Here is a 71502-nt window from a genome sequence, read left to right as displayed (position 1 = left end):
CCAAAGCCAGGAACTCTCATTCCTTCAATGAGCCAAAGCCAGGAAGTCTCACTCCTTCATTGAGCCAAAGCCACGAACTGTCACTCCTTCAGAGCCAAAGCCAGGAAATCTCTCTCCTTTACTGAGCCATAGCCACGAAGTCTCACTCCTTCACTGAGCCAAAGTCAGGAAGTCTCACTCCTTCACTATGCCAAAGCCAGGATGTCTCACTCCTTCACTGAGCCAAAGCCAGGAAGTCTCACTCTTTCACTGAGCCAAAGCCAGAAAGTCTCACTCCTTCACTGAGCCTTGCCACAATTTCTCTCTACATCACTGAGCCAAAGCAACGAAGTCTAACACCTTCATTGAGACAAAGCCACGAAGTCTCACTCCTTCAGAGCCAAAGCCAGGAAATCTCACTCCTTCACTGGGCCAAATCCACGAAGTCTCACTCCTTCAGAGCCAAAGCCAGGAAATCTCACTCCTTCACTGAGCCAAAGCCACGAAGTCACACTCCTTCACTGAACCAAAGCCACAAAGTCTCACTCCTTCACTGAATCAAAGCCACAAAGTCTCTCTCTTTCACTGATCCAAAGCCTGGAAGACTCACTCCTTCAGATCCAAAGCCACGAAGTCTCACTCCTTCACTGAGCAAACGAGTAAGTCACAGACCTTCAGATCAAAAGCGAGGAAGTCAAACTCCTTCACTGAGCCAAAGCCAGGAAATCTCACTTCTTCACTGCGACAAAGCCACGAAGTCTCACTCCTTCACTGAGCCAAAAGCACCAAGTCTCACTCATTCACTGAGCCAAAGCCACGAAATCACACTAGTTAACTGCGCCGAAGCCATGGTCTGACTCCTTCACTGAGCCAAAGCCAGGAAGTCTCACTTCTTCACTGAGCCAAAGGCATGAAGTCTCACTCATTCACTGAGCTAAAGCCACAAAGTCTCACTCCTTCACTGAGCCAAAGCCAGGAAGTCTCACTCCTTCACTGGGCCAAAGCAACGAAGTCTCACTCATTCACTGAGCCAACCATTATGTCTAACAACTTCAGATCCAAAGCCAGGAAGGCTCATTCCCTCACTGAGCCAAAGCCACGAAGTCTCACTCCTTCACTGAGCCAAAGCCACGATCTCACTCCTTCACTGAGCCAAAGCCAGGAAGTCGCTCGGCTTTACTGAGCCAACACCACGAAGTATCACTCCTTCACTGAGCCAAAGCCAGAATGTCTCACTATTTCACTGAGCCAAAGCCAGTAAGTCTCACTCCTTCACTGAGCCAAAGCCCGAAAGTCTAACTCCTTCACTGAGCCAAAGCTAGGAAGTCTCAATCCTTCACTGAGCCATAGCCACAATGTCTCTCTTCTTCACTGAGCCAAAGCCACAAGGACTCACTCCTTCACTGAGCCATAGCCAAGGAGTTCCACTCCTTCAATGCCAAAGACAGGAAATCTCACTCCATCACTGTGCCAAAGCCACAAAGTTTCATTCCTTCACTGAGCCAAAGCCACGGTCTCACTCCTTCACTGAGACCAAGCAAGAAAGTCTCACTCCTTCACTATGCCAAAGCCATGAAGTCTGACCCCTTCACTGAGCCAGCAAGTAAGTCTCACTCCTTCAGAACCAATGCCAGAAAGTTACACTCCTTCACTGAGCCAAAGCCACGGACTCCCTCCTTCACTGAGCCAAAGCCAGGAAGTCTCACAGCTTCACTGAGCCAAAGGCACGAAGTCTCACTCCTTCACTGAGCCAAATCCACAAAGCTTCACTCCTTCTCTGAGCAAAAGCCAGGAAGACTCACTTTTGCACTCTGACAAAGCCACGAAGTCTCACTCCTTCACTGAGCAAACGAGTAAGTCTCTGTCCTTCAGATCCAAAGCCAGGAAGTCTCACTCCTTCCCTGAGCCAAAGCCACAACGTCTCACTCATTCACTGAGCCAAAGCCAGGATGTCTCACTATTTCACTGAGCCAAAGCACGTAAGTCTCACTCCTCCACTGAGCCAAAGCCAGGGAGTCTCACTCCTTCACTGAGCCAAAGCCAGGTAGTCTCACTCCTTCACTGAGCCAAAGCCAGGAAGTCTCACTCCTGCACTGAGCTATAGCCACAATGTTTCACTCTTTCACTGAGGAAAGCCACTAAGTCACACTCCTTCACTGAGCCTAAGCCACCAAGTCTCATTCCTTCAGAGCCAAAGCCAGGAAATCTCACTCCTTCTTTGAGCCAAAGACTCAAAGTTTCATTCCTTCACTGAGCCAAAGCCACGGTCTCACTACTTCACTGTGCTAAAGCCTCAAAGTCTCTCCCTTCACTGAGCCATAGCCACTAAGTCTCACTCCATCACTGAGCCAAAGCCAGAAAGTCTCACTCCTTCACTATGCCAAAGCTAGGAAGTCTGACTCCTTCACTGAGCCAGCCAGTAAGTCTCACTCCTTCACTGGGCCAAAGCCACGAATTCACACTCCTTCACTGAACCAAAACCACAAAGTCTCGCTCCTTCACTGAGCCAAGGCCAGGAAGACTCACTCTTTCACTGTGCCAAAGCCACGAAGTCTCACTCCTTCACTGAGCCAAGGGCAGGAACTCAGTCCTTCACTGTGCCAAAGCCACGAAATCTCACTCCTTCACTGAGCCAAAGCCAGAAGTCTCACTCCTTCACTAAGCCAAAGCCAGGAAGTCTCACTCCATCACTGAGCCAAAGCCACGAAATCTCACTACTTAACTGCGCCAAAGCCATGGTCTCACTCCTTCACTGAGCCAAAGCCAGGAAGTCTCACTTCTTCACTGAGCCAAAGCCACAAAGTCTCCCTCATTCACTGAGCCAAAGCCACGAATCTCACTCCTTCACTGAGCCAAAGCCACGATCTCACTCTATCAATGAGCCAAAGCCAGGAAGTCTCACTCCTTCACTGAGCCAAAGCCGCGGTCTCACTCCTTCACTGAGCCAAAGCCACAAAGTTTCTCTCCTCCACTGTGCCAAAGCCACGAAGTCTCACTTCTTCACTGAGCCAAAGTCAGGAAGTCTCACTCCTTCACTGAGCCAAAGCAACGGTCTCACTCCTTCACTGAGCCAAAGCCACAAATTTTCTCTCCTTCAGATACAAAGGCAGGAAGTCTCACTCCTTCACTGAGCCAAAGCCTCAAAGTCTCACTGCTTCACTGAGCCAAAGCCAGGAAGTCTCACTCCTTCAGAGCCAAAGCCAGAAAATCTCACTCCTTCACTGAGCCAAAGCCACGAAGTCACACTCCTTCACTGAACAAAAGCATCAAAGTCTCAATGCTTCACTGAGCCAAAGCCACGAAGTCTCACTCCTTAACTGAGCCAAATCCATGAAGTCTAAATCCTTCACTGAGCCAAAGGCATGGTCTCACTCCTTCACTGAAACAAAGCCACAAAGTATCTCTCCTTCACTGAGCCAAAGCCACGAAGTCTCACCCGTTCACTGTGCCAAAGCCAAGAAGTCTCATTCCTTCACTGAGCCAACCAGTAAGTCTCACTCCTTCAGATCCAAATCCAGGACATCTCACTCCTTAACTGAGCCAAAGCCATGGTCTCACTCCTTAACTGAGCCAAAGCCATGGTCTCACTCCTTCAGTGAACCAAAGCCACAAAGCCTCTCTCCTTCACTGAGCAAAAGCCACGAAGCCTCTCTCCTTCACTGTGCCATAGCCACGAAGTCTCACTCCTGCACTGAGCCATAGCCAGGAAGTCTCACTCCTTCACTATGCCAAAGCCACAAAGTCTCACTCTTTCAGTGAGCCAGCCAGTAAGTCGCACTCCTTCAGAGCCAACGCCAGGAAGTCTCATTTCTTCATGGATCCAAAGCCAGGATGTCTCACTATTTCACTGAGCCAAAGACAGTAAGTCTCACTCCTTCACTGAGCCAAAGCCAGGAAGTCTCACTCCTTCACTGAGCCAAAGGCAGGAAGTCTCATTCCTTCAGAGCCAAAGCCAGGAAATCTCACTCCTTCTCTGAGCCAAAGCCTCAAAGTTTAATTCCTTCACTGAGCCAAAGCCACGGTCTCACTCCTTCACTGTGCTAAAGCCTCAAAGTCTCTCCCTTCATTGAGCCATAGCCACTAACCCTCACTCCTTCACTGGGCAAAAGCCACGAAGTCTCACTCCTTCAGAGCCAAAGCCAGGAAATCTCACTCCTTCACTGAGCCAAAGCCACGAAGTCACACTCCTTCACTGAACAAAAGCCACAAAGTCTCAATGCTTCACTGAGCCAAAGCCACGAAGTCTCACTCCTTAACTGAGCCAAATCCATGGAGTCTAACTCCTTCACTGAGCCAAAGCCATGGTCTCACTCCTTCACTGAACCAAAGCCACAAAGACTCTCTCCTTCACTGATCCAAAGCCAGGAAGACTCACTCCTTCACTCTGCCAAAGCCACGAAGTCTCACTCCTTCACTGAGCAAACTAGTAAGTCTCAGTCCTTCAGATCCAAATCCAGGAAGTCTCACTCCTTCACTGAGCCATAGATAGGAAGTATCACTCCTTCACTGAGACTAAGCCACAAAGTCTCAGCCCTTCGGAGCCAAGGCCAGGAAATCTCACTCCTTCAATGACCAAAAGCCAGGAAGTCTCACTCCTTCACTGACAAAAAGCCAGCAAATCTCACTCGTTCACTGAGACAAATGCACGAAGTCTCACTCTTTCACTGAGCCAAAGCCACGAAGTCTCAGTCCTTCACTGACACAAAGCCAGGAAGTCTCACTCCTTCACTGACCAAAAGCCAGGAAGTCTCACTCCTTCACGGAGCTAAAGCCAGGAAGTCTCACTCCTTCATTGAACCAAAGCCACAACGTCTCTCTCTTTCACTGGGACAAAGCCAAAAAGTCTAACTACTTCCCTGAGCCGAAGCCACAACGTCTCACTCCTTCACTGAGCCAAAGCCAGGATGTATCACTATTTAACTTAGCCAAAGCCAGTAAGTCTCACTCCTTCACTGAGCCAAAGCCAAAAAGTCTCACTCCTTCACTGAGCCAATGCCAGGAAGTCTCACTCCTTCACTGAGCCAAAGACAGGAAGTCTCACTCCTTCACTGAGCCAAAGCCACGAAGTCTCACTCCTTCATAGCCAAAGCCAAGAAATCTCACTCCCTCACTGGGCCAAAGCCACAAAGTCTCACTCATTCACTGAGCCAACCAGTATGTCTAACAACTTCAGATCCAAAGCCAGGAAGTCTCACTCCTTCACTGAGCCAAAGCCACGATCTCACTCCTTCACTGAGCCAAAGCCAGGAAGTCTCTCTGCTACACTAAGCCAATACCACGACGTCTCACTCCTTCACTGTGCCAAATCCAGGAAGTCTCACTCCTTCACTGAGCCAAAGCCACAAAGTTTCTCTCCTTCACTGTGCCAAAGCCACGAAGTCTCACTCCTTCACTGAGCCAAATTCAGGAAGTCTCACTCCTTCACTGAGCAAAAGCCACGGTCTCACTCCTTCACTGAGTCAAAGCCCCAAAGTCTCACTGCTTCACTGAGCCAAAGCCAGGAAGTCTCACTCCTTCAGAGCCAAAGCCAGAAAATCTCACTCCTTCACTGTGCCAAAGCCACGAAGTCACACTCCTTCACTGAACCAAAGCCTCAAAGTCTCAATGCTTCACTGAGCCAAAGCCACGAAGTCTCACTCCTTAACTGAGCCAAATCCATGAAGTCTAAATCCTTCTCTGAGCCAAAGGCATGGTCTCACTCCTTCACTGAACCAAAGCCACAAAGTATCTCTCCTTCACTGAGCCAAAGACACGAAGTCTCACCCCTTCACTGTGCCAAAGCCACGAAGTCTCATTCCTTCACTGAGCCAACCAGTAAGTCTCACTCCTTCAGATCCAAATCCAGGACATCTCACTCCTTAACTGAGCCAAAGCCATGGTCTCACTCCTTAACTGAGCCAAAGCCATGGTCTCACTCCTTCACTGAACCAAAGCCACAAAGCCTCTCTCCTTCACTGAGCAAAAGCCACGAGGCCTCTCTCCTTCACTGTGCCATAGCCACGAAGTCTCACTCCTGCACTGAGCCATAGCCAGGAAGTCTCACTCCTTCACTATGCCAAAGCCACAAAGTCTCACTCTTTCAGTGAGCCAGCCAGTAAGTCTCACTCCTTCAGAGCCAACGCCAGGAAGTCTCATTTCTTCATGGATCCAAAGCCAGGATGTCTCACTATTTCACTGAGCCAAAGACAGTAAGTCTCACTCCTTCACTGAGCCAAAGCCAGGAAGTCTCACTCCTTCACTGAGCCAAAGCCACGAAGTCTCACACTTCACTGAGCCAAAGCCACGAAGTCTCATTCCTTCAGAGCCAAAGCCAGGAAATCTCACTCCTTCTCTGAGCCAAAGCCTCAAAGTTTCATTCCTTCACTGAGCCAAAGCCACGGTCTCACTCCTTCACTGTGCTAAAGCCTCAAAGTCTCTCCCTTCATTGAGCCATAGCCACTAACCCTCACTTCTTCACTGAGCCAAAGGCCGAAAGTCTCACTCCTTCACTATGCCAAAGCCAGGAAGTCTGTCTCCCTCACTGAGCCAGCCAGTAAGTCTCACACCTTCAATGGGCCAAAGCCACGAAGTCTCACTCCTTCAGAGCCAAATCCTGGAAATCTCACTCCTTCACTGAGCCAAAGCCACGAAGTCACACTCCTTCACTGAGCCATAGCCACAATGTCTCTCTACTTCACTGAGCCAAAGCCTCAAAGTCTACCCCCTTCACTGAGACATAGCCACCAAGTCTCATTCCTTCACTGAGCCAAAGCCACGAAGTCTCACTCCTTCACTGAGCCAAAGCCACGGTATCACTCCTTCACTGAGCCAAAGGCACGAAGTCTCACTCTTTCACCGGAGCCAAAGCCACGAACTCTCACTCCTTCACTGAGACAAAGCCACGGTCTCACTCCTTCATTGAACCTAAGCCAGTAAATGTCACTCCTTCACAGCCAATGCCAGGAAGTCTCACTCCTTCACAGAGCCAAACCAGGAAGTCTAAATCCTTCACAGAGCCAAATCCACAAAGTCTCACTTCTTCACTGAGCCTAAGACACGAAGTCTCACTCCTTCACTGAGACAAAGCCAGGAAGTCTCACTCCTTCACTGAGCCAACCAGTAAGTCTCAATCCTTCAGATCCAAAGCCAGGAAGTCTCACTTCTTCACAGAACCAAGGACACGAAGTCTCACTCTTTCACTGAGCTAATGCCACGAAGTCTCACACCTTCACTAAACCAAAGCCAATAAGTCTCACTCCTTCACTGAACCAAAGCCAGGAAGTCTCACTTCTTCAATGAGCCAAAGCCAGTAAATTTCACTCCTTCAGAGCCAAAGACAGGATGTCTCAGTCCTTCGCTGTGCCAAATCCACGAAGTCTCATTCCATCATTGAACTAATGCCAGGAAGTCTCACTCCTTCATTGAGCCAAAGCCAGGAAGTCTCACTCCTTCACTGAGCCACAGCCAGTAAATCTCACTCCTTCAGAGCCAATTCCAGGAAGTGTCACTCCTTCACTGAGCCAAAGCCAGGAAGTCTAAACCCTTCACTGAGCCAAAGCCACACAGTCTCACTCGTTCACTGAGCCAATGTCAGAAAGTCTCACTGCTTCACTGAGCCAAAGGCAGGAAGACTCACTGCTTCACTAGCCAAAGTCACGAAGTCTCACTCCTTCTCAGAGCCAAAGCCACGAAGTCTCACTCCTTCACTGAGCCAAAGCCATGAAGTCGCACTCCTTCACTGAGCCAAAGCCACGTTCTCACTCCTTCACTGAGCCAAAGCAACAAAATCTCTATCCTTCACTGAGCCAAAGCCAGGAAGTCTCAATCCTTCACTGAGCCAAAGCCAGGAAGTCTCACTCCTTCACTGAGCCAGCCAGTAAGTCTCACTCCTTCAGAGCCAAAGCCAGGAAGTCTCACTCCTTCACTGAGCCAAAGCCAGGAAGTCAAACTCCTGCACTGAGCCAAAGCCACAAAGCCTCACTCCGTCACTGAGCCATAGCCACGAAGTCTCACTGCTTCACTGAGCCAAAGCCACGATGTCTCACTGCTTCACTGGAACAAAGGCACGCAGTCTAAATCTTTCACTCAGCCAAACCCATGAAGTCTCACTCCTCCTTTCAGTCAAAGCCAGGAAGTCTCACTCTTTCACTGAGCCAAAGCCAGGAAGTCTCACTTCTTCACTGAGCCAAAGCCACACAGTCTCACTCGTTCACTGAGCCAATGTCAGAAAGTCTCACTGCTTCACTGAGCCAAAGGCAGGAAGACTCACTGCTTCACTAGCCAAAGTCACGAAGTCTCACTCCTTCTCAGAGCCAAAGCCACGAAGTCTCACTCCTTCACTGAGCCAAAGCCATGAAGTCGCACTCCTTCACTGAGCCAAAGCCACGTTCTCACTCCTTCACTGAGCCAAAGCAACAAAATCTCTATCCTTCACTGAGCCAAAGCCAGGAAGTCTCAATCCTTCACTGAGCCAAAGCCAGGAAGTCTCACTCCTTCACTGAGCCAGCCAGTAAGTCTCACTCCTTCAGAGCCAAAGCCAGGAAGTCTCACTCCTTCACTGAGCCAAAGCCAGGAAGTCAAACTCCTGCACTGAACCAAAGCCACAAAGCCTCACTCCGTCACTGAGCCATAGCCACGAAGTCTCACTGCTTCACTGAGCCAAAGCCACGATGTCTCACTGCTTCACTGGAACAAAGGCACGAAGTCTAAATCTTTCACTCAGCCAAACCCATGAAGTCTCACTCCTCCTTTCAGTCAAAGCCAGGAAGTCTCACTCTTTCACTGAGCCAAAGCCAGGAAGTCTCACTTCTTCACTGAGCCAAAGCCATGAAGTCTCACTCCTACACTGAGCAAACGCCACGGTCTCACTCCTTCACTGAGATAAAGCCACAAAGTCTCTCTCCTTCACTGAGCTAAAGGAACGAAGTCTCACTCCTTAACTGATCCAAAGCTTCAAAGAGTCTCCCCTTCACTTGGCCACAGCCACCAAGTCTCACTCCTGCACTGAGCCAAAGCCACGAAATCTCACTCCTTCACTGAGACAAAGCCAGTAAATTTCACTCCTTCAGAGCCAAAGCAAGGAAGTCTCACTCCCTCACTGTGCCAAATCCACGAAGTCACACTCCTTCACTGAGCCAAAGCCACGGTCTCACTCCTTCATTGAGCCAAAGCCAGATAGTTTCTCTCCTTCACTGAGCCAAAGCAAGGAATGTCTCACTGCTTCACTGATCCAAAAACACGGACTCACTCTTTCACGGAGCCAAAGCCACGAAGTCTCAATCCTTCACTGAGCCAAAGCCAGGAAGTCTCACTCCTTCACTGTTCCAAAGCCACAAAGTCTCTCTCCTTCACTAAGCCAAAGCCACGAAGTCTCTATCCTTCACTGATCCAAAGCCAGGAAGTCTCACTCCATCACTGTGGCAGAGCCACAAAGTGTCATCCTTCACTGAGCCAAAGCCACGAAGTCTCACTCCTTCATTGGGACAAAGCCATGGTCTATCTCCTTCATTGAGCCGAAGCCTCAAAGCCTCTCTACTTCACTGAGCCAGACAGTAAGACGCAATCCTTCAGAGCCAAAGCCAGGAAGTCTATCTCCTTCACTGAGCCAAAGTCAGGAAGTCTAACTCCTTCACTGAGCCAAAGCCAAGAAATCTCAGTAATTAACTGAGCCAAAGCCTCAAAGTCTCCCCCCTTCACTGAGACATAGCCACCAAGTCTCATTCCTTCACTGAGCCAAAGCCACGAAGTCTCACTCCTTCACTGAGCCAAAGCCACGGTATCACTCCTTCACTGAGCCAAAGGCACGAAGTCTCACTCTTTCACCGGAGCCAAAGCCACGAACTCTCACTCCTTCACTGAGACAAAGCCACGGTCTCACTCCTTCATTGAACCTAAGCCAGTAAATGTCACTCCTTCAGAGCCAATGCCAGGAAGTCTCACTCCTTCACAGAGCCAAACCAGGAAGTCTAAATCCTTCACAGAGCCAAATCCACAAAGTCTCACTTCTTCACTGAGCCTAAGCCACGAAGTCTCACTCCTTCACTGAGACAAAGCCAGGAAGTCTCACTCCTTCACTGAGCCAACCAGTAAGTCTCAATTCTTCAGATCCAAAGCCAGGAAGTCTCACTTCTTCACAGAACCAAGGGCACGAAGTCTCACTCTTTCACTGAGCTAATGCCACGAAGTCTCACACCTTCACTAAACCAAAGCCAAAAAGTCTCACTCCTTCACTGAACCAAAGCCAGGAAGTCTCACTTCTTCAATGAGCCAAAGCCAGTAAATTTCACTCCTTCAGAGCCAAAGACAGGATGTCTCACTCCTTCACTGTGCCAAATCCACGAAGTCTCATTCCATCATTGAACTAATGCCAGGAAGTCTCACTCCTTCATTGAGCCAAAGCCAGGAAGTCTCACTCCTTCACTGAGCCACAGCCAGTAAATCTCACTCCTTCAGAGCCAATTCCAGGAAGTGTCACTCCTTCACTGAGCCAAAGCCAGGAAGTCTAAACCCTTCACTGAGACAAAGCCACACAGTCTCACTCGTTCACTGAGCCAATGTCAGAAAGTCTCACTGCTTCACTGAGCCAAAGGCAGGAAGACTCACTGCTTCACTGAGCCAAAGTCAGGAAGTCTCACTCCTTCTCAGAGCCAAAGCCACGAAGTCTCACTCCATCACTTAGCCAAAGCCATGAAGTCTCACTCCTTCACTGAGCAAAAGTCACAAAGTCCCTCTCCTACACTGTGCCAAATCCAGGAAGGCTCACTCCTTCACTGAGCCAAAGCAAGGAAGTCTCACTCCTTCACTGAGCCAAAGCCAGGGAGTCTCACCCCTTCACTGAGCCAAAGCCAGGAAGTCTCACACCTTCACTGAGCCAAAGCCATGAAGTCTCACTCCTTCACTGAGCCAAAGCCACGTTATCACTCCTTCAATGAGCCAAAGGCACATAGTCTCCCTCCTTCACTGAGCCAAAGCCACGAAGTCTCACTCCTTCACTGTGCCAAATCCACGAAGTCTCACTCCTTTACTGAGCCAAAGCCACGGTCTCACTCCTTCATTGAGCCAAAGCCACGGTCTCATTCCTTCACCTAGCCAAAGCCAGGAAGTCTCACTCCTTCACTGATCCAAAGCCTCAACGTCTCTCTCCTTCACTGAGCCATAGCCACGAAGTCTCAATCCTTCACTGAGGCAATGCAAGGAGGCATCACTCCATCACTGTGCAAAAGCCACGAAGTCGCAATCATTCACTTAGCCAGCCAGTAAGTTTCACTCCTTCAGTGTCAATGCCAGGAAGTCTCACACCTTCACTGAGGAAAAGCCTGGAAGTTTAACGACTTCACTGAGCCAAGGGAGGGAACTCACTCCTTCACTGTGCCAAAGCCACGAAGTCTCACTCCTTCACTGAGCCAAAGCCATAAGTCTCACTCCTTCACTAAGCCAAAGCCAGGAAGTCTCACTACTTCACTGAGCCAAAGCCACGAAATCTCACTAGTTAACTGCGCCAAAGCCATGGTCTCACTCCTTCACTGTGCCAAAGCCACGAAGTCTCACTCCTTCACTGAGCCAAATTCAGGAAGTCTCACTCCTTCACTGAGCAAAAGCCACGGTCTCACTCCTTCACTGAGTCAAAGCCCCAAAGTCTCACTGCTTCACTGAGCCAAAGCCAGGACGTCTCACTCCTTCAGAGCCAAAGCCAGAAAATCTCACTCCTTCACTGTGCCAAAGCCACGAAGTCACACTCCTTCACTGAACCAAAGCCTCAAAGTCTCAATGCTTCACTGAGCCAAAGCCACGAAGTCTCACTCCTTAACTGAGCCAAATCCATGAAGTCTAAATCCTTCACTGAGCCAAAGGCATGGTCTCACTCCTTCACTGAACCAAAGCCACAAAGTATCTCTCCTTCACTGAGCCAAAGCCACGAAGTCTCACCCCTTCACTGTGCCAAAGCCACGAAGTCTCATTCCTTCATTGAGCCAACCAGTAAGTCTCACTCCTTCAGATCCAAATCCAGGACATCTCACTCCTTAACTGAGCCAAAGCCATGGTCTCACTCCTTAACTGAGCCAAAGCCATGGTCTCACTCATTCACTGAACCAAAGCCACAAAGCCTCTCTCCTTCACTGAGCAAAAGCCACGAAGCCTCTCTCCTTCACTGTGCCATAGCCACGAAGTCTCACTCCTGCACTGAGCCATAGCCAGGAAGTCTCACTCCTTCACTATGCCAAAGCCACAAAGTCTCACTCTTTCAGTGAGCCAGCCAGTAAGTCTCACTCCTTCAGAGCCAACGCCAGGAAGTCTCATTTCTTCATGGATCCAAAGCCAGGATGTCTCACTATTTCACTGAGCCAAAGACAGTAAGTCTCACTCCTTCACTGAGCCAAAGCCAGGAAGTCTCACTCCTTCACTGAGCCAAAGGCAGGAAGTCTCACTCCTTCACTGAGCCAAAGCCACGAAGTCTCACACTTCACTGAGCCAAAGCCACGAAGTCTCATTCCTTCAGAGCCAAAGCCAGGAAATCTCACTCCTTCTCTGAGCCAAATCCTCAAAGTTTCATTCCTTCACTGAGCCAAAGCCACGGTCTCACTCCTTCACTGTGCTAAAGCCTCAAAGTCTCTCCCTTCATTGAGCCATAGCCACTAACCCTCACTTCTTCACTGAGCCAAAGGCCGAAAGTCTCACTCCTTCACTATGCCAAAGCCAGGAAGTCTGTCTCCCTCACTGAGCCAGCCAGTAAGTCTCACTCCTTCACTGGGCCAAAGCCACGAAGTCTCACTCCTTCAGAGCCAAATGCAGGAAATCTCACTCCTTCACTGAGCCAAAGCCACGAAGTCACACTCCTTCACTGAGCCATAGCCACAATGTCTCTCTACTTCACTGAGCCAAAGCCTCAAAGTCTCCCCCCTTCACTGAGACATAGCCACCAAGTCTCATTCCTTCACTGAGCCAAAGCCACGAAGTCTCACTCCTTCACTGAGCCAAAGCCACGGTATCACTCCTTCACTGAGCCAAAGGCACGAAGTCTCACTCTTTCACCGGAGCCAAAGCCACGAACTCTCACTCCTTCACTGAGACAAAGCCACGGTCTCACTCCTTCATTGAACCTAAGCCAGTAAATGTCACTCCTTCAGAGCCAATGCCAGGAAGTCTCACTCCTTCACAGAGCCAAACCAGGAAGTCTAAATCCTTCACAGAGCCAAATCCACAAAGTCTCACTTCTTCACTGAGCCTAAGCCACGAAGTCTCACTCCTTCACTGAGACAAAGCCAGGAAGTCTCACTCCTTCACTGAGCCAACCAGTACGTCTCAATCCTTCAGATCCAAAGCCAGGAAGTCTCACTTCTTCACAGAACCAAGGGCACGATGTCTCACTCTTTCACTGAGCTAATGCCACGAAGTCTCACACCTTCACTAAACCAAAGCCAAAAAGTCTCACTCATTCACTGAACCAAAGCCAGGATGTCTCACTTCTTCAATGAGCCAAAGCCAGTAAATTTCACTCCTTCAGAGCCAAAGACAGGATGTCTCACTCCTTCACTGTGCCAAATCCACGAAGTCTCATTCCATCATTGAACTAATGCCAGGAAGTCTCACTCCTTCATTGAGCCAAAGCCAGGAAGTCTCACTCCTTCACTGAGCCAACCAGTAAGTCTCACTCCTTCAGATCCAAATCCAGGACATCTCACTCCTTAACTGAGCCAAAGCCATGGTCTCACTCCTTAACTGAGCCAAAGCCATGGTCTCACTCCTTCACTGAACCAAAGCCACAAAGCCTCTCTCCTTCACTGAGCAAAAGCCACGAAGCCTCTCTCCTTCACTGTGCCATAGCCACGAAGTCTCACTCCTGCACTGAGCCATAGCCAGGAAGTCTCACTCCTTCACTATGCCAAAGCCACAAAGTCTCACTCTTTCAGTGAGCCAGCCAGTAAGTCTCACTCCTTCAGAGCCAACGCCAGGAAGTCTCATTTCTTCATGGATCCAAAGCCAGGATGTCTCACTATTTCACTGAGCCAAAGCCCGTAAGTCTCACTCCTTCACTGAGCCAAAGCCAGGAAGTCTCACTCCTTCACTGAGCCAAAGGCAGGAAGTCTCACTCCTTCACTGAGCCAAAGCCACGAAGTCTCACACTTCACTGAGCCAAAGCCACGAAGTCTCATTCCTTCAGAGCCAAAGCCAGGAAATCTCATTCCTTCTCTGAGCCAAAGCCTCAAAGTTTCATTCCTTCACTGAGCCAAAGCCACGGTCTCACTCCTTCACTGTGCTAAAGCCTCAAAGTCTCTCCCTTCATTGAGCCATAGCCACTAACCCTCACTTCTTCACTGAGCCAAAGGCCGAAAGTCTCACTCCTTCACTATGCCAAAGCCAGGAAGTCTGTCTCCCTCACTGAGCCAGCCAGTAAGTCTCACTCCTTCACTGAGCCAAAGCCACGAAGTCACACTCCTTCACTGAGCCATAGCCACAATGTCTCTCTACTTCACTGAGCCAAAGCCTTAAAGTCTCCCCCCTTCACTGAGACATAGCCACCAAGTCTCATTCCTTCACTGAGCCAAAGCCACGAAGTCTCACTCCTTCACTGAGCCAAAGCCACGGTATCACTCCTTCACTGAGCCAAAGGCACGAAGTCTCACTCTTTCACCGGAGCCAAAGCCACGAACTCTCACTCCTTCACTGAGACAAAGCCACGGTCTCACTCCTTCATTGAACCTAAGCCAGTAAATGTCACTCCTTCAGAGCCAATGCCAGGAAGTCTCACTCCTTCACAGAGCCAAACCAGGAAGTCTAAATCCTTCACAGAGCCAAATCCACAAAGTCTCACTTCTTCACTGAGCCTAAGCCACGAAGTCTCACTCCTTCACTGAGACAAAGCCAGGAAGTCTCACTCCTTCACTGAGCCAACCAGTAAGTCTCAATCCTTCAGATCCAAAGCCAGGAAGTCTCACTTCTTCACAGAACCAAGGGCACGAAGTCTCACTCTTTCACTGAGCTAATGCCACGAAGTCTCACACCTTCACTAAACCAAAGCCAAAAAGTCTCACTCATTCACTGAACCAAAGCCAGGATGTCTCACTTCTTCAATGAGCCAAAGCCAGTAAATTTCACTCCTTCAGAGCCAAAGACAGGATGTCTCACTCCTTCACTGTGCCAAATCCACGAAGTCTCATTCCATCATTGAACTAATGCCAGGAAGTCTCACTCCTTCATTGAGCCATAGCCAGGAAGTCTCACTCCTTCACTATGCCAAAGCCACAAAGTCTCACTCTTTCAGTGAGCCAGCCAGTAAGTCTCACTCCTTCCGAGCCAACGCCAGGAAGTCTCATTTCTTCATGGATCCAAAGCCAGGATGTCTCACTATTTCACTGAGCCAAAGACAGTAAGTCTCACTCCTTCACTGAGCCAAAGCCAGGAAGTCTCACTCCTTCACTGAGCCAAAGGCAGGAAGTCTCACTCCTTCACTGAGCCAAAGCCACGAAGTCTCACACTTCACTGAGCCAAAGCCACGAAGTCTCATTCCTTCAGAGCCAAAGCCAGGAAATCTCACTCCTTCTCTGAGCCAAAGCCTCAAAGTTTCATTCCTTCACTGAGCCAAAGCCACGGTCTCACTCCTTCACTGTGCTAAAGCCTCAAAGTCTCTCCCTTCATTGAGCCATAGCCACTAACCCTCACTTCTTCACTGAGCCAAAGGCCGAAAGTCTCACTCCTTCACTATGCCAAAGCCAGGAAGTCTGTCTCCCTCACTGAGCCAGCCAGTAAGTCTCACTCCTTCACTGGGCCAAAGCCACGAAGTCTCACTCCTTCAGAGCCAAATGCAGGAAATCTCACTCCTTCACTGAGCCAAAGCCACGAAGTCACACTCCTTCACTGAGCCATAGCCACAATGTCTCTCTACTTCACTGAGCCAAAGCCTCAAAGTCTCCCCCCTTCACTGAGACATAGCCACCAAGTCTCATTCCTTCACTGAGCCAAAGCCACGAAGTCTCACTCCTTCACTGAGCCAAAGCCACGAAGTCTCACACTTCACTGAGCCAAAGCCACGAAGTCTCATTCCTTCAGAGCCAAAGCCAGGAAATCTCACTCCTTCTCTGAGCCAAAGCCTCAAAGTTTCATTCCTTCACTGAGCCAAAGCCACGGTCTCACTCCTTCACTGTGCTAAAGCCTCAAAGTCTCTCCCTTCATTGAGCCATAGCCACTAACCCTCACTTCTTCACTGAGCCAAAGGCCGAAAGTCTCACTCCTTCACTATGCCAAAGCCAGGAAGTCTGTCTCCCTCACTGAGCCAGCCAGTAAGTCTCACTCCTTCACTGGGCCAAAGCCACGAAGTCTCACTCCTTCAGAGCCAAATGCAGGAAATCTCACTCCTTCACTGAGCCAAAGCCACGAAGTCACACTCCTTCACTGAGCCATAGCCACAATGTCTCTCTACTTCACTGAGCCAAAGCCTCAAAGTCTCCCCCCTTCACTGAGACATAGCCACCAAGTCTCATTCCTTCACTGAGCCAAAGCCACGAAGTCTCACTCCTTCACTGAGCCAAAGCCACGAAGTCTCACTCCTGCACTGAGCCATAGCCAGGAAGTCTCACTCCTTCACTATGCCAAAGCCACAAAGTCTCACTCTTTCAGTGAGCCAGCCAGTAAGTCTCACTCCTTCAGAGCCAACGCCAGGAAGTCTCATTTCTTCATGGATCCAAAGCCAGGATGTCTCACTATTTCACTGAGCCAAAGCCCGTAAGTCTCACTCCTTCACTGAGCCAAAGCCAGGAAGTCTCACTCCTTCACTGAGCCAAAGGCAGGAAGTCTCACTCCTTCACTGAGCCAAAGCCACGAAGTCTCACACTTCACTGAGCCAAAGCCACGAAGTCTCATTCCTTCAGAGCCAAAGCCAGGAAATCTCATTCCTTCTCTGAGCCAAAGCCTCAAAGTTTCATTCCTTCACTGAGCCAAAGCCACGGTCTCACTCCTTCACTGTGCTAAAGCCTCAAAGTCTCTCCCTTCATTGAGCCATAGCCACTAACCCTCACTTCTTCACTGAGCCAAAGGCCGAAAGTCTCACTCCTTCACTATGCCAAAGCCAGGAAGTCTGTCTCCCTCACTGAGCCAGCCAGTAAGTCTCACTCCTTCACTGAGCCAAAGCCACGAAGTCACACTCCTTCACTGAGCCATAGCCACAATGTCTCTCTACTTCACTGAGCCAAAGCCTTAAAGTCTCCCCCCTTCACTGAGACATAGCCACCAAGTCTCATTCCTTCACTGAGCCAAAGCCACGAAGTCTCACTCCTTCACTGAGCCAAAGCCACGGTATCACTCCTTCACTGAGCCAAAGGCACGAAGTCTCACTCTTTCACCGGAGCCAAAGCCACGAACTCTCACTCCTTCACTGAGACAAAGCCACGGTCTCACTCCTTCATTGAACCTAAGCCAGTAAATGTCACTCCTTCAGAGCCAATGCCAGGAAGTCTCACTCCTTCACAGAGCCAAACCAGGAAGTCTAAATCCTTCACAGAGCCAAATCCACAAAGTCTCACTTCTTCACTGAGCCTAAGCCACGAAGTCTCACTCCTTCACTGAGACAAAGCCAGGAAGTCTCACTCCTTCACTGAGCCAACCAGTAAGTCTCAATCCTTCAGATCCAAAGCCAGGAAGTCTCACTTCTTCACAGAACCAAGGGCACGAAGTCTCACTCTTTCACTGAGCTAATGCCACGAAGTCTCACACCTTCACTAAACCAAAGCCAAAAAGTCTCACTCATTCACTGAACCAAAGCCAGGATGTCTCACTTCTTCAATGAGCCAAAGCCAGTAAATTTCACTCCTTCAGAGCCAAAGACAGGATGTCTCACTCCTTCACTGTGCCAAATCCACGAAGTCTCATTCCATCATTGAACTAATGCCAGGAAGTCTCACTCCTTCATTGAGCCATAGCCAGGAAGTCTCACTCCTTCACTATGCCAAAGCCACAAAGTCTCACTCTTTCAGTGAGCCAGCCAGTAAGTCTCACTCCTTCAGAGCCAACGCCAGGAAGTCTCATTTCTTCATGGATCCAAAGCCAGGATGTCTCACTATTTCACTGAGCCAAAGACAGTAAGTCTCACTCCTTCACTGAGCCAAAGCCAGGAAGTCTCACTCCTTCACTGAGCCAAAGGCAGGAAGTCTCACTCCTTCACTGAGCCAAAGCCACGAAGTCTCACACTTCACTGAGCCAAAGCCACGAAGTCTCATTCCTTCAGAGCCAAAGCCAGGAAATCTCACTCCTTCTCTGAGCCAAAGCCTCAAAGTTTCATTCCTTCACTGAGCCAAAGCCACGGTCTCACTCCTTCACTGTGCTAAAGCCTCAAAGTCTCTCCCTTCATTGAGCCATAGCCACTAACCCTCACTTCTTCACTGAGCCAAAGGCCGAAAGTCTCACTCCTTCACTATGCCAAAGCCAGGAAGTCTGTCTCCCTCACTGAGCCAGCCAGTAAGTCTCACTCCTTCACTGGGCCAAAGCCACGAAGTCTCACTCCTTCAGAGCCAAATGCAGGAAATCTCACTCCTTCACTGAGCCAAAGCCACGAAGTCACACTCCTTCACTGAGCCATAGCCACAATGTCTCTCTACTTCACTGAGCCAAAGCCTCAAAGTCTCCCCCCTTCACTGAGACATAGCCACCAAGTCTCATTCCTTCACTGAGCCAAAGCCACGAAGTCTCACTCCTTCACTGAGCCAAAGCCACGGTATCACTCCTTCACTGAGCCAAAGGCACGAAGTCTCACTCTTTCACCGGAGCCAAAGCCACGAACTCTCACTCCTTCACTGAGACAAAGCCACGGTCTCACTCCTTCATTGAACCTAAGCCAGTAAATGTCACTCCTTCAGAGCCAATGCCAGGAAGTCTCACTCCTTCACAGAGCCAAACCAGGAAGTCTAAATCCTTCACAGAGCCAAATCCACAAAGTCTCACTTCTTCACTGAGCCTAAGCCACGAAGTCTCACTCCTTCACTGAGACAAAGCCAGGAAGTCTCACTCCTTCACTGAGCCAACCAGTACGTCTCAATCCTTCAGATCCAAAGCCAGGAAGTCTCACTTCTTCACAGAACCAAGGGCACGATGTCTCACTCTTTCACTGAGCTAATGCCACGAAGTCTCACACCTTCACTAAACCAAAGCCAAAAAGTCTCACTCATTCACTGAACCAAAGCCAGGATGTCTCACTTCTTCAATGAGCCAAAGCCAGTAAATTTCACTCCTTCAGAGCCAAAGACAGGATGTCTCACTCCTTCACTGTGCCAAATCCACGAAGTCTCATTCCATCATTGAACTAATGCCAGGAAGTCTCACTCCTTCATTGAGCCAAAGCCAGGAAGTCTCACTCCTTCACTGAGCCAACCAGTAAGTCTCACTCCTTCAGATCCAAATCCAGGACATCTCACTCCTTAACTGAGCCAAAGCCATGGTCTCACTCCTTAACTGAGCCAAAGCCATGGTCTCACTCCTTCACTGAACCAAAGCCACAAAGCCTCTCTCCTTCACTGAGCAAAAGCCACGAAGCCTCTCTCCTTCACTGTGCCATAGCCACGAAGTCTCACTCCTGCACTGAGCCATAGCCAGGAAGTCTCACTCCTTCACTATGCCAAAGCCACAAAGTCTCACTCTTTCAGTGAGCCAGCCAGTAAGTCTCACTCCTTCAGAGCCAACGCCAGGAAGTCTCATTTCTTCATGGATCCAAAGCCAGGATGTCTCACTATTTCACTGAGCCAAAGCCCGTAAGTCTCACTCCTTCACTGAGCCAAAGCCAGGAAGTCTCACTCCTTCACTGAGCCAAAGGCAGGAAGTCTCACTCCTTCACTGAGCCAAAGCCACGAAGTCTCACACTTCACTGAGCCAAAGCCACGAAGTCTCATTCCTTCAGAGCCAAAGCCAGGAAATCTCATTCCTTCTCTGAGCCAAAGCCTCAAAGTTTCATTCCTTCACTGAGCCAAAGCCACGGTCTCACTCCTTCACTGTGCTAAAGCCTCAAAGTCTCTCCCTTCATTGAGCCATAGCCACTAACCCTCACTTCTTCACTGAGCCAAAGGCCGAAAGTCTCACTCCTTCACTATGCCAAAGCCAGGAAGTCTGTCTCCCTCACTGAGCCAGCCAGTAAGTCTCACTCCTTCACTGAGCCAAAGCCACGAAGTCACACTCCTTCACTGAGCCATAGCCACAATGTCTCTCTACTTCACTGAGCCAAAGCCTTAAAGTCTCCCCCCTTCACTGAGACATAGCCACCAAGTCTCATTCCTTCACTGAGCCAAAGCCACGAAGTCTCACTCCTTCACTGAGCCAAAGCCACGGTATCACTCCTTCACTGAGCCAAAGGCACGAAGTCTCACTCTTTCACCGGAGCCAAAGCCACGAACTCTCACTCCTTCACTGAGACAAAGCCACGGTCTCACTCCTTCATTGAACCTAAGCCAGTAAATGTCACTCCTTCAGAGCCAATGCCAGGAAGTCTCACTCCTTCACAGAGCCAAACCAGGAAGTCTAAATCCTTCACAGAGCCAAATCCACAAAGTCTCACTTCTTCACTGAGCCTAAGCCACGAAGTCTCACTCCTTCACTGAGACAAAGCCAGGAAGTCTCACTCCTTCACTGAGCCAACCAGTAAGTCTCAATCCTTCAGATCCAAAGCCAGGAAGTCTCACTTCTTCACAGAACCAAGGGCACGAAGTCTCACTCTTTCACTGAGCTAATGCCACGAAGTCTCACACCTTCACTAAACCAAAGCCAAAAAGTCTCACTCATTCACTGAACCAAAGCCAGGATGTCTCACTTCTTCAATGAGCCAAAGCCAGTAAATTTCACTCCTTCAGAGCCAAAGACAGGATGTCTCACTCCTTCACTGTGCCAAATCCACGAAGTCTCATTCCATCATTGAACTAATGCCAGGAAGTCTCACTCCTTCATTGAGCCATAGCCAGGAAGTCTCACTCCTTCACTATGCCAAAGCCACAAAGTCTCACTCTTTCAGTGAGCCAGCCAGTAAGTCTCACTCCTTCAGAGCCAACGCCAGGAAGTCTCATTTCTTCATGGATCCAAAGCCAGGATGTCTCACTATTTCACTGAGCCAAAGACAGTAAGTCTCACTCCTTCACTGAGCCAAAGCCAGGAAGTCTCACTCCTTCACTGAGCCAAAGGCAGGAAGTCTCACTCCTTCACTGAGCCAAAGCCACGAAGTCTCACACTTCACTGAGCCAAAGCCACGAAGTCTCATTCCTTCAGAGCCAAAGCCAGGAAATCTCACTCCTTCTCTGAGCCAAAGCCTCAAAGTTTCATTCCTTCACTGAGCCAAAGCCACGGTCTCACTCCTTCACTGTGCTAAAGCCTCAAAGTCTCTCCCTTCATTGAGCCATAGCCACTAACCCTCACTTCTTCACTGAGCCAAAGGCCGAAAGTCTCACTCCTTCACTATGCCAAAGCCAGGAAGTCTGTCTCCCTCACTGAGCCAGCCAGTAAGTCTCACTCCTTCACTGGGCCAAAGCCACGAAGTCTCACTCCTTCAGAGCCAAATGCAGGAAATCTCACTCCTTCACTGAGCCAAAGCCACGAAGTCACACTCCTTCACTGAGCCATAGCCACAATGTCTCTCTACTTCACTGAGCCAAAGCCTCAAAGTCTCCCCCCTTCACTGAGACATAGCCACCAAGTCTCATTCCTTCACTGAGCCAAAGCCACGAAGTCTCACTCCTTCACTGAGCCAAAGCCACGAAGTCTCACTCCTGCACTGAGCCATAGCCAGGAAGTCTCACTCCTTCACTATGCCAAAGCCACAAAGTCTCACTCTTTCAGTGAGCCAGCCAGTAAGTCTCACTCCTTCAGAGCCAACGCCAGGAAGTCTCATTTCTTCATGGATCCAAAGCCAGGATGTCTCACTATTTCACTGAGCCAAAGCCCGTAAGTCTCACTCCTTCACTGAGCCAAAGCCAGGAAGTCTCACTCCTTCACTGAGCCAAAGGCAGGAAGTCTCACTCCTTCACTGAGCCAAAGCCACGAAGTCTCACACTTCACTGAGCCAAAGCCACGAAGTCTCATTCCTTCAGAGCCAAAGCCAGGAAATCTCATTCCTTCTCTGAGCCAAAGCCTCAAAGTTTCATTCCTTCACTGAGCCAAAGCCACGGTCTCACTCCTTCACTGTGCTAAAGCCTCAAAGTCTCTCCCTTCATTGAGCCATAGCCACTAACCCTCACTTCTTCACTGAGCCAAAGGCCGAAAGTCTCACTCCTTCACTATGCCAAAGCCAGGAAGTCTGTCTCCCTCACTGAGCCAGCCAGTAAGTCTCACTCCTTCACTGAGCCAAAGCCACGAAGTCACACTCCTTCACTGAGCCATAGCCACAATGTCTCTCTACTTCACTGAGCCAAAGCCTTAAAGTCTCCCCCCTTCACTGAGACATAGCCACCAAGTCTCATTCCTTCACTGAGCCAAAGCCACGAAGTCTCACTCCTTCACTGAGCCAAAGCCACGGTATCACTCCTTCACTGAGCCAAAGGCACGAAGTCTCACTCTTTCACCGGAGCCAAAGCCACGAACTCTCACTCCTTCACTGAGACAAAGCCACGGTCTCACTCCTTCATTGAACCTAAGCCAGTAAATGTCACTCCTTCAGAGCCAATGCCAGGAAGTCTCACTCCTTCACAGAGCCAAACCAGGAAGTCTAAATCCTTCACAGAGCCAAATCCACAAAGTCTCACTTCTTCACTGAGCCTAAGCCACGAAGTCTCACTCCTTCACTGAGACAAAGCCAGGAAGTCTCACTCCTTCACTGAGCCAACCAGTAAGTCTCAATCCTTCAGATCCAAAGCCAGGAAGTCTCACTTCTTCACAGAACCAAGGGCACGAAGTCTCACTCTTTCACTGAGCTAATGCCACGAAGTCTCACACCTTCACTAAACCAAAGCCAAAAAGTCTCACTCATTCACTGAACCAAAGCCAGGATGTCTCACTTCTTCAATGAGCCAAAGCCAGTAAATTTCACTCCTTCAGAGCCAAAGACAGGATGTCTCACTCCTTCACTGTGCCAAATCCACGAAGTCTCATTCCATCATTGAACTAATGCCAGGAAGTCTCACTCCTTCATTGAGCCATAGCCAGGAAGTCTCACTCCTTCACTATGCCAAAGCCACAAAGTCTCACTCTTTCAGTGAGCCAGCCAGTAAGTCTCACTCCTTCAGAGCCAACGCCAGGAAGTCTCATTTCTTCATGGATCCAAAGCCAGGATGTCTCACTATTTCACTGAGCCAAAGACAGTAAGTCTCACTCCTTCACTGAGCCAAAGCCAGGAAGTCTCACTCCTTCACTGAGCCAAAGGCAGGAAGTCTCACTCCTTCACTGAGCCAAAGCCACGAAGTCTCACACTTCACTGAGCCAAAGCCACGAAGTCTCATTCCTTCAGAGCCAAAGCCAGGAAATCTCACTCCTTCTCTGAGCCAAAGCCTCAAAGTTTCATTCCTTCACTGAGCCAAAGCCACGGTCTCACTCCTTCACTGTGCTAAAGCCTCAAAGTCTCTCCCTTCATTGAGCCATAGCCACTAACCCTCACTTCTTCACTGAGCCAAAGGCCGAAAGTCTCACTCCTTCACTATGCCAAAGCCAGGAAGTCTGTCTCCCTCACTGAGCCAGCCAGTAAGTCTCACTCCTTCACTGGGCCAAAGCCACGAAGTCTCACTCCTTCAGAGCCAAATGCAGGAAATCTCACTCCTTCACTGAGCCAAAGCCACGAAGTCACACTCCTTCACTGAGCCATAGCCACAATGTCTCTCTACTTCACTGAGCCAAAGCCTCAAAGTCTCCCCCCTTCACTGAGACATAGCCACCAAGTCTCATTCCTTCACTGAGCCAAAGCCACGAAGTCTCACTCCTTCACTGAGCCAAAGCCACGGTATCACTCCTTCACTGAGCCAAAGGCACGAAGTCTCACTCTTTCACCGGAGCCAAAGCCACGAACTCTCACTCCTTCACTGAGACAAAGCCACGGTCTCACTCCTTCATTGAACCTAAGCCAGTAAATGTCACTCCTTCAGAGCCAATGCCAGGAAGTCTCACTCCTTCACAGAGCCAAACCAGGAAGTCTAAATCCTTCACAGAGCCAAATCCACAAAGTCTCACTTCTTCACTGAGCCTAAGCCACGAAGTCTCACTCCTTCACTGAGACAAAGCCAGGAAGTCTCACTCCTTCACTGAGCCAACCAGTAAGTCTCAATCCTTCAGATCCAAAGCCAGGAAGTCTCACTTCTTCACAGAACCAAGGGCACGAAGTCTCACTCTTTCACTGAGCTAATGCTACGAAGTCTCACACCTTCACTAAACCAAAGCCAAAAAGTCTCACTCATTCACTGAACCAAAGCCAGGATGTCTCACTTCTTCAATGAGCCAAAGCCAGTAAATTTCACTCCTTCAGAGCCAAAGACAGGATGTCTCACTCCTTCACTGTGCCAAATCCACGAAGTCTCATTCCATCATTGAACTAATGCCAGGAAATCTCACTCCTTCATTGAGCCAAAGCCAGGAAGTCTCACTCCTTCACTGAGCCACAGCCAGTAAATCTCACTCCTTCAGAGCCAATTCCAGGAAGTGTCACTCCTTCACTGAGCCAAAGCCAGGAAGTCTAAACCCTTCACTGAGCCAAAGCCACACAGTCTCACTCGTTCACTGAGCCAATGTCAGAAAGTCTCACTGCTTCACTGAGCCAAAGGCAGGAAGACTCACTGCTTCACTGAGCCAAAGTCACGAAGTCTCACTCCTTCTCAGAGCCAAAGCCACGAAGTCTCACTCCTTCACTGAGCCAAAGCCATGAAGTCGCACTCCTTCACTGAGCCAAAGCCACGTTCTCACTCCTTCACTGAGCCAAAGCCACAAAATCTCTATCCTTCACTGAGCCAAAGCCAGGAAGTCTCAATCCTTCACTGAGCCAAAGCCAGGAAGTCTCACTCCTTCACTGAGCCAGCCAGTAAGTCTCACTCCTTCAGAGCCAAAGCCAGGAAGTGTCACTCCTTCACTGAGCCAAAGCCAGGAAGTCAAACTCCTGCACTGAGCCAAAGCCACAAAGTCTCACTCCTTCACTGAGCCTAAGCCAGAAAGTCTCAGTGCTTCACTGAGCCAAAGCCACGAAGTCTAACTCCTTCACTGAGCCTAAGCCAGAATGTCTCACTCCTTCACTGTGCCAAAGCCACAAAGTCTCACTCCCTCACTGAGTTAAAGCCACGAAGTCACACTCATTCTCTGAGCCAGCCAGTAAGTCTCAATCCTTCAGAGCTAAAGCCTGGAAGTCTCACTCCTTCACTGAGCCAAAGCCAGGAAGTCTATCTCCTGCACTGAGCCAAAGCCACAAAGTCTCACTCCGTCACAGAGCCATAGCCACGAAGTCTCACTGCTTCACTGAGCCAAAGCCACGATGTATCACTGCTTCACTGGAACAAAGGCACGAAGTCTAAATCTTTCACTCAGCCAAACCCATGAAGTCTCACTCCTCCTTTCAGACAAAGCCAGGAAGTCTCACTCTTTCACTGAGCCAAAGCCAGGAAGTCTCACTTCTTCACTGAGCCAAAGCCATGAAGTCTCACTCCTGCACTGAGCAAACGCCACGGTCTCACTCCTTCACTGAGATAAAGCCACAAAGTCTCTCTCCTTCACTGAGCTAAAGCAACGAAGTCTCACTCCTTAACTGATCCAAAGCTTCAAAGAGTCTCCCCTTCACTTGGCCACAGCCACCAAGTCTCACTCCTGCACTGAGCCAAAGCCACGAAATCTCACTCCTTCACTGAGACAAAGCCAGTAAATTTCACTCCTTCAGAGCCAAAGCAAGGAAGTCTCACTCCCTCACTGTGCCAAATCCACGAAGTCACACTCCTTCACTGAGCCAAAGCCACGGTCTCACTCCTTCATTGAGCCAAAGCCAGATAGTTTCTCTCCTTCACTGAGCCAAAGCAAGGAATGTCTCACTGCTTCACTGATCCAAAACCACGGACTCACTCTTTCACGGAGCCAAAGCCACGAAGTCTCAATCCTTCACTGAGCCAAAGCCAGGAAGTCTCACTCCTTCACTGTTCCAAAGCCACAAAGTCTCTCTCCTTCACTGAGCCAAAGCCACGAAGTCTCAATCCTTCACTGATCCAAACCCAGGAAGTCTCACTCCATCACTGTGGCAGAGCCACAAAGTGTCATCCTTCACTGAGCCAAAGCCACGAAGTCTCACTCCTTCACTGGGACAAAGCCATGGTCTATCTCCTTCATTGAGCCGAAGCCTCAAAGCCTCTCTCCTTCACTGAGCCAGACAGTAAGACGCAATCCTTCAGAGCCAAAGCCAGGAAGTCTATCTCCTTCACTGAGCCAAAGTCAGGAAGTCTAACTCCTTCACTGAGCCAAAGCCAAGAAATCTCAGTAATTAACTGAGCCAAAGCCTCAAAGTCTCCCCCCTTCACTGAGACATAGCCACCAAGTCTCATTCCTTCACTGAGCCAAAGCCACGAAGTCTCACTCCTTCACTGAGCCAAAGCCACGGTATCACTCCTTCACTGAGCCAAAGGCACGAAGTCTCACTCTTTCACCGGAGCCAAAGCCACGAACTCTCACTCCTTCACTGAGACAAAGCCACGGTCTCACTCCTTCATTGAACCTAAGCCAGTAAATGTCACTCCTTCAGAGCCAATGCCAGGAAGTCTCACTCCTTCACAGAGCCAAACCAGGAAGTCTAAATCCTTCACAGAGCCAAATCCACAAAGTCTCACTTCTTCACTGAGCCTAAGCCACGAAGTCTCACTCCTTCACTGAGACAAAGCCAGGAAGTCTCACTCCTTCACTGAGCCAACCAGTAAGTCTCAATTCTTCAGATCCAAAGCCAGGAAGTCTCACTTCTTCACAGAACCAAGGGCACGAAGTCTCACTCTTTCACTGAGCTAATGCCACGAAGTCTCACACCTTCACTAAACCAAAGCCAAAAAGTCTCACTCCTTCACTGAACCAAAGCCAGGAAGTCTCACTTCTTCAATGAGCCAAAGCCAGTAAATTTCACTCCTTCAGAGCCAAAGACAGGATGTCTCACTCCTTCACTGTGCCAAATCCACGAAGTCTCATTCCATCATTGAACTAATGCCAGGAAGTCTCACTCCTTCATTGAGCCAAAGCCAGGAAGTCTCACTCCTTCACTGAGCCACAGCCAGTAAATCTCACTCCTGCAGAGCCAATTCCAGGAAGTGTCACTCCTTCACTGAGCCAAAGCCAGGAAGTCTAAACCCTTCACTGAGACAAAGCCACACAGTCTCACTCGTTCACTGAGCCAATGTCAGAAAGTCTCACTGCTTCACTGAGCCAAAGGCAGGAAGACTCACTGCTTCACTGAGCCAAAGTCAGGAAGTCTCACTCCTTCTCAGAGCCAAAGCCACGAATTCTCACTCCATCACTTAGCCAAAGCCATGAAGTCTCACTCCTTCACTGAGCAAAAGTCACAAAGTCTCTCTCCTACACTGTGCCAAATCCAGGAAGGCTCACTCCTTCACTGAGCCAAAGCAAGGAAGTCTCACTCCTTCACTGAGCCAAAGCCAGGGAGTCTCACCCCTTCACTGAGCCAAAGCCAGGAAGTCTCACACCTTCACTGAGCCAAAGCCATGAAGTCTCACTCCTTCACTGAGCCAAAGCCACGTTATCACTCCTTCAATGAGCCAAAGGCACATAGTCTCCCTCCTTCACTGAGCCAAAGCCACGAAGTCTCACTCGTTCACTGTGCCAAATCCACGAAGTCTCACTCCTTTACTGAGCCAAAGCCACGGTCTCACTCCTTCATTGAGCCAAAGCCACGGTCTCATTCCTTCACTGAGCCAAAGCCAGGAAGTCTCACTCCTTCACTGATCCAAAGCCTCAACGTCTCTCTCCTTCACTGAGCCATAGCCACGAAGTCTCAATCCTCAACTGAGGCAATGTCTGGAGGTATCACTCCATCACTGTGCAAAAGCCACGAAGTCGCACTCATTCACTTAGCCAGCCAGTAAGTTTCACTCCTTCAGTGTCAATGCCAGGAAGTCTCACACCTTCACTGAGGAAAAGCCTGGAAGTTTAACGACTTCACTGAGCCAAGGGAGGGAACTCACTCCTTCACTGTGCCAAAGCCACGAAGTCTCACTCCTTCACTGAGCCAAAGCCAGAAGTCTCACTCCTTCACTAAGCCAAAGCCAGGAAGTCTCACTCCATCACTGAGCCAAAGCCACGAAATCTCACTAGTTAACTGCGCCAAAGCCATGGTCTCACTCCTTCACTGTGCCAAAGCCACGAAGTCTCACTCCTTCCCTGAGCCAAAGCCAGATTGTCTCACTATTTCACTGAGCCAAAGCGAGTAAGTCTCACTCCTTCAGTGAGCCAAATCCCGAAAGTCTCAATCCTTCACTGAGCCAAAGCCAGGAAGTCTCAATCCTTCTTGAGCCATAGCCACAATATCTCTCTCCTTCACTGAGCCAAAGCCACGAGGTCTTACTCCTTCACTGAGCCATAGCCAAGGAGTCTCACTCCTTCAGAGCCAAAGACAGGAAATCTCACTCCATCACTGTGCCAAAGCCACTAAGTTTCATTCCTTCACTGAGCCAAAGCCACGGTCTCAGTCCTTCACTGAGCCAAAGCCAGAAAGTCTCACTCCTTCACTATGCCAAAGCCATGAAGTCTCACTAGTTAACTGCGCCAAAGCCATGGTCTCACTCCTTCACTGTGCCAAAGCCACGAAGTCTCACTCCTTCAGAACCAATGCCAGAAAGTCTCACTCCTTCACTGATCCAAAGGCACGAAGTCTCACTCTTTACTGAGTCAAAACCACAAAGCTTCACTCCTTCTCTGAGGAAAAGCTATGAAGACTCACTCCTTCACTCTGCCAAAGCCACGTAGTCTCACTCCTTCACTGAGCAAACGAGTAAGTCTCAGTCCTTCAGATCCAAAGCCAGGTAGTCTCCCTCCTTCACTGAGCCAAAGCCACGAAGTCTCACTCCTTCACTGTGCCAAATCCACGAAGTCTCACTCCTTAACTGAGCCAAAGCCATGGTCTCACTCCTTAACTGAGCCAAAGCCATGGTCTCACTCCTTCACTGAACCAAAGCCACAAAGCCTCTCTCCTTCACTGAGCAAAAGCCACGAAGACTCTCTCCTTCACTGTGCCATTGCCACGAAGTCTCACTCCTTCACTGATCCAAAGGCACGAAATCTCACTCTTTACTGAGTCAAAACCACAAAGCTTCACTCCTTCTCTGAGCAAAAGCCATGAAGACTCACTCCTTCACTCTGCCAAAGCCACGAAGTCTCACTCCTTCACTGTGCCAAATCCACGAAGTCTCACTCCTTAACTGAGCCAAAGCCATGGTCCCACTCCTTAACTGAGCCAAAGCCATGGTCTCACTCCTTCACTGAACCAAAGCCACAAAGCCTCTCTCCTTCACTGAGCAAAAGCCACGAAGCCTCTCTCCTTCACTGTGCCATAGCCACGAAGTCTCACTCCTGTTCTGAGCCATAGCCAGGAAGTCTCACTCCTTCACTATGCCAAAGCCACGAAGTCTCACTCTTTCAGTGAGCCAGCCAGTAATTCTCACTCCTTCAGAGCCAACGCCAGGAAGTCTTATTTCTTCATGGATCCAAAGCCAGGATGTCTCACTATTTCACTGAGCCAAAGACAGTAAGTCTCACTCCTTCACTGAGCCAAAGCCAGGAAGTCTCACTCCTTCACTGAGCCAAAGGCAGGAAGTCTCACTCCTTCACTGAGCCAAAGCAAGGAAGTCTCACTCCTTCACTGAGCTATAGCCACAATCTTTCTATATTTCACTGAGCCAAAGCCACGAAGTCTCACCCTTCACTAAGCCAAAGCCACGAAGTCTCATTCCTTCAAAGCCAAAGCCAGGAAATCTCACTCCTTCTCTGAGCCAAAGCCTCAAAGTTTCATTGCTTCACTGAACCAAAGCCACGGTCTCACTCTTTCACTGTGCTAAAGCCTCAAAGTCTCTCCCTTCACTGAGCCATAGCCACTAACCCTCACTCCTTCACTGAGCCAAAGCCAGAAAGTCTCACTCCTTCACTATGCCATAGCCAGGAAGTCTGCTCCCTCACTGAGCCAGCCAGTAAGTCTCACTCCTTCACTTGGCCAAAGCCACGAAGTCTCACTCCTTCACTGAGCCAAAGCCAGGAAATCTCACTCCTTCACTGAGCCAAAGACACGAAGTCACACTCCTTCACTGAACAAAAGCCACAAAGTCTCAATGCTTCACTGAGCCAAACCCACGAAATCTCACTCCTTAACTGAGCCAAATCCATGGAGTCTAACTCCTTCACTGAGCCAAAGCCATGGTATCACTCCTTCACAGAACCAAAGCCACAAAGACTCTCTCCTTCACTGATCCAAAGGCACGAAGTCTCACTCCTTCACTGAGTCAAAACCACAAAGCTTCACTCCTTCTCTGAGCAAAAGCCAGGAAGACTCACTCCTTTACTCTGCCAAAGCCACGTAGTCTCACTCCTTCACTGAGCAAACGAGTAAGTCTCAGTCCTTCAGATCCAAAGCCAGGAAGTCTCACTCCTTCCCTGAGCCAAAGCCTCAATGTCTCACTATTTCACTGAGCCAAAGCCCGTAAGTCTCACTCCTTCACTGAGCCAAAGCCAAGAACTCTCACTCCTTCACTGAGCCAAAGCCAGGAACTCTCATTCCTTCAATGAGCCAAAGCCAGGAAGTCTCACTCCTTCATTGAGCCAAAGCCACGAACTGTCACTCCTTCAGAGCCAAAGCCAGGAAATCTCTCTCCTTTACTGAGCCATAGCCACTAAGTCTCACTCCTTCACTGAGCCAAAGTCAGGAAGTCTCACTCCTTCACTATGCCAAAGCCAGGATGTCTCACTCCTTCACTGAGCCAAAGCCAGGAAGTCTCACTCTTTCACTGAGCCAAAGCCAGAAAGTCTCACTCCTTCACTGAGCCATAGCCACAATGTCTCTCTACTTCACTGAGCCAAAGCAACGAAGTCTAACTCCTTCATTGAAACAAAGCCACGAAGTCTCACTCCTTCAGAGCCAAAGCCAGGAAATCTCACTCCTTCACTGGGCGAAATCCACGAACTCTCACTCCTTCAGAGCCAAAGCCAGGAAATCTCACTCCTTCACTGAGCCAAAGCCACGAAGTCACACTCCTTCACTGAACCAAAGCCACAAAGTCTCACTCCCTCACTGAATCAAAGCCACAAAGTCTCTCTCTTTCACTGATCCAAAGCCTGGAAGACTCACTCCTTCACTATGCCATAGCCAGGAAGTCTGCTCCCTCACTGAGCCAGCCAGTAAATCTCACTCCTTCACTTGGCCAAAGCCACGAAGTCTCACTACTTCACTGAGCCAAAGTCAGGAAGTCTCACTCCTTCACTATGCCAAAGCCAGGATGTCTCACTCCTTCACTGAGCCAAAGCCAGGAAGTCTCACTCTTTCACTGAGCCAAAGCCAGAAAGTCTCACTCCTTCACTGAGCCATAGCCACAATGTCTCTCTACTTCACTGAGCCAAAGCAACGAAGTCTAACTCCTTCATTGAAACAAAGCCACGAAGTCTCACTCCTTCAGAGCCAAAGCCAGGAAATCTCACTCCTTCACTGGGCCAAATCCACGAAGTCTCACTCCTTCAGAGCCAAAGCCAGGAAATCTCACTCCTTCACTGAGCCAAAGCCACGAAGTCACACTCCTTCACTGAACCAAAGCCACAAAGTCTCACTCCTTCACTGAATCAAAGCCACAAAGTCTCTCTCTTTCACTGATCCAAAGCCTGGAAGACTCACTCCTTCACTATGCCATAGCCAGGAAGTCTGCTCCCTCACTGAGCCAGCCAGTAAGTCTCACTCCTTCACTTGGCCAAAGCCACGAAGTCTCACTACTTCACTGAGCCAAAGCCAGGAAATCTCACTCCTTCACTGAGCCAAAGCCACGAAGTCACACTCCTTCACTGAACAAAAGCCACAAAGTCTCAATGCTTCACTGTGCCAAACCCACGAAATCTCACTCCTTAACTGAGCCAAATCCATGGAGTCTAACTCCTTCACTGAGCCAAAGCCATGGTATCACTCCTTCACAGAACCAAAGCCACAAAGACTCTCTCCTTCACTGATCCAAAGGCACGAAGACTCACTCCTTCACTGAGTCAAAACCACAAAGCTTCACTCCTTCTCTGAGCAAAAGCCAGGAAGACTCACTCCTTTACTCTGCCAAAGCCACGTAGTCTCACTCTTTCACTGAGCAAACGAGTAAGTCTCAGTCCTTCAGATCCAAAGACAGGAAGTCTCACTCCTTCCCTGAGCCAAAGCCTCAACGTCCCACTCATTCACTGAGCGAAAACCAGGATGTCTCACTATTTCACTGAGCCAAAGCCCGTAAGTCTCACTCCTTCACTGAGCCAAAGCCAAGAACTCTCACTCCTTCACTGAGCCAAAGCCAGGAACTCTCATTCCTTCAATGAGCCAAAGCCAGGAAGTCTCACTCCTTCATTGAGCCAAAGCCACGAACTGTCACTCCTTCAGAGCCAAAGCCAGGAAATCTCTCTCCTTTACAGAGCCATAGCCACTAAGTCTCACTCCTTCACTGAGCCAAAGTCAGGAAGTCTCACTCCTTCACTATGCCAAAGCCAGGATGTCTCACTCCTTCACTGAGCCAAAGCCAGGAAGTCTCACTCTTTCACTGAGCCAAAGCCAGAAAGTCTCACTCCTTCACTGAGCCATAGCCACAATGTCTCTCTACTTCACTGAGCCAAAGCAACGAAGTCTAACTCCTTCATTGAAACAAAGCCACGAAGTCTCACTCCTTCAGAGCCAAAGCCAGGAAATCTCACTCCTTCACTGGGCCAAATCCACGAAGTCTCACTCCTTCAGAGCCAAAGCCAGGAAATCTCACTCCTTCACTGAGCCAAAGCCACGAAGTCACACTCCTTCACTGAACCAAAGCCACAAAGTCTCACTCCTTCACTGAATCAAAGCCACAAAGTCTCTCTCTTTCACTGATCCAAAGCCTGGAAGACTCACTCCTTCTGATCCAAAGCCACGAAGTCTCACTCCTTCACTGAGCAAACGAGTAAGTCTCAGACCTTCAGATCCAAAGCGAGGAAGTCAAACTCCTCCACTGAGCCAAAGCCAGGAAATCTCACTTCTTCACTGCGACAAAGCCACGAAGTCTCACTCCTTCACTGAGCCAAAAGCACGAAGTCTCACTCATTCACTGAGCCAAAGCCACGAAATCACACTAGTTAACTGCGCCAAAGCCATGGTCTGACTCCTTCACTGAGCCAAAGCCAGGAAGTCTCACTTCTTCACTGAGCCAAAGGCATGAAGTCTAACTCATTCACTGAGCCAAAGTGACAAAGTCTCACTCCTTCACTGAGCCAAAGCCAGGAAGTCTCACTCCTTCACTGGTCTAAAGCAACGAAGTCTCACTCATTCACTGAGCCAACCATTATGTCTAACAACTTCAGATCCAAAGCCAGGAAGGCTCATTCCCTCACTGAGCCAAAGCCACGAAGTCTCACTCCTTCACTGAGCCAAAGCCACGATCTCACTCCTTCACTGAGCCAAAGCCAGGAAGTCGCTCTGCTTTACTGAGCCAACACCACGAAGTATCACTCCTTCACTGAGCCAAAGCCAGAATGTCTCACTATTTCACTGAGCCAAAGCCAGTAAGTCTCTCTCCTTCACTGAGCCAAAGCCCGAAAGTCTCACTCCTTCACTGAGCCAAAGCTAGGAAGTCTCAATCCTTCACTGAGCCATAGCCACAATGTCTCTCTTCTTCACTGAGCCAAAGCCACAAGGTCTCACTCCTTCACTGAGCCATAGCCAAGGAGTTCCACTCCTTCAAAGCCAAAGACAGGAAATCTCACTCCATCACTGTGCCAAAGCCACAAAGTTTCATTCCTTCACTGAGCCAAAGCCACGGTCTCACTCCTTCACTGAGACAAAGCAAGAAAGTCTCACTCCTTCACTATGCCAAAGCCATGAAGTCTGACCCCTTCACTGAGCCAGCAAGTAAGTCTCACTCCTTCAGAACCAATGCCAGAAAGTTACACTCCTTCACTGAGCCAAAGCCACGGACTCCCTCCTTCACTGAGCCAAAGCCAGGAAGTCTCACAGCTTCACTAAGCCAAAGGCACGAAGTCTCACTCCTTCACTGAGCCAAAACCACAAAGCTTCACTCCTTCTCTGAGCAAAAGCCAGGAAGACTCACTTTTTCACTCTGACAAAGCCACGAAGTCTCACTCCATCACTGAGCAAACGAGTAAGTCTCTGTCCTTCAGATCCAAAGCCAGGAAGTCTCACTCCTTCCCTGAGCCAAAGCCACAACGTCTCACTCATTCACTGAGCCAAAGCCAGGATGTCTCACTATTTCACTGAGCCAAAGCACGTAAGTCTCACTCCTTCACTGAGCCAAAGCCAGGGAGTCTCACTCCTTCACTGAGCCAAAGCCAGGTAGTCTCACTCCTTCACTGAGCCTAAGCCAGGAAGTCTCACTCCTCCACTGAGCTATAGCCACATTGTTTCACTCTTTCACTGAGGAAAGCCACTAAGTCACACTCCTTCACTGAGCCTAAGCCACCAAGTCTCATTTCTTAGGAGCCAAAGCCAGGAAATCTCAATCCTTCTTTGAGCCAAAGCCTCAAAGTTTCATTCCTTCACTGAGCCAAAGCCACGGTCTCACTACTTCACTGTGCTAAAGCCTCAAAGTCTCTCCCTTCACTGAGGCATAGCCACTAAGTCTCACTCCATCACTGAGCCAAAGCCAGAAAGTCTCACTCCTTCACTATGCCAAAGCTAGGAAGTCTGACTCCTTCACTGAGCCAGCCAGTAAGTCTCACTCCTTCACTGGGCCAAAGCCACGAATTCACACTCCTTCACTGAACCAAAACCACAAAGTCTCGCTCCTTCACTGAGCCAAGGCCAGGAAGACTCACTCTTTCACTGTGCCAAAGCCACGAAGTCTCACTCCTTCACTGAGCCAAGGGCAGGAACTCATTCCTTCAGTGTGCCAAAGCCACGAAGTCTCACTCCTTCGCTGAGCCAAAGCCAGAAGTCTCACTCCTTCACTAAGCCAAAGCCAGGAAGTCTCACTCCATCACTGAGCCAAAGCCACGAAATCTCACTACTTAACTGCGCCAAAGCCATGGTCTCACTCCTTCACTGCGCCAAAGCCAGGAAGTCTCAGTTCTTCACTGAGCCAAAGCCACAAAGTCTCACTCATTCACTGAGCCAAAGCCAGGAAGTCTCACTCCTTCACTGGGCCAAAGCCACGAAGTCTCACTCATTCACTGAGCCAACCAGTATGTCTAACAACTTCAGATCCAGAGCCAGGAAGTCACTCCCTCACTGAGCCAAAGCCACGAATCTCACTCCTTCACTGAGCCAAAGCCACGATCTCACTCTATCACTGAGCCAAAGCCAGGAAGTCTCTCTGCTTCACTGAGCCAACACCACGACCTCTCACTCCTTCAATGAGCGAAAGCCAGGAAGTCTCACTCCTTCACTGAGCCAAAGCCACAAAGTTTCTCTCCTTCACTGTGCCAAAGCCACGAAGTCTCACTTCTTCACTGAGCCAAAGTCAGGAAGTCTCACTCCTTCACTGAGCCAAAGCAACGGTCTCACTCCTTCACTGAGCCAAAGCCACAAATTTTCTCACCTTCAGATACAAAGGCAGGAAGTCTCACTCCTTCACTGAGCCAAAGCCTCAAAGTCTCACTGCTTCACTGAGCCAAAGCCAGGAAGTCTCACTCCTTCAGAGCCAAAGCCAGAAAATCTCACTCCTTCACTGAGCCACGAAGTCACACTCCTTCACTGAACAAAAGCATCAAAGTCTCAATGCTTCACTGAGCCAAAGCCACGAAGTCTCACTCCTTAACTGAGCCAAATCCATGAAGTCTAAATCCTTCACTGAGCCAAAGGCATGGTCTCACTCCTTCACTGAACCAAAGCGACAAAGTATCTCTCCTTCACTGAGCCAAAGCCACGAAGTCTCACCCCTTCACTGTGCCAAAGCCACGAAGTCTCATTCCTTCACGGAGCCAACCAGTAAGTCTCACTCCTTCAGATCCAAATCCAGGACATCTCACTCCTTAACTGAGCCAAAGCCATGGTCTCACTCCTTAACTGAGCCAAAGCCATGGTCTCACTCCTTCACTGAACCAAAGCCACAAAGCCTCTCTCCTTCACTGAGCAAAAGCCACGAAGCCTCTCTCCTTCACTGTGACATAGCCACGAAGTCTCACTCCTGCACTGAGCCATAGCCAGGAAGTCTCACTCCTTCACTATGCCAAAGCCACAAAGTCTCACTCTTTCACTGAGCCAAAGCCAGGAATTTTCACTCCTTCACTCTGCCAAAGCCACGAAGTCTCACTCCTTCACAGAGCCAGCCAGTAAGTCTCCCTCCTTCAGAGCCAAAGCCTGGAACACTCAATCTTTTATTGAGCCAAAGACAGGAAGTCTCATTCCTTCACTGAGCCAAAGCCAGTAAATTTCACTCCTTCAGAGCCAAAGCCAGGAAGTCTCACTCCTTCACTGTGCCAAATCCACGAAGTCTCACTCCTTTACTCAGCCAAATCCACGTTCTCACTCCTTCATTGAGCCAAAGCCACGGTCTGAAACCTTAACTGAGCCAAAGCCTCAAAGTCTCTCCCCTTCACTGAGCCATAGCCACCAAGTCTCATTCCTTCACTGAGTCAAAGACAGGAAGTCTCACTCCTTCACTGAGCCAATGCCACGGCCTCACTCGTTCATTGAGCCAAAGCCACAAAATCTCTCTCCTTCACTGAGGCAAAGTCATGAATTCTGACTGCTTCCCTGAGCCAAAACCACGGTGTCACTCCTTCACTGAGCCAAAGCCAGGAAGTCTCACTCCTTCACTGAGCCAAAGCCTCAAAGTCTCTCTCCTTCACTGAGCCATAGCCACGAAGTCTCAGTCCTTCACTGAGCCAAAGCGAGGAAGTCTCACTCCTTCACTGAGCCAAAGCCATGAAGTCGCACTCCTTCACTGAGCCAAAGCCACGTTCTCACTCCTTCACTGAGCCAAAGCCACAAAATCTCTATCCTTCACTGAGCCAAAGCCAGGAAGTCTCAATCCTTCACTGAGCCAAAGCCAGGATGTCTCACTCCTTCACTGAGCCAGCCAGTAAGTCTCACTCCTTCAGAGCCAAAGCCAGGAAGTCTCACTCCTTCACTGAGCCAAAGCCAGGAAGTCAAACTCCTGCACTGAGCCAAAGCCACAAAGTCTCACTCCTTCACTGAGCCTAAGCCAGAAAGTCTCAGTGCTTCACTGAGCCAAAGCCACGAAGTCTAACTCCTTCACTGAGCCTAAGCCAGAATGTCTCACTCCTTCACTGTGCCAAAGCCACAAAGTCTCACTCCCTCACTGAGCCAAAGCCACAAAGTCACACTCATTCACTGAGCCAGCCAGTAAGTCTCAATCCTTCAGAGTTAAAGCCTGGAAATCTCACTCCTTCACTGAGCCAAAGCCAGGAAGTCTATCTCCTGCACTGAGCCAAAGCCACAAAGTCTCACTCCGTCACTGAGCCATAGCCAGGAAGTCTCACAGCTTCACTATGCCAAAGCCACGATGTCTCACTGCTTCACTGGAACAAAGGCACGAAGTCTAAATCTTTCACTCAGCCAAACCCATGAAGTCTCACTCCTCCTTTCAGTCAAAGCCAGGAAGTCTCACTCTTTCACTGAGCCAAAGCCAGGAAGTCTCACTTCTTCACTGAGCCAAAGCCATGAAGTCTCACTCCTACACTGAGCAAACGCCACGGTCTCACTCCTTCACTGAGATAAAGCCACAAAGTCTCTCTCCTTCACTGAGCTAAAGCAACGAAGTCTCACTCCTTAACTGATCCAAAGCTTCAAAGTGTCTCCCCTTCACTTGGCCACAGCCACCAAGTCTCACTCCTGCACTGAGCCAAAGCCACGCAATCTCACTCCTTCACTGAGACAAAGCCAGTAAATTTCACTCCTTCAGAGCCAAAGCAAGGAAGTCTCACTCCCTCACTGTGCCAAATCCACGAAGTCACACTCCTTCATTGAGCCAAAGCCACGGTCTCACTCCTTCATTGAGCCAAAGCCAGATAGTTTCTCTCCTTCACTGAGCCAAAGCAAGGAATGTCTCACTGCTTCACTGATCCAAAACCACGGACTCACTCTTTCACGGAGCCAAAGCCACGAAGTCTCAATCCTTCACTGAGCCAAAGCCAGGAAGTCTCACTCCTTCACTGTTCCAAACCCACAAAGTCTCTCTCCTTCACTGAGCCAAAGCCACGAAGTCTCAAACCTTCACTGATCCAAAGCCAGGAAGTCTCACTCCATCACTGTGGCAGAGCCACAAAGTGTCACTCCTTCACTGAGCCAAAGCCACGAAGTCTCACTCCTTCACTGGGACAAAGCCATGGTCTATCTCCTTCATTGAGCCGAAGCCTCAAAGCCTCTCTCCTTCACTGAGCCAGACAGCAAGACGCAATCCTTCAGAGCCAAAGCCAGGAAGTCTACCTCCTTCACTGAGCCAAAGTCAGGAAGTCTAACTCCTTCACTGAGCCAAAGCCAAGAAATCTCAGTAATTAACTGAGCCAAAGCCTCAAAGTCTCCCCCCTTCACTGAGACATAGCCACCAAGTCTCATTCCTTCACTGAGCCAAAGCCACGAAGTCTCACTCCTTCACTGAGCCAAAGCCACGGTATCACTCCTTCACTGAGCCAAAGGCACGAAGTCTCACTCTTTCACCGGAGCCAAAGCCACGAACTCTCACTCCTTCACTGAGACAAAGCCACGGTCTCACTCCTTCATTGAACCTAAGCCAGTAAATGTCACTCCTTCAGAGCCAATGCCAGGAAGTCTCACTCCTTCACAGAGCCAAACCAGGAAGTCTAAATCCTTCACAGAGCCAAATCCACAAAGTCTCACTTCTTCACTGAGCCTAAGCCACGAAGTCTCACTCCTTCACTGAGACAAAGCCAGGAAGTCTCACTCCTTCACTGAGCCAACCAGTAAGTCCCAATCCTTCAGATCCAAAGCCAGGAAGTCTCACTTCTTCACAGAACCAAGGGCACGAAGTCTCACTCTTTCACTGAGCTAATGCCACGAAGTCTCACACCTTCACTAAACCAAAGCCAAAAAGTCTCACTCCTTCACTGAACCAAAGCCAGGAAGTCTCACTTCTTCAATGAGCCAAAGCCAGGAAGTCAAACTCCTGCACTGAGCCAAAGCCACAAAGTCTCACTCCTTCACTGAGCCTAAGCCAGAAAGTCTCAGTGCTTCACTGAGCCAAAGCCACGAAGTCTAACTCCTTCACTGAGCCTAAGCCAGAATGTCTCACTCCTTCACTGTGCCAAAGCCACAAAGTCTCACTCCCTCACTGAGCCAAAGCCACGAAGTCACACTCATTCACTGAGCCAGCCAGTAAGTCTCAATCCTTCAGAGCTAAAGCCTGGAAGTCTCACTCCTTCACTGAGCCAAAGCCAGGAAGTCTATCTCCTGCACTGAGCCAAAGCCACAAAGTCTCACTCCGTCACTGAGCCATAGCCAGGAAGTCTCACAGCTTCACTATGCCAAAGCCACGATGTCTCACTGCTTCACTGGAACAAAGGCACGAAGTCTAAATCTTTCACTCAGCCAAACCCATGAAGTCTCACTCCTCCTTTCAGTCAAAGCCAGGAAGTCTCACCTTTCACTGAGCCAAAGCCAGGAAGTCTCACTTCTTCACTGAGCCAAAGCCATGAAGTCTCACTCCTACACTGAGCAAACGCCACGGTCTCACTCCTTCACTGAGATAAAGCCACAAAGTCACACTCCTTCACTGAGCCAAAGCCACGGTCTCACTCCTTCATTGAGCCAAAGCCAGATAGTTTCTCTCCTTCACTGAGCCAAAGCAAGGAATGTCTCACTGCTTCACTGATCCAAAACCACGGACTCACTCTTTCACGGAGCCAAAGCCACGAAGTCTCAATCCTTCACTGAGCCAAAGCCAGGAAGTCTCACTCCTTCACTGTTCCAAAGCCACAAAGTCTCTCTCCTTCACTGAGCCAAAGCCACGAAGTCTCAATCCTTCACTGATCCAAACCCAGGAAGTCTCACTCCATCACTGTGGCAGAGCCACAAAGTGTCACTCCTTCACTGAGCCAAAGCCACGAAGTCTCACTCCTTCACTGGGACAAAGCCATGGTCTATCTCCTTCATTGAGCCGAAGCCTCAAAGTCTCTCTCCTTCACTGAGCCAGACAGTAAGACGCAATCCTTCAGATCCAAAGCCAGGAAGTCTATCTCCTCCACTGAGACAAAGTCAGGAAGTCTAACTCCTTCACTGAGCCAAAGCCAAGAAATCTCAGTAATTAACTGAGCCAAAGCCTCAAAGTCTCCCCCCTTCACTGAGACATAGCCACCAAGTCTCATTCCTTCACTGAGCCAAAGCCACGAAGTTTCACTCCTTCACTGAGCCAAAGCCACGGTATCACTCCTTCACTGAGCCAAAGGCACGAAGTCTCACTCTTTCACCGGAGCCAAAGCCACGAACTCTCACTCCTTCACTGAGACAAAGCCACGGTCTCACTCCTTCATTGAACCTAAGCCAGTAAATGTCACTCCTTCAGAGCCAATGCCAGGAAGTCTCACTCCTTCACAGAGCCAAACCAGGAAGTCTAAATCCTTCACAGAGCCAAATCCACAAAGTCTCACTTCTTCACTGAGCCTAAGCCACGAAGTCTCACTCCTTCACTGAGACAAAGCCAGGAAGTCTCACTCCTTCACTGAGCCAACCAGTAAGTCTCAATTCTTCAGATCCAAAGCCAGGAAGTCTCACTTCTTCACAGAACCAAGGGCACGAAGTCTCACTCTTTCACTGAGCTAATGCCACGAAGTCTCACACCTTCACTAAACCAAAGCCAAAAAGTCTCACTCCTTCACTGAACCAAAGCCAGGAAGTCTCACTTCTTCAATGAGCCAAAGCCAGTAAATTTCACTCCTTCAGAGCCAAAGACAGGATGTCTCACTCCTTCACTGTGCCAAATCCACGAAGTCTCATTCCATCATTGAACTAATGCCAGGAAGTCTCACTCCTTCATTGAGCAAAAGCCAGGAAGTCTCACTCCTTCACTGAGCCACAGCCAGTAAATCTCACTCCTTCAGAGCCAATTCCAGGAAGTGTCACTCCTTCACTGAGCCAAAGCCAGGAAGTGTAAACCCTTCACTGAGACAAAGCCACACAGTCTCACTCGTTCACTGAGCCAATGTCAGAAAGTCTCACTGCTTCACTGAGCCAAAGGCAGGAAGACTCACTGCTTCACTGAGCCAAAGTCAGGAAGTCTCACTCCTTCTCAGAGCCAAAGCCACGAAGTCTCACTCCATCACTTAGCAAAAGCCATGAAGTCTCACTCCTTCACTGAGCAAAAGTCACAAAGTCCCTCTGTGCCAAATCCAGGAAGGCTCACTCCTTCACTGAGCCAAAGCAAGGAAGTCTCACTCCTTCACTGAGCCAAAGCCAGGGAGTCTCACCCCTTCACTGAGCCAAAGCCAGTAAGTCTCACACCTTCACTGAGCCAAAGCCATGAAGTCTCACTCCTTCACTGAGCCAAAGCCACGTTATCACTCCTTCAATGAGCCAAAGGCACATAGTCTCCCTCCTTCACTGAGCCAAAGCCACGAAGTCTCACTCCTTCACTGTGCCAAATCCACGAAGTCTCACTCCTTTACTGAGCCAAAGCCACGGTCTCACTCCTTCATTGAGCCAAAGCCACGGTCTCAATCTTCACTGAGCCAAAGCCAGGAAGTCTCACTCCTTCACTGATCCAAAGCCTCAACGTCTCTCTCCTTCACTGAGCCATAGCCATGAAGTCTCAATCCTTCACTGAGGCAATGCCAGGAGGTATCACTCCATCACTGTGCAAAAGCCACGAAGTCGCACTCATTCACTTAGCCAGCCAGTAAATTTCACTCCTTCAGTGTCAATGCCAGGAAGTCTCACACCTTCACTGAGGAAAAGCCTGGAAGTTTAACGACTTCACTGAGCCAAGGGAGGGAACTCACTCCTTCACTGTGCCAAAGCCACGAAGTCTCACTCCTTCACTGAGCCAAAGCCAGAAGTCTCACTCCTTCACTAAGCCAAAGCCAGGAGGTCTCACTCCTTCACTGAGCCAAAGCCACGAAATCTCACTAGTTAACTGCGCCAAAGCCATGGTCTCACTCCTTCACTGTGCCAAAGCCACGAAGTCTTACTCCTTCACTGAGCCAAATTCAGGAAGTCTCACTCCTTCACTGAGCAAAAGCCACTGTGTCACTCCTTCACTGAGTCAAAGCCCCAAAGTCTCACTGCTTCACTGAGCCAAAGCCAGGAAGTCTCACTCCTTCAGAGCCAAAGCCAGAAAATCTCACTCCTTCACTGTGCCAAAGCCACGAAGTCACACTCCTTCACTGAACCAAAGCCTCAAAGTCTCAATGCTTCACTGAGCCAAAGCCACGAAGTCTCACTCCTTAACTGAGCCAAATCCATGAAGTCTAAATCCTTCACTGAGCCAAAGGCATGGTCTCACTCCTTCACTGAACCAAAGCCACAAAGTATCTCTCCTTCACTGAGCCAAAGCCACGAAGTCTCACCCCTTCACTGTGCCAAAGCCACGAAGTCTCATTCCTTCACTGAGCCAACCAGTAAGTCTCACTCCTTCAGATCCAAATCCAGGACATCTCACTCCTTAACTGAGCCAAAGCCATGGTCTCACTCCTTAACTGAGCCAAAGCCATGGTCTCACTCCTTCACTGAACCAAAGCCACAAAGCCTCTCTCCTTCACTGAGCAAAAGCCACGAAGCCTCTCTCCTTCACTGTGCCATAGCCACGAAGTCTCACTCCTGCACTGAGCCATAGCCAGGAAGTCTCACTCCTTCACTATGCCAAAGCCACAAAGTCTCACTCTTTCAGTGAGCCAGCCAGTAAGTCTCACTCCTTCAGAGCCAACGCCAGGAAGTCTCATTTCTTCATGGATCCAAAGCCAGGATGTCTCACTATTTCACTGAGCCAAAGCCCGTAAGTCTCACTCCTTCACTGAGCCAAAGCCAGGAAGTCTCACTCCTTCACTGAGCCAAAGGCAGGAAGTCTCACTCCTTCACTGAGCCAAAGCCACGAAGTCTCACACTTCACTGAGCCAAAGCCACGAAGTCTCATTCCTTCAGAGCCAAAGCCAGGAAATCTCACTCCTTCTCTGAGCCAAAGCCTCAAAGTTTCATTCCTTCACTGAGCCAAAGCCACGGTCTCACTCCTTCACTGTGCTAAAGCCTCAAAGTCTCTCCCTTCATTGAGCCATAGCCACTAACCCTCACTTCTTCACTGAGCCAAAGGCCGAAAGTCTCACTCCTTCACTATCCCAAAGCCAGGAAGTCTGTCTCCCTCACTGAGCCAGCCAGTAAGTCTCACTCCTTCACTGGGCCAAAGCCACGAAGTCTCACTCCGTCAGAGCCAAATGCAGGAAATCTCACTCCTTCACTGAGCCAAAGCCACGAAGTCACACTCCTTCACTGAGCCATAGCCACAATGTCTCTCTACTTCACTGAGCCAAAGCCACAAAGTCTCCCCCCTTCACTGAGACATAGCCACCAAGTCTCATTCCTTCACTGAGCCAAAGCCACGAAGTCTCACTCCTTCACTGAGCCAAAGCCACGGTATCACTCCTTCACTGAGCCAAAGGCACGAAGTCTCACTCTTTCACCGGAGCCAAAGCCATGAACTCTCACTCCTTCACTGAGACAAAGCCACGGTCTCACTCCTTCATTGAACCTAAGCCAGTAAATGTCACTCCTTCAGAGCCAATGCCAGGAAGTCTCACTCCTTCACAGAGCCAAACCAGGAAGTCTAAATCCTTCACAGAGCCAAATCCACAAAGTCTCACTTCTTCACTGAGCCTAAGCCACGAAGTCTCACTCCTTCAATGAGACAAAGCCAGGAAGTCTCACTCCTTCACTGAGCCAACCAGTAAGTCTCAATCCTTCAGATCCAAAGCCAGGAAGTCTCACTTCTTCACAGAACCAAGGGCACGAAGTCTCACTCTTTCACTGAGCTAATGCCACGAAGTCTCACACCTTCACTAAACCAAAGTCAAAAAGTCTCACTCCTTCACTGAACCAAAGCCAGGAAGTCTCACTTCTTCAATGAGCCAAAGCCAGTAAATTTCACTCCTTCAGAGCCAAAGACAGGATGTCTCACTCCTTCACTGTGCCAAATCCACGAAGTCTCATTCCATCATTGAACTAATGCCAGGAAGTCTCACTCCTTCATTGAGCCAAAGCCAGGAAGTCTCACTCCTTCACTGAGCCACAGCCAGTAAATCTCACTCCTTCAGAGCCAATTCCAGGAAGTGTCACTCCTTCACTGAGCCAAAGCCAGGAAGTCTAAACCCTTCACTGAGCCAAAGCCACACAGTCTCACTCGTTCACTGAGCCAATGTCAGAAAGTCTCACTGCTTCACTGAGCCAAAGGCAGGAAGACTCACTGCTTCACTGAGCCAAAGTCACGAAGTCTCACTCCTTCTCAGATTCAAAGCCACGAAGTCTCACTCCTTCACTGAGCCAAAGCCATGAAGTCGCACTCCTTCACTGAGCCAAAGCCACGTTCTCACTCCTTCACTGAGCCAAAGCCACAAAATCTCTATCCTTCACTGAGCCAAAGCCAGGAAGTCTCAATCCTTCACTGAGCCAAAGCCAGGAAGTCTCACTCCTTCACTGAGCCAGCCAGTAAGTCAAACTCCTGCACTGAGCCAAAGCCACAAAGTCTCACTCCTTCACTGAGCCTAAGCCAGAAAGTCTCAGTGCTTCACTGAGCCAAAGCCACGAAGTCTAACTCCTTCACTGAGCCTAAGCCAGTAAGTCTCAATCCTTCAGAGCTAAAGCCTGGAAGTCTCACTCCTTCACTGAGCCAAAGCCAGGAAGTCTATCTCCTGCACTGAGCCAAAGCCACAAAGTCTCACTCCGTCACTGAGCCATAGCCACGAAGTCTCACTGCTTCACTGAGCCAAAGCCACGATGTCTCACTGCTTCACTGGAACAAAGGCACGAAGTATAAATCTTTCACTCAGCCAAACCCATGAAGTCTCACTCCTCCTTTCAGTCAAAGCCAGGAAGTCTCACTCTTTCACTGAGCCAAAGCCAGGAAGTCTCACTTCTTCACTGAGCCAAAGCCATGAAGTCTCACTCCTACACTGAGCAAACGCCACGGTCTCACTCCTTCACTGAGATAAAGCCACAAAGTCTCTCTCCTTCACTGAGCTAAAGCAACGAAGTCTCACTCCTTAACTGATCCAAAGCTTCAAAGAGACTCCCCTTCACTTGGCCACAGCCACCAAGTCTCACTCCTGCACTGAGCCAAAGCCACGAAATCTCACTCCTTCACTGAGACAAAGCCAGTAAATTTCACTCCTTCAGAGCCAAAGCAAGGAAGTCTCACTCCCTCACTGTGCCAAATCCACGAAGTCACACTCCTTCACTGAGCCAAAGCCACGGTCTCACTCCTTCATTGAGCCAAAGCCAGATCGTTTCTCTCCTTCACTGAGCCAAAGCAAGGAATGTCTCAATGCTTCACTGATCCAAAACCACGGACTCACTCTTTCACGGAGCCAAAGCCACGAAGTCTCAATCCTTCACTGAGCCAAAGCCAGGAAGTCTCACTCCTTCACTGTTCCAAAGCCACAAAGTCTCTCTCCTTCACTGAGCCAAAGCCACGAAGTCTCAATCCTTCACTGATCCAAAGCCAGGAAGTCTCACTCCATCACTGTGGCAGAGCCACAAAGTGTCATCCTTCACTGAGCCAAAGCCACGAAGTCTCACTCCTTCACTGGGACAAAGCCATGGTCTATCTCCTTCATTGAGCCGAAGCCTCAAAGCCTCTCTCCTTCACTGAGCCAGACAGTAGGACGCAATCCTTCAGAGCCAAAGCCAGGAAGTCTATCTCCTTCACTGAGCCAAAGTCAGGAAGTCTAACTCCTTCACTGAGCCAAAGCCAAGAAATCTCAGTAATTAACTGAGCCAAAGCCTCAAAGTCTCCCCCTTTCACTGAGACATAGCCACCAAGTCTCATTCCTTCACTGAGCCAAAGCCACGAAGTCTCACTCCTTCACTGAGCCAAAGCCACGGTATCACTCCTTCACTGAGCCAAAGGCACGAAGTCTCACTCTTTCACCGGAGCCAAAGCCACGAACTCTCACTCCTTCACTGAGACAAAGCCACGGTCTCACTCCTTCATTGAACCTAAGCCAGTAAATGTCACTCCTTCAGAGCCAATGCCAGGAAGTCTCACTCCTTCACAGAGCCAAACCAGGAAGTCTAAATCCTTCACAGAGCCAAATCCACAAAGTCTCACTTCTTCACTGAGCCTAAGCCACGAAGTCTCACTCCTTCACTGAGACAAAGCCAGGAAGTCTCACTCCTTCACTGAGCCAACCAGTAAGTCTCAATTCTTCAGATCCAAAGCCAGGAAGTCTCACTTCTTCACAGAACCAAGGGCACGAAGTCTCACTCTTTCACTGAGCTAATGCCACGAAGTCTCACACCTTCACTAAACCAAAGCCAAAAAGTCTCACTCCTTCACTGAACCAAAGCCAGGAAGTCTCACTTCTTCAATGAGCCAAAGCCAATAAATTTCACTCCTTCAGAGCCAAAGACAGGATGTCTCACTCCTTCACTGTGCCAAATCCACGAAGTCTCATTCCATCATTGAACTAATGCCAGGAAGTCTCACTCCTTCATTGAGCCAAAGCCAGGAAGTCTCACTCCTTCACTGAGCCACAGCCAGTAAATCTCACTCCTTCAGAGCCAATTCCAGGAAGTGTCACTCCTTCACTGAGCCAAAGCCAGGAAGTCTAAACCCTTCACTGAGACAAAGCCACAGAGTCTCACTCGTTCACTGAGCCAATGTCAGAAAGTCTCACTGCTTCACTGAGTCAAAGGCAGGAAGACTCACTGCTTCACTGAGCCAAAGTCAGGAAGTCTCACTCCTTCTCAGAGCCAAAGGCACGAAGTCTCACTCCATCACTTAGCCAAAGCCATGAAGTCTCACTCCTTCACTGAGCAAAAGTCACAAAGTCCCTCTCCTACACTGTGCCAAATCCAGGAAGGCTCACTCCTTCACTGAGCCAAAGCAAGGAAGTCTCACTCCTTCACTGAGCCAAAGCCAGGGAGTCTCACCCCTTCACTGAGCCAAAGCCAGGAAGTCTCACACCTTCACTGAGCCAAAGCCATGAAGTCTCACTCCTTCACTGAGCCAAAGCCACGTTATCACTCCTTCAATGAGCCAAAGGCACATAGTCTCCCTCCTTCACTGAGCCAAAGCCACGAAGTCTCACTCCTTCACTGTGCCAAATCCACGAAGTCTCACTCCTTTACTGAGCCAAAGCCACGGTCTCACTCCTTCATTGAGCCAAAGCCACGGTCTCATTCCTTCACTGAGCCAAAGCCAGGAAGTCTCACTCCTTCACTGATCCAAAGCCTCAACGTCTCTCTCCTTCACTGAGCCATAGCCACGAAGTCTCAATCCTTCACTGAGGCAATGCCAGGAGGTATCACTCCATCACTGTGCAAAAGCCACGAAGTCGCACTCATTCACTTAGCCAGCCAGTAAGTTTCACTCCTTCAATGTCAATGCCAGGAAGTCTCACACCTTCACTGAGGAAAAGCCTGGAAGTTTAACGCCTTCACTGAGCCAAAGCCACGAAGTCTCACTCCTTCACTGTGCCAAATCCACGAAGTCTCACTCCTTTACTGAGCCAATGCCACGGTCTCACTCCTTCATTGAGCCAAAGCCACGGTCTCATTCCTTCACTGAGCCAAAGCCAGGAAGTCTCACTCCTTCACTGATCCAAAGCCTCAACGTCTCTCTCCTTCACTGAGCCATAGCCACGAAGTCTCAATCCTTCACTGAGGCAATGCCAGGAGGTATCACTCCATCACTGTGCAAAAGCCACGAAGTCGCACTCATTCACTTAGCCAGCCAGTAAGTTTCACTCCTTCAGTGTCAATGCCAGGAAGTCTCACACCTTCACTGAGGAAAAGCCTGGAAGTTTAACGACTTCACTGAGCCAAGGGAGGGAACTCACTCCTTCACTGTGCCAAAGCCACGAAGTCTCACTCCTTCACTGAGCCAAAGCCAGAAGTCTCACTCCTTCACTAAGCCAAAGCCAGGAAGTCTCACTCCTTCACTGAGCCAAAGCCACGAAATCTCACTAGTTAACTGCGCCAAAGCCATGGTCTCACTCCTTCACTGTGCCAAAGCCACGAAGTCTCACTCCTTCCCTGAGCCAAAGCCAGATTGTCTCACTATTTCACTGAGCCAAAGCGAGTAAGTCTCACTCCTTCAGTGAGCCAAATCCCGAAAGTCTCACTCCTTCACTGAGCCAAAGCCAGGAAGTCTCAATCCTTCTTGAGCCATAGCCACAATATCTCTCTCCTTCACTGAGCCAAAGCCACGAGGTCTCACTCCTTCACTGAGCCATAGCCAAGGAGTCTCACTCCTTCAGAGCCAAAGACAGGAAATCTCACTCCATCACTGTGCCAAAGCCACTAAGTTTCATTCCTTCACTGAGCCAAAGCCACGGTCTCAGTCCTTCACTGAGCCAAAGCCAGAAAGTCTCACTCCTTCACTATGCCAAAGCCATGAAGTCTCACTAGTTAACTGCGCCAAAGCCATGCTCTCACTCCTTCACTGTGCCAAAGCCACGAAGTCTCACTCCTTCAGAACCAATGCCAGAAAGTCTCACTCCTTCACTGATCCAAAGGTACGAAGTCTCACTCCTTCACTGAGTCAAAACCACAAAGCTTCACTCCTTCTCTGAGCAAAAGCCAGTAAGACTCACTCCTTCACTCTGCCAAAGCCACGTAGTCTCACTCCTTCACTGAGCAAACGAGTAAGTCTCAGTCCTTCAGATTCAAAGCCAGGTAGTCTCACTCCTTCCCTGAGCCAAAGCCTCAACGTCTCATTCATTCACTGAGCCAAAACCAGGATTTCTCACTATTTCACTGAGCCAAAGCCCGTAAGTCTCACTCCTTCACTGAGCCAAAGCCAAGAACTCTCACTTCTTCACTGAGCCAAAGCCAGGAACTCTCATTCCTTCAATGAGCCAAAGCCAGGAAGTCTCACTACTTCATTGAGCCAAAGCCACGAACTGTCACTCCTTCAGAGCCAAAGCCAGGAAATCTCACTCCTTCACTCTGCCAAAGCCTCAAAGTCTCTCTCCTTTACTGAGCCATAGCCACGAAGTCTCACTCCTTCACTGAGCCAAAGCCAGGAAGTCTCACTCCTTCACTATGCCAAATCCACGAAGTTTCACTCCTTCACTGAGCCAAAGCCACGGCCTCACTCCTTCACTCTGCCAAAGCCTCAAAGTCTCTCTCCTTCACTGAGCCAAAGCAACGAAGTCTAACTCCTTCACTGAGACAAAGCCAAGAAGTCTCACTCCTTCAGAGCCAAAGCCAGGAAATCTCACTCCTTCACTGGGCCAAATCCAAGAAGTCTCACTCATTCAGAGCCAAAGCCAGGAAGACTCACTCCTTCACTCTGCAAAAGACACGAAGTCTCACTCCTTCACTGAGCAAACGAGTAAGTCTCAGACCTTCAGATCCAAGGACAGGAAGTCTCATTCCTTCACTGAGCCAAAAGCACGAAGTCTCACTCATTCACTGAGACAAAGCCACGAAATCGCACTAGTTAACTGCGCCAAAGCCATGGTCTGACTCCTTCACTGAGCCAAAGCCAGGAAGTCTCATTCATTCACTGAGCCAAAGCCACAAAGTCTCACTCCTTCACTGAGCCAAAGCCAGGAACTCTCACTCCTTCACTGGGCCAAAGCAACGAAATCTCACTCATTCACTGAGCCAACCATTATGTCTAACAACTTCAGATCCAAAGCCAGGAAAGCTCATTCCCTCACTGAGCCAAAGCCACGAAGTCTCACTCCTTCACTGAACCAAAGCCACGATCTCACTCCTTCACTGAGCCAAAGCCAGGAAGTCTCTCTGCTTTACTGAGCCAACACCACGAAATCTCACTCCTTTACTGAGCCAAAGCCAGAATGTCTCACTATTTCACTGAACCAAAGCCAGTAAGTCTCACTCCTTCACTGAGCCAAAGCCCGAAAGTCTCACTCCTTCACTGAGCCAAAGCTAGGAAGTCTCAATCCTTCAATGAGCCATAGCCACACTGTCTCTCTCCTTCACTGAGCCAAAGCCACAAGGTCTCACTCCTTCACTGAGCCATAGCCAAGGAGTTTCACTCCTTCAAAGCCAAAGACAGGAAATCTCACTCCATCACTGTGCCAAAGCCACAAAGTTTCGTTCCTTCACTGAGACAAAGCCACGGTCTCACTCCTTCACTGAGCCAAAGCAAGAAAGTCTCACTCCTTCACTATGCCAAAGCCATGAAGTCTGACCCCTTCACTGAGCCAGCAAGTAAGTCTCACTCCTTCAGAACCAATGCCAGAAAGTTACACTCCTTCACTGATCCAAAGCCACGAAGTCTCACTCCTTCACTGAGCCAAAGCCACGGACTCCCTCCTTCACTGAGCCAAAGCCAGGAAGTCTCACAGCTTCACTGAGCCAAAGGCACGAAGTCTCACTCCTTCACTGAGACAAAGCCAGGAAGTCTCACTCCTTCACTGAGCCAACCAGTAAGTCTCAATCCTTCAGATCCAAAGCCAGGAAGTCTCACTTCTTCACAGAGCCAAGGGCACGAAGTCTCACTCTTTCACTGAGCTAATGCCAGGAAGTCTAAATCCTTCACTGAGCCAAAGGCATGGTCTCACTCCTTCACTGAACCAAAGCCACTGTGTCACTCCTTCACTGAGCCAAAGCCACGAAATCTCACTAGTTAACTGCGCCAAAGCCATGGTCTCACTCCTTCACTGTGCCAAAGCCACGAAGTCTCACTCCTTCCCTGAGCCAAAGCCAGATTGTCTCACTATTTCACTGAGCCAAAGCGAGTAAGTCTCACTCCTTCAGTGAGCCAAATCCCGAAAGTCTCACTCCTTCACTGAGCCAAAGCCAGGAAGTCTCAATCCTTCTTGAGCCATAGCCACAATATCTCTCTCCTTCACTGAGCCAAAGCCACGAGGTCTCACTCCTTCACTGAGCCATAGCCAAGGAGTCTCACTCCTTCAGAGCCAAAGACAGGAAATCTCACTCCATCACTGTGCCAAAGCCACTAAGTTTCATTCCTTCACTGAGCCAAAGCCACGGTCTCAGTCCTTCACTGAGCCAAAGCCAGAAAGTCTCACTCCTTCACTATGCCAAAGCCATGAAGTCTCACTAGTTAACTGCGCCAAAGCCATGGTCTCACTCCTTCACTGTGCCAAAGCCACGAAGTCTCACTCCTTCAGAACCAATGCCAGAAAGTCTCACTCCTTCACTGATCCAAAGGCACGAAGTCTCACTCCTTCACTGAGTCAAAACCACAAAGCTTCACTCCTTCTCTGAGCAAAAGCCAGGAAGACTCACTCCTTCACTCTGCCAAAGCCACGTAGTCTCACTCCTTCACTGAGCAAACGAGTAAGTCTCAGTCCTTCAGATCCAAAGCCAGGTAGTCTCACTCCTTCCCTGAGCCAAAGCCTCAACGTCTCATTCATTCACTGAGCCAAAACCAGGATTTCTCACTATTTCACTGAGCCAAAGCCCGTAAGTCTCACTCCTTCACTGAGCCAAAGCCAAGAACTCTCACTCCTTCACTGAGCCAAAGCCAGGAACTCTCATTCCTTCAATGAGCCAAAGCCAGGAAGTCTCACTACTTCATTGAGCCAAAGCCACGAACTGTCACTCCTTCAGAGCCAAAGCCAGGAAATCTCACTCCTTCACTGAGCCAAATCCACGAAGTTTCACTCCTACACTGAGCCAAAGCCACGGCCTCACTCCTTCACTCTGCCAAAGCCTCAAAGTCTCTCTCCTTTACTGAGCCATAGCCTCAAAGTCTCTCTCCTTCACTGAGCCAAAGCAACGAAGTCTAACTCCTTCACTGAGACAAAGCCAAGAAGTCTCACTCCTTCAGAGCCAAAGCAAGGAAATCTCACTCCTTCACTGGGCCAAATCCAAGAAGTCTCACTCATTCAGAGCCAAAGCCAGGAAGACTCACTCCTTCACTCTGCAAAAGACACGAAGTCTCACTCCTTCACTGAGCAAACGAGTAAGTCTCAGACCTTCAGATCCAAGGACAGGAAGTCTCATTCCTTCACTGAGCCAAAAGCACGAAGTCTCACTCATTCACTGAGACAAAGCCACGAAATCGCACTAGTTAACTGCGCCAAAGCCATGGTCTGACTCCTTCACTGAGCCAAAGCCAGGAAGTCTCATTCATTCACTGAGCCAAAACCACAAAGTCTCACTCCTTCACTGAGCCAAAGCCAGGAACTCTCACTCCTTCACTGGGCCAAAGCAACGAAATCTCACTCATTCACTGAGCCAACCATTATGTCTAACAACTTCAGATCCAAAGCCAGGAAAGCTCATTCCCTCACTGAGCCAAAGCCACGAAGTCTCACTCCTTCACTGAGCCAAAGCCACGATCTCACTTCTTCAATGAGCCAAAGCCAGTAAATTTCACTCCTTCAGAGCCAAAGACAGGATGTCTCACTCCTTCACTGTGCCAAATCCACGAAGTCTCATTCCATCATTGAACTAATGCCAGGAAGTCTCACTCCTTCATTGAGCCAAAGCCAGGAAGTCTCACTCCTTCACTGAGCCACAGCCAGTAAATCTCACTCCTTCAGAGCCAATTCCAGGAAGTGTCACTCCTTCACTGAGCCAAAGCCAGGAAGTCTAAACCCTTCACTGAGACAAAGCCACAGAGTCTCACTCGTTCACTGAGCCAATGTCAGAAAGTCTCACTGCTTCACTGAGTCAAAGGCAGGAAGACTCACTGCTTCACTGAGCCAAAGTCAGGAAGTCTTACTCCTTCTCAGAGCCAAAGGCACGAAGTCTCACTCCATCACTTAGCGAAAGCCATGAAGTCTCACTCCTTCACTGAGCAAAAGTCACAAAGTCCCTCTCCTACACTGTGCCAAATCCAGGAAGGCTCACTCCTTCACTGAGCCAAAGCAAGGAAGTCTCACTCCTTCACTGAGCCAAAGCCAGGGAGTCTCACCCCTTCACTGAGCCAAAGCCAGGAAGTCTCACACCTTCACTGAGCCAAAGCCATGAAGTCTCACTCCTTCACTGAGCCAAAGCCACGTTATCACTCCTTCAATGAGCCAAAGGCACATAGTCTCCCTCCTTCACTGAGCCAAAGCCACGAAGTCTCACTCCTTCACTGTGCCAAATCCACGAAGTCTCACTCCTTTACTGAGCCAAAGCCACGGTCTCACTCCTTCATTGAGCCAAAGCCACGGTCTCATTCCTTCACTGAGCCAAAGCCAGGAAGTCTCACTCCTTCACTGATCCAAAGCCTCAACGTCTCTCTCCTTCACTGAGCCATAGCCACGAAGTCTCAATCCTTCACTGAGGCAATGCCAGGAGGTATCACTCCATCACTGTGCAAAAGCCACGAAGTCGCACTCATTCACTTAGCCAGCCAGTAAGTTTCACTCCTTCAATGTCAATGCCAGGAAGTCTCACACCTTCACTGAGGAAAAGCCTGGAAGTTTAACGCCTTCACTGAGCCAAAGCCACGAAGTCTCACTCCTTCACTGTGCCAAATCCACGAAGTCTCACTCCTTTACTGAGCCAATGCCACGGTCTCACTCCTTCATTGAGCCAAAGCCACGGTCTCATTCCTTCACTGAGCCAAAGCCAGGAAGTCTCACTCCTTCACTGATCCAAAGCCTCAACGTCTCTCTCATTCACTGAGCCATAGCCACGAAGTCTCAATCCTTCACTGAGGCAATGCCAGGAGGTATCACTCCATCACTGTGCAAAAGCCACGAAGTCGCACTCATTCACTTAGCCAGCCAGTAAGTTTCACTCCTTCAGTGTCAATGCCAGGAAGTCTCACACCTTCACTGAGGAAAAGCCTGGAAGTTTAACGACTTCACTGAGCCAAGGGAGGGAACTCACTCCTTCACTGTGCCAAAGCCACGAAGTCTCACTCCTTCACTGAGCCAAAGCCAGAAGTCTCACTCCTTCACTAAGCCAAAGCCAGGAAGTCTCACTCCTTCACTGAGCCAAAGCCACGAAATCTCACTAGTTAACTGCGCCAAAGCCATGGTCTCACTCCTTCACTGTGCCAAAGCCACGAAGTCTCACTCCTTCCCTGAGCCAAAGCCAGATTGTCTCACTATTTCACTGAGCCAAAGCGAGTAAGTCTCACTCCTTCAGTGAGCCAAATCCCGAAAGTCTCACTCCTTCACTGAGCCAAAGCCAGGAAGTCTCAATCCTTCTTGAGCCATAGCCACAATATCTCTCTCCTTCACTGAGCCAAAGCCACGAGGTCTCACTCCTTCACTGAGCCATAGCCAAGGAGTCTCACTCCTTCAGAGCCAAAGACAGGAAATCTCACTCCATCACTGTGCCAAAGCCACTAAGTTTCATTCCTTCACTGAGCCAAAGCCACGGTCTCAGTCCTTCACTGAGCCAAAGCCAGAAAGTCTCACTCCTTCACTATGCCAAAGCCATGAAGTCTCACTAGTTAACTGCGCCAAAGCCATGGTCTCACTCCTTCACTGTGCCAAAGCCACGAAGTCTCACTCCTTCAGAACCAATGCCAGAAAGTCTCACTCCTTCACTGATCCAAAGGCACGAAGTCTCACTCCTTCACTGAGTCAAAACCACAAAGCTTCACTCCTTCTCTGAGCAAAAGCCAGGAAGACTCACTCCTTCACTCTGCCAAAGCCACGTAGTCTCACTCCTTCACTGAGCAAACGAGTAAGTCTCAGTCCTTCAGATCCAAAGCCAGGTAGTCTCACTCCTTCCCTGAGCCAAAGCCTCAACGTCTCATTCATTCACTGAGCCAAAACCAGGATTTCTCACTATTTCACTGAGCCAAAGCCCGTAAGTCTCACTCCTTCACTGAGCCAAAGCCAAGAACTCTCACTCCTTCACTGAGCCAAAGCCAGGAACTCTCATTCCTTCAATGAGCCAAAGCCAGGAAGTCTCACTACTTCATTGAGCCAAAGCCACGAACTGTCACTCCTTCAGAGCCAAAGCCAGGAAATCTCACTCCTTCACTGAGCCAAATCCACGAAGTTTCACTCCTACACTGAGCCAAAGCCACGGCCTCACTCCTTCACTCTGCCAAAGCCTCAAAGTCTCTCTCCTTTACTGAGCCATAGCCTCAAAGTCTCTCTCCTTCACTGAGCCAAAGCAACGAAGTCTAACTCCTTCACTGAGACAAAGCCAAGAAGTCTCACTCCTTCAGAGCCAAAGCAAGGAAATCTCACTCCTTCACTGGGCCAAATCCAAGAAGTCTCACTCATTCAGAGCCAAAGCCAGGAAGACTCACTCCTTCACTCTGCAAAAGACACGAAGTCTCACTCCTTCACTGAGCAAACGAGTAAGTCTCAGACCTTCAGATCCAAGGACAGGAAGTCTCATTCCTTCACTGAGCCAAAAGCACGAAGTCTCACTCATTCACTGAGACAAAGCCACGAAATCGCACTAGTTAACTGCGCCAAAGCCATGGTCTGACTCCTTCACTGAGCCAAAGCCAGGAAGTCTCATTCATTCACTGAGCCAAAGCCACAAAGTCTCACTCCTTCACTGAGCCAAAGCCAGGAACTCTCACTCCTTCACTGGGCCAAAGCAACGAAATCTCACTCATTCACTGAGCCAACCATTATGTCTAACAACTTCAGATCCAAAGCCAGGAAAGCTCATTCCCTCACTGAGCCAAAGCCACGAAGTCTCACTCCTTCACTGAGCCAAAGCCACGATCTCACTCCTTCACTGAGCCAAAGCCAGGAAGTCTCTCTGCTTTACTGAGCCAACACCACGAAATCTCACTCCTTCACTGAGCCAAAGCCAGAATGTCTCACTATTTCACTGAGCCAAAGCCAGTAAGTCTCACTCCTTCACTGAGCCAAAGCCCGAAAGTCTCACTCCTTCACTGAGCCAAAGCTAGGAAGTCTCAATCCTTCAATGAGCCATAGCCACACTGTCTCTCTCCTTCACTGAGCCAAAGCCACAAGGTCTCACTCCTTCACTGAGCCATAGCCAAGGAGTTTCACTCCTTCAAAGCCAAAGACAGGAAATCTCACTCCATCACTGTGCCAAAGCCACAAAGTTTCGTTCCTTCACTGAGACAAAGCCACGGTCTCACTCCTTCACTGAGCCAAAGCAAGAAAGTCTCACTCCTTCACTATGCCAAAGCCATGAAGTCTGACCCCTTCACTGAGCCAGCAAGTAAGTCTCACTCCTTCAGAACCAATGCCAGAAAGTTACACTCCTTCACTGATCCAAAGCCACGAAGTCTCACTCCTTCACTGAGCCAAAGCCACGGACTCCCTCCTTCACTGAGCCAAAGCCAGGAAGTCTCACAGCTTCACTGAGCCAAAGGCACGAAGTCTCACTCCTTCACTGAGACAAAGCCAGGAAGTCTCACTCCTTCACTGAGCCAACCAGTAAGTCTCAATCCTTCAGATCCAAAGCCAGGAAGTCTCACTTCTTCACAGAGCCAAGGGCACGAAGTCTCACTCTTTCACTGAGCTAATGCCAGGAAGTCTAAATCCTTCACTGAGCCAAAGGCATGGTCTCACTCCTTCACTGAACCAAAGCCACTGTGTCACTCCTTCACTGAGTCAAAGCCCCAAAGTCTCACTGCTTCACTGAGCCAAAGCCAGGAAGTCTCACTCCTTCAGAGCCAAAGCCAGAAAATCTCACTCCTTCACTGTGCCAAAGCCACGAAGTCACACTCCTTCACTGAACCAAAGCCTCAAAGTCTCAATGCTTCACTGAGCCAAAGCCACGAAGTCTCACTCCTTAACTGAGCCAAATCCATGAAGTCTAAATCCTTCACTGAGCCAAAGGCATGGTCTCACTCCTTCACTGAACCAAAGCCACAAAGTATCTCTCCTTCACTGTGCCAAAGCCACGAAGTCTCATTCCTTCACTGAGCCAACCAGTAAGTCTCACTCCTTCAGATCCAAATCCAGGACATCTCACTCCTTAACTGAGCCAAAGCCATGGTCTCACTCCTTAACTGAGCCAAAGCCATGGTCTCACTCCTTCACTGAACCAAAGCCACAAAGCCTCTCTCCTTCACTGAGCAAAAGCCACGAAGCCTCTCTCCTTCACTGTGCCATAGCCACGAAGTCTCACTCCTGCACTAAGCCATAGCCAGGAAGTCTCACTCCTTCACTATGCCAAAGCCACAAAGTCTCACTCTTTCAGTGAGCCAGCCAGTAAGTCTCACTCCTTCAGAGCCAACGCCAGGAAGTCTCATTTCTTCATGGATCCAAAGCCAGGATGTCTCACTATTTCACTGAGCCAAAGCCCGTAAGTCTCACTCCTTCACTGAGCCAAAGCCAGGAAGTCTCACTCCTTCACTGAGCCAAAGGCAGGAAGTCTCACTCCTTCACTGAGCCAAAGCCACGAAGTCTCACACTTCACTGAGCCAAAGCCACGAAGTCTCATTCCTTCAGAGCCAAAGCCAGGAAATCTCACTCCTTCTCTGAGCCAAAGCCTCAAAGTTTCATTCCTTCACTGAGCCAAAGCCACGGTCTCACTCCTTCACTGTGCTAAAGCCTCAAAGTCTCTCCCTTCATTGAGCCATAGCCACTAAACCTCACTTCTTCACTGAGCCAAAGGCCGAAAGTCTCACTCCTTCACTATCCCAAAGCCAGGAAGTCTGTCTCCCTCACTGAGCCAGCCAGTAAGTCTCACTCCTTCACTGGGCCAAAGCCACGAAGTCTCACTCCGTCAGAGCCAAATGCAGGAAATCTCACTCCTTCACTGAGCCAAAGCCACGAAGTCACACTCCTTCACTGAGCCATAGCCACAATGTCTCTCTACTTCACTGAGCCAAAGCCACAAAGTCTCCCCCCTTCACTGAGACATAGCCACCAAGTCTCATTCCTTCACTGAGCCAAAGCCACGAAGTCTCACTCCTTCACTGAGCCAAAGCCACGGTATCACTCCTTCACTGAGCCAAAGGCACGAAGTCTCACTCTTTCACCGGAGCCAAAGCCACGAACTCTCACTCCTTCACTGAGACAAAGCCACGGTCTCACTCCTTCATTGAACCTAAGCCAGTAAATGTCACTCCTTCAGAGCCAATGCCAGGAAGTCTCACTCCTTCACAGAGCCAAACCAGGAAGTCTAAATCCTTCACAGAGCCAAATCCACAAAGTCTCACTTCTTCACTGAGCCTAAGCCACGAAGTCTCACTCCTTCAATGAGACAAAGCCAGGAAGTCTCACTCCTTCACTGAGCCAACCAGTAAGTCTCAATCCTTCAGATCCAAAGCCAGGAAGTCTCACTTCTTCACAGAACCAAGGGCACGAAGTCTCACTCTTTCACTGAGCTAATGCCACGAAGTCTCACACCTTCACTAAACCAAAGTCAAAAAGTCTCACTCCTTCACTGAACCAAAGCCAGGAAGTCTCACTTCTTCAATGAGCCAAAGCCAGTAAATTTCACTCCTTCAGAGCCAAAGACAGGATGTCTCACTCCTTCACTGTGCCAAATCCACGAAGTCTCATTCCATCATTGAACTAATGCCAGGAAGTCTCACTCCTTCATTGAGCCAAAGCCAGGAAGTCTCACTCCTTCACTGAGCCACAGCCAGTAAATCTCACTCCTTCAGAGCCAATTCCAGGAAGTGTCACTCCTTCACTGAGCCAAAGCCAGGAAGTCTAAACCCTTCACTGAGCCAAAGCCACACAGTCTCACTCGTTCACTGAGCCAATGTCAGAAAGTCTCACTGCTTCACTGAGCCAAAGGCAGGAAGACTCACTGCTTCACTGAGCCAAAGTCACGAAGTCTCACTCCTTCTCAGAGTCAAAGCCACGAAGTCTCACTCCTTCACTGAGCCAAAGCCATGAAGTCGCACTCCTTCACTGAGCCAAAGCCACGTTCTCACTCCTTCACTGAGCCAAAGCCACAAAATCTCTATCCTTCACTGAGCCAAAGCCAGGAAGTCTCAATCCTTCACTGAGCCAAAGCCAGGAAGTCTCACTCCTTCACTGAGCCAGCCAGTAAGTCTCATTCCTTCAGAGCCAAAGCCAGGAAGTCTCACTCCTTCACTGAGCCAAAGCCAGGAAGTCAAACTCCTGCACTGAGCCAAAGCCACAAAGTCTCACTCCTTCACTGAGCCTAAGCCAGAAAGTCTCAGTGCTTCACTGAGCCAAAGCCACGAAGTCTAACTCCTTCACTGAGCCTTAGCCAGAATGTCTCACTCCTTCACTGTGCCAAAGCCACAAAGTCTCACTCCCTCACTGAGCCAAAGCCACGAAGTCACACTCATTCACTGAGCCAGCCAGTAAGTCTCAATCCTTCAGAGCTAAAGCCTGGAAGTCTCACTCCTTCACTGAGCCAAAGCCAGGAAGTCTATCTCCTGCACTGAGCCAATGCCACAAAGTCTCACTCCGTCACTGAGCCATAGCCACGAAGTCTCACTGCTTCACTGAGCCAAAGCCACGATGTCTCACTGCTTCACTGGAACAAAGGCACGAAGTATAAATCTTTCACTCAGCCAAACCCATGAAGTCTCACTCCTCCTTTCAGTCAAAACCAGGAAGTCTCACTCCTTCATTGAGCCAAAGCCAGATAGTTTCTCTCCTTCACTGAGCCAAAGCAAGGAATGTCTCACTGCTTCACTGATCCAAAACCACGGACTCACTCTTTCACGGAGCCAAAGCCACGAAGTCTCAATCCTTCACTGAGCCAAAGCCAGGAAGTCTCACTCCTTCACTGTTCCAAAGCCACAAAGTCTCTCTCCTTCACTGAGCCAAAGCCACGAAGTCTCAATCCTTCACTGATCCAAACCCAGGAAGTCTCACTCCATCACTGTGGCAGAGCCACAAAGTGTCATCATTCACTGAGCCAAAGCCACGAAGTCTCACTCCTTCACTGGGACAAAGCCATGGTCTATCTCCTTCATTGAGCCGAAGCCTCAAAGCCTCTCTCCTTCACTGAGCCAGACAGTAAGACGCAATCCTTCAGAGCCAAAGCCAGGAAGTCTATCTCCTTCACTGAGCCAAAGTCAGGAAGTCTAACTCCTTCACTGAGCCAAAGCCAAGAAATCTCAGTAATTAACTGAGCCAAAGCCTCAAAGTCTCCCCCCTTCACTGAGACATAGCCACCAAGTCTCATTCCTTCACTGAGCCAAAGCCACGAAGTCTCACTCCTTCACTGAGCCAAAGCCACGGTATCACTCCTTCACTGAGCCAAAGGCACGAAGTCTCACTCTTTCACCGGAGCCAAAGCCACGAACTCTCACTCCTTCACTGAGACAAAGCCACGGTCTCACTCCTTCATTGAACCTAAGCCAGTAAATGTCACTCCTTCAGAGCCAATGCCAGGAAGTCTCACTCCTTCACAGAGCCAAACCAGGAAGTCTAAATCCTTCACAGAGCCAAATCCACAAAGTCTCACTTCTTCACTGAGCCTAAGCCACGAAGTCTCACTCCTTCACTGAGACAAAGCCAGGAAGTCTCACTCCTTCACTGAGCCAACCAGTAAGTCTCAATTCTTCAGATCCAAAGCCAGGAAGTCTCACTTCTTCACAGAACCAAGGGCACGAAGTCTCACTCTTTCACTGAGCTAATGCCACGAAGTCTCACACCTTCACTAAACCAAAGCCAAAAAGTCTCACTCCTTCACTGAACCAAAGCCAGGAAGTCTCACTTCTTCAATGAGCCAAAGCCAGTAAATTTCACTCCTTCAGAGCCAAAGACAGGATGTCTCACTCCTTCACTGTGCCAAATCCACGAAGTCTCATTCCATCATTGAACTAATGCCAGGAAGTCTCACTCCTTCATTGAGCCAAAGCCAGGAAGTCTCACTCCTTCACTGAGCCACAGCCAGTAAATCTCACTCCTTCAGAGCCAATTCCAGGAAGTGTCACTCCTTCACTGAGCCAAAGCCAGGAAGTCTAAACCCTTCACTGAGACAAAGCCACAGAGTCTCACTCGTTCACTGAGCCAATGTCAGAAAGTCTCACTGCTTCACTGAGTCAAAGGCAGGAAGACTCACTGCTTCACTGAGCCAAAGTCAGGAAGTCTCACTCCTTCTCAGAGCCAAAGGCACGAAGTCCCTCTCCTACACTGTGCCAAATCCAGGAAGTCTCACTCCTTCACTGTGCCAAAGCCAGGGAGTCTCACCCCTTCACTGAGCCAAAGCCAGGAAGTCTCACACCTTCACTGAGCCAAAGCCATGAAGTCTCACTCCTTCACTGAGCCAAAGCCACGTTATCACTCCTTCAATGAGCCAAAGGCACATAGTCTCCCTCCTTCACTGAGCCAAAGCCACGAAGTCTCACTCCTTCACTGTGCCAAATCCACGAAGTCTCACTCCTTTACTGAGCCAAAGCCACGGTCTCACTCCTTCATTGAGCCAAAGCCACGGTCTCATTCCTTCACTGAGCCAAAGCCAGGAAGTCTCACTCCTTCACTGATCCAAAGCCTCAACGTCTCTCTCCTTCACTGAGCCATAGCCACGAAGTCTCAATCCATCACTGAGGCAATGCCAGGAGGTATCACTCCATCACTGTGCAAAAGCCACGAAGTCGCACTCATTCACTTAGCGAGCCAGTAAGTTTCACTCCTTCAATGTCAATGCCAGGAAGTCTCACACCTTCACTGAGGAAAAGCCTGGAAGTTTAACGCCTTCACTGAGCCAAAGCCACGAAGTCTCACTCCTTCTCAGAGTCAAAGCCACGAAGTCTCACTCCTTCACTGAGCCAAAGCCATGAAGTCGCACTCCTTCACTGAGCCAAAGCCACGTTCTCACTCCTTCACTGAGCCAAAGCCACAAAATCTCTATCCTTCACTGAGCCAAAGCCAGGAAGTCTCAATCCTTCACTGAGCCAAAGCCAGGAAGTCTCACTCCTTCACTGAGCCAGCCAGTAAGTCTCATTCCTTCAGAGCCAAAGCCAGGAAGTCTCACTCCTTCACTGAGCCAAAGCCAGGAAGTCAAACTCCTGCACTGAGCCAAAGCCACAAAGTCTCACTCCTTCACTGAGCCTAAGCCAGAAAGTCTCAGTGCTTCACTGAGCCAAAGCCACGAAGTCTAACTCCTTCACTGAGCCTTAGCCAGAATGTCTCACTCCTTCACTGTGCCAAAGCCACAAAGTCTCACTCCCTCACTGAGCCAAAGCCACGAAGTCACACTCATTCACTGAGCCAGCCAGTAAGTCTCAATCCTTCAGAGCTAAAGCCTGGAAGTCTCACTCCTTCACTGAGCCAAAGCCAGGAAGTCTATCTCCTGCACTGAGCCAATGCCACAAAGTCTCACTCCGTCACTGAGCCATAGCCACGAAGTCTCACTGCTTCACTGAGCCAAAGCCACGATGTCTCACTGCTTCACTGGAACAAAGGCACGAAGTATAAATCTTTCACTCAGCCAAACCCATGAAGTCTCACTCCTCCTTTCAGTCAAAACCAGGAAGTCTCACTCCTTCATTGAGCCAAAGCCAGATAGTTTCTCTCCTTCACTGAGCCAAAGCAAGGAATGTCTCACTGCTTCACTGATCCAAAACCACGGACTCACTCTTTCACGGAGCCAAAGCCACGAAGTCTCAATCCTTCACTGAGCCAAAGCCAGGAAGTCTCACTCCTTCACTGTTCCAAAGCCACAAAGTCTCTCTCCTTCACTGAGCCAAAGCCACGAAGTCTCAATCCTTCACTGATCCAAACCCAGGAAGTCTCACTCCATCACTGTGGCAGAGCCACAAAGTGTCATCATTCACTGAGCCAAAGCCACGAAGTCTCACTCCTTCACTGGGACAAAGCCATGGTCTATCTCCTTCATTGAGCCGAAGCCTCAAAGCCTCTCTCCTTCACTGAGCCAGACAGTAAGACGCAATCCTTCAGAGCCAAAGCCAGGAAGTCTATCTCCTTCACTGAGCCAAAGTCAGGAAGTCTAACTCCTTCACTGAGCCAAAGCCAAGAAATCTCAGTAATTAACTGAGCCAAAGCCTCAAAGTCTCCCCCCTTCACTGAGACATAGCCACCAAGTCTCATTCCTTCACTGAGCCAAAGCCACGAAGTCTCACTCCTTCACTGAGCCAAAGCCACGGTATCACTCCTTCACTGAGCCAAAGGCACGAAGTCTCACTCTTTCACCGGAGCCAAAGCCACGAACTCTCACTCCTTCACTGAGACAAAGCCACGGTCTCACTCCTTCATTGAACCTAAGCCAGTAAATGTCACTCCTTCAGAGCCAATGCCAGGAAGTCTCACTCCTTCACAGAGCCAAACCAGGAAGTCTAAATCCTTCACAGAGCCAAATCCACAAAGTCTCACTTCTTCACTGAGCCTAAGCCACGAAGTCTCACTCCTTCACTGAGACAAAGCCAGGAAGTCTCACTCCTTCACTGAGCCAACCAGTAAGTCTCAATTCTTCAGATCCAAAGCCAGGAAGTCTCACTTCTTCACAGAACCAAGGGCACGAAGTCTCACTCTTTCACTGAGCTAATGCCACGAAGTCTCACACCTTCACTAAACCAAAGCCAAAAAGTCTCACTCCTTCACTGAACCAAAGCCAGGAAGTCTCACTTCTTCAATGAGCCAAAGCCAGTAAATTTCACTCCTTCAGAGCCAAAGACAGGATGTCTCACTCCTTCACTGTGCCAAATCCACGAAGTCTCATTCCATCATTGAACTAATGCCAGGAAGTCTCACTCCTTCATTGAGCCAAAGCCAGGAAGTCTCACTCCTTCACTGAGCCACAGCCAGTAAATCTCACTCCTTCAGAGCCAATTCCAGGAAGTGTCACTCCTTCACTGAGCCAAAGCCAGGAAGTCTAAACCCTTCACTGAGACAAAGCCACAGAGTCTCACTCGTTCACTGAGCCAATGTCAGAAAGTCTCACTGCTTCACTGAGTCAAAGGCAGGAAGACTCACTGCTTCACTGAGCCAAAGTCAGGAAGTCTCACTCCTTCTCAGAGCCAAAGGCACGAAGTCCCTCTCCTACACTGTGCCAAATCCAGGAAGTCTCACTCCTTCACTGTGCCAAAGCCAGGGAGTCTCACCCCTTCACTGAGCCAAAGCCAGGAAGTCTCACACCTTCACTGAGCCAAAGCCATGAAGTCTCACTCCTTCACTGAGCCAAAGCCACGTTATCACTCCTTCAATGAGCCAAAGGCACATAGTCTCCCTCCTTCACTGAGCCAAAGCCACGAAGTCTCACTCCTTCACTGTGCCAAATCCACGAAGTCTCACTCCTTTACTGAGCCAAAGCCACGGTCTCACTCCTTCATTGAGCCAAAGCCACGGTCTCATTCCTTCACTGAGCCAAAGCCAGGAAGTCTCACTCCTTCACTGATCCAAAGCCTCAACGTCTCTCTCCTTCACTGAGCCATAGCCACGAAGTCTCAATCCATCACTGAGGCAATGCCAGGAGGTATCACTCCATCACTGTGCAAAAGCCACGAAGTCGCACTCATTCACTTAGCGAGCCAGTAAGTTTCACTCCTTCAATGTCAATGCCAGGAAGTCTCACACCTTCACTGAGGAAAAGCCTGGAAGTTTAACGCCTTCACTGAGCCAAAGCCACGAAGTCTCACTCCTTCACTGTGCCAAATCCACGAAGTCTCACTCCTTTACTGAGCCAATGCCACGGTCTCACTCCTTCATTGAGCCAAAGCCACGGTCTCATTCCTTCACTGAGCCAAAGCCAGGAAGTCTCACTCCTTCACTGATCCAAAGCCTCAACGTCTCTCTCCTTCACTGAGCCATAGCCACGAAGTCTCAATCCTTCACTGAGGCAATGCCAGGAGGTATCACTCCATCACTGTGCAAAAGCCACGAAGTCGCACTCATTCACTTAGCCAGCCAGTAAGTTTCACTCCTTCAGTGTCAATGCCAGGAAGTCTCACACCTTCACTGAGGAAAAGCCTGGAAGTTTAACGACTTCACTGAGCCAAGGGAGGGAACTCACTCCTTCACTGTGCCAAAGCCACGAAGTCTCACTCCTTCACTGAGCCAAAGCCAGAAGTCTCACTCCTTCACTAAGCCAAAGCCAGGAAGTCTCACTCCTTCACTGAGCCAAAGCCACGAAATCTCACTAGTTAACTGCGCCAAAGCCATGGTCTCACTCCTTCACTGTGCCAAAGCCACGAAGTCTCACTCCTTCCCTGAGCCAAAGCCAGATTGTCTCACTATTTCACTGAGCCAAAGCGAGTAAGTCTCACTCCTTCAGTGAGCCAAATCCCGAAAGTCTCACTCCTTCACTGAGCCAAAGCCAGGAAGTCTCAATCCTTCTTGAGCCATAGCCACAATATCTCTCTCCTTCACTGAGCCAAAGCCACGAGGTCTCACTCCTTCACTGAGCCATAGCCAAGGAGTCTCACTCCTTCAGAGCCAAAGACAGGAAATCTCACGCCATCACTGTGCTAAAGCCACTAAGTTTCATTCCTTCACTGAGCCAAAGCCACGGTCTCAGTCCTTCACTGAGCCAAAGCCAGAAAGTCTCACTCCTTCACTATGCCAAAGCCATGAAGTCTCACTAGTTAACTGCGCCAAAGCCATGCTCTCACTCCTTCACTGTGCCAAAGCCACGAAGTCTCACTCCTTCAGAACCAATGCCAGAAAGTCTCACTCCTTCACTGATCCAAAGGCACGAAGTCTCACTCCTTCACTGAGTCAAAACCACCAAGCTTCACTCCTTCTCTGAGCAAAAGCCAGGAAGACTCACTCCTTCACTCTGCCAAAGCCACGTAGTCTCACTCCTTCACTGAGCAAACGAGTAAGTCTCAGTCCTTCAGATCCAAAGCCAGGTAGTCTCACTCCTTCCCTGAGCCAAAGCCTCAACGTCTCATTCATTCACTGAGCCAAAACCAGGATTTCTCACTATTTCACTGAGCCAAAGCCCGTAAGTCTCACTCCTTCACTGAGCCAAAGCCAAGAACTCTCACTCCTTCACTGAGCCAAAGCCAGGAACTCTCATTCCTTCAATGAGCCAAAGCCAGGAAGTCTCACTACTTCATTGAGCCAAAGCCACGAACTGTCACTCCTTCAGAGCCAAAGCCAGGAAATCTCACTCCTTCACTGAGCCAAATCCACGAAGTTTCACTCCTACACTGGGCCAAAGCAACGAAATCGCACTAGTTAACTGCGCCAAAGCCATGGTCTGACTCCTTCACTGAGCCAAAGCCAGGAAGTCCCATTCATTCACTGAGCCAAAGCCACAAAGTCTCACTCCTTCACTGAGCCAAAGCCAGGAACTCTCACTCCTTCACTGGGCCAAAGCAACGAAATCTCACTCATGCACTGAGCCAACCATTATGTCTAACAACTTCAGATCCAAAGCCAGGAAAGCTCATTCCCTCACTGAGCCAAAGCCACGAAGTCTCACTCCATCACTGAGCCAAAGCCACGATCTCACTCCTTCACTGAGCCAAAGCCAGGAAGTCTCTCTGCTTTACTGAGCCAACACCACGAAATCTCACTCCTTCACTGAGCCAAAGCCAGAATGTCTCACTATTTCACTGAGCCAAAGCCAGTAAGTCTCACTCCTTCACTGAGCCAAAGCCCGAAAGTCTCACTCCTTCACTGAGCCAAAGCCAGGAAGTCTCACTCCTTCACTGTTCCAAAGCCACAAAGTCTCTCTCCTTCACTGAGCCAAAGCCACGAAGTCTCAATCCTTCACTGATCCAAAGCCAGGAAGTCTCACTCCATCACTGTGGCAGAGCCACAAAGTGTCATCCTTCACTGAGCCAAAGCCACGAAGTCTCACTCCTTCACTGGGACAAAGCCATGGTCTATCTCCTTCATTGAGCCGAAGCCTCAAAGCCTCTCTCCTTCACTGAGCCAGACAGTAAGACGCAATCCTTCAGAGCCAAAGCCAGGAAGTCTATCTCCTTCACTGAGCCAAAGTCAGGAAGTCTAACTCCTTCACTGAGCCAAAGCCAAGAAATCTCAGTAATTAACTGAGCCAAAGCCTCAAAGTCTCCCCCCTTCACTGAGACATAGCCACCAAGTCTCATTCCTTCACTGAGCCAAAGCCACGAAGTCTCACTCCTTCACTGAGCCAAAGCCACGGTATCACTCCTTCACTGAGCCAAAGGCACGAAGTCTCACTCTTTCACCGGAGCCAAAGCCACGAACTCTCACTCCTTCACTGAGACAAAGCCACGGTCTCACTCCTTCATTGAACCTAAGCCAGTAAATGTCACTCCTTCAGAGCCAATGCCAGGAAGTCTCACTCCTTCACAGAGCCAAACCAGGAAGTCTAAATCCTTCACAGAGCCAAATCCACAAAGTCTCACTTCTTCACTGAGCCTAAGCCACGAAGTCTCACTCCTTCACTGAGACAAAGCCAGGAAGTCTCACTCCTTCACTGAGCCAACCAGTAAGTCTCAATTCTTCAGATCCAAAGCCAGGAAGTCTCACTTCTTCACAGAACCAAGGGCACGAAGTCTCACTCTTTCACTGAGCTAATGCCACGAAGTCTCACACCTTCACTAAACCAAAGCCAAAAAGTCTCACTCCTTCACTGAACCAAAGCCAGGAAGTCTCACTTCTTCAATGAGCCAAAGCCAGTAAATTTCACTCCTTCAGAGCCAAAGACAGGATGTCTCACTCCTTCACTGTGCCAAATCCACGAAGTCTCATTCCATCATTGAACTAATGCCAGGAAGTCTCACTCCTTCATTGAGCCAAAGCCAGGAAGTCTCACTCCTTCACTGAGCCACAGCCAGTAAATCTCACTCCTTCAGAGCCAATTCCAGGAAGTGTCACTCCTTCACTGAGCCAAAGCCAGGAAGTCTAAACCCTTCACTGAGACAAAGCCACAGAGTCTCACTCGTTCACTGAGCCAATGTCAGAAAGTCTCACTGCTTCACTGAGTCAAAGGCAGGAAGACTCACTGCTTCACTGAGCCAAAGTCAGGAAGTCTCACTCCTTCTCAGAGCCAAAGGCACGAAGTCTCACTCCATCACTTAGCCAAAGCCATGAAGTCTCACTCCTTCACTGAGCAAAAGTCACAAAGTCCCTCTCCTACACTGTGCCAAATCCAGGAAGGCTCACTCCTTCACTGAGCCAAAGCAAGGAAGTCTCACTCCTTCACTGAGCCAAAGCCAGGGAGTCTCACCCCTTCACTGAGCCAAAGCCAGGAAGTCTCACACCTTCACTGAGCCAAAGCCATGAAGTCTCACTCCTTCACTGAGCCAAAGCCACGTTATCACTCCTTCAATGAGCCAAAGGCACATAGTCTCCCTCCTTCACTGAGCCAAAGCCACGAAGTCTCACTCCTTCACTGTGCCAAATCCACGAAGTCTCACTCCTTTACTGAGCCAAAGCCACGGTCTCACTCCTTCATTGAGCCAAAGCCACGGTCTCATTCCTTCACTGAGCCAAAGCCAGGAAGTCTCACTCCTTCACTGATCCAAAGCCTCAACGTCTCTCTCCTTCACTGAGCCATAGCCACGAAGTCTCAATCCTTCACTGAGGCAATGCCAGGAGGTATCACTCCATCACTGTGCAAAAGCCACGAAGTCGCACTCATTCACTTAGCCAGCCAGTAAGTTTCACTCCTTCAGTGTCAATGCCAGGAAGTCTCACACCTTCACTGAGGAAAAGCCTGGAAGTTTAACGACTTCACTGAGCCAAGGGAGGGAACTCACTCCTTCACTGTGCCAAAGCCACGAAGTCTCACTCCTTCACTGAGCCAAAGCCAGAAGTCTCACTCCTTCACTGAGCCAAAGCCACGGTATCACTCCTTCACTGAGCCAAAGGCACGAAGTCTCACTCTTTCACCGGAGCCAAAGCCACGAACTCTCACTCCTTCACTGAGACAAAGCCACGGTCTCACTCCTTCATTGAACCTAAGCCAGTAAATGTCACTCCTTCAGAGCCAATGCCAGGAAGTCTCACTCCTTCACAGAGCCAAACCAGGAAGTCTAAATCCTTCACAGAGCCAAATCCACAAAGTCTCACTTCTTCACTGAGCCTAAGCCACGAAGTCTCACTCCTTCACTGAGACAAAGCCAGGAAGTCTCACTCCTTCACTGAGCCAACCAGTAAGTCTCAATTCTTCAGATCCAAAGCCAGGAAGTCTCACTTCTTCACAGAACCAAGGGCACGAAGTCTCACTCTTTCACTGAGCTAATGCCACGAAGTCTCACACCTTCACTAAACCAAAGCCAAAAAGTCTCACTCCTTCACTGAACCAAAGCCAGGAAGTCTCACTTCTTCAATGAGCCAAAGCCAGTAAATTTCACTCCTTCAGAGCCAAAGACAGGATGTCTCACTCCTTCACTGTGCCAAATCCACGAAGTCTCATTCCATCATTGAACTAATGCCAGGAAGTCTCACTCCTTCATTGAGCCAAAGCCAGGAAGTCTCACTCCTTCACTGAGCCACAGCCTGTAAATCTCACTCCTTCAGAGCCAATTCCAGGAAGTGTCACTCCTTCACTGAGCCAAAGCCAGGAAGTCTAAACCCTTCACTGAGACAAAGCCACAGAGTCTCACTCGTTCACTGAGCCAATGTCAGAAAGTCTCACTGCTTCACTGAGTCAAAGGCAGGAAGACTCACTGCTTCACTGAGCCAAAGTCAGGAAGTCTCACTCCTTCTCAGTGCCAAAGGCACGAAGTCTCACTCCATCACTTAGCCAAAGCCATGAAGTCTCACTCCTTCACTGAGCAAAAGTCACAAAGTCCCTCTCCTACACTGTGCCAAATCCAGGAAGGCTCACTCCTTCACTGAGCCAAAGCAAGGAAGTCTCACTCCTTCACTGAGCCAAAGCCAGGGAGTCTCACCCCTTCACTGAGCCAAAGCCAGGAAGTCTCACACCTTCACTGAGCCAAAGCCATGAAGTCTCACTCCTTCACTGAGCCAAAGCCACGTTATCACTCCTTCAATGAGCCAAAGGCACATAGTCTCCCTCCTTCACTGAGCCAAAGCCACGAAGTCTCACTCCTTCACTGTGCCAAATCCACGAAGTCTCACTCCTTTACTGAGCCAAAGCCACGGTCTCACTCCTTCATTGAGCCAAAGCCACGGTCTCATTCCTTCACTGAGCCAAAGCCAGGAAGTCTCACTCCTTCACTAAGCCAAAGCCAGGAAGTCTCACTCCTTCACTGAGCCAAAGCCACGAAATCTCACTAGTTAACTGCGCCAAAGCCATGGTCTCACTCCTTCACTGTGCCAAAGCCACGAAGTCTCACTCCTTCCCTGAGCCAAAGCCAGATTGTCTCACTATTTCACTGAGCCAAAGCGAGTAAGTCTCACTCCTTCAGTGAGCCAAATCCCGAAAGTCTCACTCCTTCACTGAGCCAAAGCCAGGAAGTCTCAATCCTTCTTGAGCCATAGCCACAATATCTCTCTCCTTCACTGAGCCAAAGCCACGAGGTCTCACTCCTTCACTGAGCCATAGCCAAGGAGTCTCACTCCTTCAGAGCCAAAGACAGGAAATCTCAATCCATCACTGTGCCAAAGCCACTAAGTTTCATTCCTTCACTGAGCCAAAGCCACGGTCTCAGTCCTTCACTGAGCCAAAGCCAGAAAGTCTCACTCCTTCACTATGCCAAAGCCATGAAGTCTCACTAGTTAACTGCGCCAAAGCCATGCTCTCACTCCTTCACTGTGCCAAAGCCACGAAGTCTCACTCCTTCAGAACCAATGCCAGAAAGTCTCACTCCTTCACTGATCCAAAGGCACGAAGTCTCACTCCTTCACTGAGTCAAAACCACAAAGCTTCACTCCTTCTCTGAGCAAAAGCCAGGAAGACTCACTCCTTCACTCTGCCAAAGCCACGTAGTCTCACTCCTTCACTGAGCAAACGAGTAAGTCTCAGTCCTTCAGATCCAAAGCCAGGTAGTCTCACTCCTTCCCTGAGCCAAAGCCTCAACGTCTCATTCATTCACTGAGCCAAAACCAGGATTTCTCACTATTTCACTGAGCCAAAGCCCGTAAGTCTCACTCCTTCACTGAGCCAAAGCCAAGAACTCTCACTCCTTCACTGAGCCAAAGCCAGGAACTCTCATTCCTTCAATGAGCCAAAGCCAGGAAGTCTCACTACTTCATTGAGCCAAAGCCACGAACTGTCACTCCTTCAGAGCCAAAGCCAGGAAATCTCACTCCTTCACTGAGCCAAATCCACGAAGTTTCACTCCTACACTGAGCCAAAGCCACGGCCTCACTCCTTCACTCTGCCAAAGCCTCAAAGTCTATCTCCTTTACTGAGCCATAGCCACGAAGTCTCACTCCTTCACTGAGCAAAAGCCAGGAAGTCTCACTCCTTCACTATGCCAAATCCACGAAGTTTCACTCCTTCACTGGGCCAAATCCAAGAAGTCTCACTCATTCAGAGCCAAAGCCAGGAAGACTCACTCCTTCACTCTGCAAAAGACACGAAGTCTCACTCCTTCACTGAGCAAACGAGTAAGTCTCAGACCTTCAGATCCAAGGACAGGAAGTCTCATTCCTTCACTGAGCCAAAAGCACGAAGTCTCACTCATTCACTGAGCCAAAGCCACGAAATCGCACTAGTTAACTGCGCCA

Source organism: Narcine bancroftii, chromosome 10 (assembly GCF_036971445.1).
Source record: "Narcine bancroftii isolate sNarBan1 chromosome 10, sNarBan1.hap1, whole genome shotgun sequence".
NCBI classification, from domain to species: domain Eukaryota; kingdom Metazoa; phylum Chordata; class Chondrichthyes; order Torpediniformes; family Narcinidae; genus Narcine; species Narcine bancroftii.
This window is presented reverse-complemented; position numbering follows the sequence as displayed.